The sequence below is a fragment of the Entelurus aequoreus genome, linkage group LG14, assembly GCF_033978785.1.
Source record: "Entelurus aequoreus isolate RoL-2023_Sb linkage group LG14, RoL_Eaeq_v1.1, whole genome shotgun sequence".
In the NCBI taxonomy this organism is placed as follows: Eukaryota; Metazoa; Chordata; class Actinopteri; order Syngnathiformes; family Syngnathidae; genus Entelurus; species Entelurus aequoreus.
Window position 1 is genome coordinate 34,406,491 of NC_084744.1, and position 61,221 is coordinate 34,467,711.

Here is a 61,221-nt window from a genome sequence, read left to right on the forward strand (position 1 = left end):
AACCGTAAAAAAAAACTTTTAATGTCAAAATTATGATTGTTTTTACAACATATTACTGTAAATGGAAAACAGTACCACTGTTTTATTTAAATTCTGGCAACTGAACTGAGTTTTTGGACTGTTTTTGGACTGTAAAAAATGTGATAGTGTTTTCATTCACAGTAATAAACCGTAAAAAAAAATGGTAAAAACTGTCAATTTAGTCAGCAGAATTTTACTGTACATTATACAGTGTATATATACCATATTACTGTAAATGAAAAACAGTACCACCGTTTGCTTTAATTCTGGCAACTGAACTAACAGTTTTTTACTGTAAAAATTTGATATTGTTTTTATTTACAGTAATATACCGTAAAAAACACTTTTACTGTCAAAAGTATGATTGTTTTTACAACATATTACTGTAAATGGAAAACAGTACCACTGTTTTATTTAAATTCTGGCAACTGAACTGAGTTTTTGGACTGTTTTTGGACTGTAAAAAATGTGATAGTGTTTTCATTTACAGTAATAAACCGTAAAGAAAAATTTACTGTACAATATACAGTGTTTTGGGGGGTTTCCACTACGGTAAATGGAAAAACAGTAATACTGTTATTTTTTTAAATTGTGGCCACTAAACTAAAGTTTTAGCAGTTTTCCATTTACAGTAAAAACCTTAGATTGTACAGTAAAAAAAACAGCAACTCATTGACTATGCTGTAAAAAAAACACTAAATTGAAGGTAAAATCTTTAGTCATTTGATAGATAATTTGCTTTGAAGTCAAGCAGATCTTTAACTATTGAATTTATATCATGACAAAATTGATTTTACGGTAAAAAAAAAACTGTTCAATTACCAGAATTTTACTGTGAAATGTATGATTGTTTTTACAACATATTACTGTAAATGGAAAACAGTACCACTGTTTTATTTAAATTCTGGCAACTGAACTGACTTTTTGGACTGTTTTTGGACTGTAAAAAATGTGATAGTGTTTTCATTCACAGTAATAAACCGTAAAGAAAAATGGTAAAAACTGTCAATTTAGTCAGCAGAATATTACTGCACAATATACAGTGTATATTACATATTACTGTAAATGAAAAACAGTACCACCGTTTACTTTAATTCTGGCAACTGAACTAACAGTTTTTTTACTGTAAAAATTTGATATTGTTTTTATTTACAGTAATAAACCATAAAAAAACTGTTTACTGTGAAATGTATGATTGTTTTTACAACATATTACTGTAAATGGAAAACAGTAGCACTGTTTTATTTAAATTCTGGCAACTGAACTGAGTTTTTGGACTGTTTTTGGACTGTAAAAAATGTGATAGTGTTTTCATTTACAGTAATAAACCGTAAAAAAAACCCAAAAAACTGTAGATTTTATGGTAAAAACTGTCAACTTAGTCATCAGAATTTTACAGTGTATATTACATATTACTGTAAATGAAAAACTGTACCACCGTTTTATTTTAATTCTGAACTAAGTTTTTTACTGTAAAAATGTGATATTGTGTTTTCATTTACAGTAATAAACCGTAAAAAAAATTGTAAAAACTGTCAATTTAGTCAGCAGAATTTTACTGTACAATATACAGTGTTTTGGGGGGGTTTCCACTACGGTAAATGGAAAAACAGTACTACTGTTTTTTTGTTTTGTTTTTTTTGTTTTAATTGTGGCCACTAAACTGCACCTTTTTTAACTGCAAAATTTTTATTTTTTTGGCAGTTTTCCATTTACAGTAAAAACCTTAGACTTGACACTAAATTGAACGTAAAATATTGAGTCATTTGATAGATAACTTGCTTTGAAGTCAAACAGATCATATCCTTGATCAATAAGTGGAATATCCTTGATCAATAAGTGGACTATCCACGCCAAATTGTCCACAAACTCCAGTCGTCCGTTCAAGGCCCATCAGTCCGTTCGAGGCCCATCAGTCGCTCATTTCCAGGACTAAGCAAAGTAAACAACACCGTCTCTTCTATGTTGTATATTTCTTTTTTTATGCTTAGTCCTTTTTACTGGATCATGCCTGGGGGGGGGGAGGGGGAGGGGGGGGAGGGAAGGTACGCCTCGGATTGTTTTAAAGACTCAGACATCTTTTCTCCCCCCCAAACAAACTCAGCTAAATCTAACCCTCGAGCCACGAAGAGAACGCCCACTTTGGTCTCTGTGAGACTTTCAATCCAACAATTGGCTAGCAATTGATGACAAAGGTGACAACAGCTCAAGTAGCACGAATGAACGCACAAAAACGATGCGCGCATTCCAACCATCTGATATTTGATTGCCACGCCCACAATCCTGCGAAAGCAACTTATGTACGTATTTATTTCATATTTGCGGAAAGTGTCAGCTGTGTGTACTAGCTGGACTAATTAGGAGTCATTATATTCTTCTCATTATGCCTTTTTTCCAACTATCGCTGTTGTTTTGTTGTGTTTAGAAAACAGGCCAAAAAAGCGGCTTTATTTAAGCGGTAGACAACGGATGGATGAACTATTTCTAGCACTTTAATGGTGTGTCCAATACTACAATTCAACTCTTCCTACTCTACTTAGTCCATCAATTCACAGAAATACTACATATTATATAGCAGTGGTCCCCAACCACCGGGCCGCGGCCCGGTACCGGTCCGCGGACCGATTGGTACCGGGCCGCACAAGAAATTTAATTATTATTATTATTATTTTTTTTTTTTTTTTAATGAAATCAACATAAAAAACACAATATACACATTATATATCAATATAGATCAATACAGTCTGCAGGGATACAGTCCGTAAGCACACATGATTGTATTCATTTATGTAAAAAAAAATTTTTAATTTTATTTTTTATTTTTTTATTTTATTTTTTTTTTTAAATACACCCCCCCCACACCCTTCACCGGTCCGTGGGACAAATTTTCAAGCATTGACCGGTCCGCAGCCACAAAAAGGTTGGGGACCACTATTATATAGTACAACCCTCAAAATGGCCACCTGTCTCTCAAACTTAATTTACCATTTAGCTTCATTTTATATCCTTTTGCCAAAAAAATAAGCCGTTCATACGATATTTCTTCTATTATAGAAAACAATCCTCAAAAGTTAAGCTGTGTTATTTCCAAAAGCTTTTTTTAATGTAACAATTGTAACATTTAATAGTGTCTCCAATGTTAAAATGACACTCTTCTTACTTTTTCTCTTTAATTCATTCATAGAAAACAAGCTAGGAAAATATCACAATCCCCAAAATGTTGGCCTGTCGTTTAAAATAGCTTATTTTTTAAAAGCTTTTTTTTTACAATTTATATTCATTTTAAATCCATTTAACAAATTATTGCACTTTAATAGTGTGTCAAATATACAATTCAACTGATCATACTATATTTCTTGAATCAATTCATAGAAAACAAGCTAGCAAAATATCAAAATCCCCCAAATGGCGGCTTCTCGGTTAAGCTAGCTTATTTCCAAAGTGATTTTTTTTAACCATTACAGTTTACTTTAAATCCATTTAACAATTTTAACACTTTAAAAATGTGTCAAATATTACAATTAAACTCTTCTAACAATTCATAAAAAAACAAGCTAGGAAAATATGAAAATCCCCCAAATGGCGGCTTCTCGGTTAAGCTAGCTTATTTCCAAAGTGATTTTTTTAACCATTACAGTTTACTTTAAATCCATTTAACAATTGCAACACTTTAAGAATGTGTCAAATTTTACAATTCAACTGTTCATACTATATTTCTTTAACCAATTCATAGAAAACAAGCTAGGAAAATATAAAAAAAAACCAAAATGGCCTGTCGGTTAAGCTAGCTTATTTCCAAAAGTTAGTTTTTTAACCATTACAGTTTACTTTAAATCTATTCAACAATTTGAACACTTTAAAAGTGTGTCAAATATTACAATTCAACTGATCATACTATATTTCTTGAATCAATTCATAGAAAACAAGCTAGCAAAATATCAACATCCCCAAATGGCTGCTTCTCAGTTAAGCTAGCTTATTTCCAAAGTGATTTTTTTTAACCATTACAGTTTACTTTAAATCCATTTAACAATTTTAACATTTTAAAAATGTGTCAAATATTACAATTCAACTCTTCTAACAATTCATAAAAAAACAAGCTAGGAAAATATCACAATCCCCCAAATGGCTGCTTCTCGGTTAAGCTATCTTATTTCCAAAGTGATTTTTTTAACCATTACAGTTTACTTTAAATCTGTTTAACAATTTTAACACTTTAAGAATGTGTCAAATATTACAATTCAACTCTTCTTGCTATATTTCTTTAACCAATTCATAGAAAACAAGCTAGGAAAATATCAAAATCCCCCAAAATGGCCTGTCGGTTAAGCTAGCTTATTTCCAAAAGTTAGTTTTTTAACCATTACAGTTTACTTTAAATCTATTTAACAATTTTAACACTTTAAAAATGTGTCAAATATTACAATGCAACTCTTCTTACGAGTGTTTTTCTAACAAATCATGAAAAAACAAGCTAGCAAAATATGACAATCCCCAAATGGCTGCTTCTCGGTTAAGCTAGTTTATTTCCAAAGTGATTTTTTTAACCATTACAGTTTACTTTAAATCCATTTAACAATTTTAACACTTTAAGAATGTGTCAAATATTACAATTCAACTCTTCTTACTATATTTCTTTAACCAATTCATAGAAAACAGGCTAGGAAAATATGAAAATCCCCCAAATGGCGGCTTCTCGGTTAAGCTAGCTTATTTCCAAAGTGATTTTTTTAACCATTACAGTTTACTTTAAATCCATTTAACAATTTTAACACTTTAATAATGTGTCAAATTTTACAATTCAACTCTTCTTGCTATATTTCTTTAACCAATTCATAGAAAACAAGCTAGGAAAATATCTAAATCCCCAAAATGGCTGCTTCTCGGTTAAGCTAGCTTATTTCCAAAAGTTAGTTTTTAACCATTACAGTTTACTTTAAATCTTATTTACAATTTTAACACTTTAAAAATGTGTCAAATATTACAATTCAACTGTTCATACTATATTTCTTTAACCAATTCATAGAAAACAAGCTAGGAAAATATCTAAATCCCCAAAATGGCCTGTCGGTTAAGCTAGCTTATTTCCAAAAGTTAGTTTTTTAACCATTACAGTTTACTTTAAATCTATTTAACAATTTTAACACTTAAAAAAATGTGTCAAATATTACAATTCAACCCTTCTTACAAATTCTTAATCCATTCATAAATAAAACAAGCTAGGGAAGTGTCGCTAATTTTAGCCTTAACTTTGGAGAGCATAAATGCTAACAAGTCATGGTTCTTGAATAGCACAACACTAAAACCTGTGAAAGTACACAATAACCGTGAAGCATGTAACATATTTCACATCATTTAGTGGTATTCCTTTTTTTTCAAAAACCACGACACTCGCGCAATGTCTTCTGTGTGTTTTTGTGCATCGATCTTGGACTTGAAGCAGAGAATGTGTGAATTGTTTGTTTGATGTTGTAAAGAGCGCCCCCTTGCAGGGAGGATGGTTTCAAATGTCTGTGCGGACATTTTCAACATTGTTTATTTTTTAATTGTGTACCTTTTTCTCCCTTCCTTGTGAGTACCGATGCAAACACTGCAATGTAAAATGTACATACAGGATGTAGAAGTAACAACTTGTTGTTTCTCCCTTCCTTGTGAGTACCGATGAGTGTAAAATGTACATACAGGATGTAGAAGTAACAACTTGTTGTTTCTCCCTTCCTTGTGAGTACCGATGAGTGTAAAATGTACATACAGGATGTAGAAGTGACAACTTGTTGTTTCTCCCTTCCTTGTGAGTACCGATGAGTGTAAAATGTAAATACAGAGTGGATGTAGAAGTAACAAGTTGCCATCTAGATACATTAATAATGGTGCCTTTTCATAAATAGACCATTTATGAGAAGGTGGGGGGAAAAAAACTGTCCCGAGACTTGCTTGACTTTCTTTTTGTGGTTTTTTTTCCATCTTGCTGATGTCTGGTAGAACCGTGTTGCATAGCCAGTAGAAGTAAATAAATAAATGTGTCGTACGACCTCATTTGCTCTTCTTGGTTGAAATGTTTTGCAGACACACATTATTTGCACTGCATTATACATCATTAATACACTCTCAAACCTACAAAACTCCTCCTTTTGAAAGCATATATGTATATATATATATATATATATATATATATATATATATATATATATATATATATATATATATATATATATATATATATACATATACATACATACATATATTGAGTTAGGGCAGGGGTCGGCAACCTTTACCACTCAAAGAGCCATTTTGGCAAGTTTCACAAATTAAAGAAAGTAATGGGAGCCACAAAAACATTTTATAAATTTAAAATGAAAAACACCGCATACAAAGCTTAACATGCTCTGTGCTATGTTAACCGGGGGTCTCAGACACACGCACCGGCACGCACTTTAATGTGGAAATTTGATGTTAGTGCAGCCCGCGAGTTTTGAATGAATGTCGCTTGATAGCGTCATACTTGCCGACCCTCTCATTTTTCCCGGGAGATTCCCGAATATCAGAGCGTGATGACACTGCATTTGGCGCCCTCTACAGCCCGCCCTATCAGTGTACCTGCTCGGCCACAAGTGGAATGCAGCTTTAGCTTGCTCACGTAAGAGACAGCAAGGCTACTAACTCAGCAGCCACACATCTTACACTGACGGTACCAATACCCAGAATCCCATGCAGCCCTACCTCTTCCGCTCAAGTGCCCCTGGCTGCAGCCCGCAGATCGAGGAGGGGCTTATTTTCCCTCAATGTGGGCGGGTCTCAACGTTGAGCCCGCGGGCTCCCTCTGGTGGCGGAGATCCGGCAGCACACATTCTCAAACGTCAATAAAGCTACTTTTAACTTGTCAAATGTATTTTTTTTACCATGAAAAAACAATAAAAAAAATATATATATATAAACCATAGTATGAAAAAAGGTTCATGTATTTGATAGACTTAGACATTCCTACTTTTAACTTGTCAAATGTATCTGCCATCTTTTTTGTAGTTTTATTCCTTTTTTATTATCTTCATTATTTTCTGTATTGATACTACACTATTATTGTGTTTTTTTGTTACTTCTGATATGGCCTTGCCACGGTTTATTTGCTTATTTATTTATTTATTTTTTGTGTCTTTTTATTTTGTATTGTTTTACATCTGATCAACTTCTGTGACTTTCCTTTTCTTTTTTAAGTGTGAACAGTGGAGAGGTCCTCGAGAGGTGATCTTGGGATCACTTCCTGAGGATCCTTGATGCCGAGGAATGTTCATCCACTATGGTCTGGATAGCCTGTAGCTGATCCTGAGCCAGAGCGGGATGGATGGATATATATATATATATATATATATATATATATATATATATATATATATATATATATATATATATATATATATATATATATATATATATATATATATATATATATATATATATATATATATATACAATATCTGGGTATCTTTTCTAATACTGTTTATACTGTAAACCTTGAATTGTTAAAGTTTAAGTGCACCTCTCTCCTCAAGTGTGCATGTGAGTGGGTATGAGTGGATGTGCGATTGTATGAAGGTTTTGCGTGACCAAAGTATGACTGTTAAATGTGATTTTAACTGTAAAATTCAATACAAATATTTGCAAAAAAAAACACACAAAAAACTTGTCAAATGTATTTTTTTTTACCATGAAAAAACAATTAAAAAAAAATATATATAAACCATAGTATGGAAAAAGGTTCATGTATTTGATAGACTTAGACATTCCTACTTTTAACTTGTCAAATGTATTTTTTTTTACCATGAAAAAACTATTAAAAAAAATATATATCTAAACCATAGCATTTCCATAAGAGTATAGACACATATTATTTTGCACACTCAATTATATTAGCAAAGTCAAATAAACCAAAGACAGAAGACTTTGCATCATTGATTTTATTTTTCACCCCAGGCTAAAAATGTTTGATCTGTAAAGAAAAAAAAATGTTGTAGCCTAGCCAAATACATTCCTTAAGCTCCCATAAATGTTTAACAATGGCAAGTATCAAGGTATTTTTCTGGCCCATAACAAGCAACCCTGTTCCTTGTTTCCAGTTCTGTTAATTTTCCACTGTCTAGAAAGGAAACAGATTGCGGTTCTTATAGGCACAACATCAATGCAAGATGTAAAACTAAGGTAGATGAAATAAGTGGAGGAATTACGCTTTAGTCTAGCAATAGTTGACTACAAGACTAATTAATCACATGACCTCTCACCTGTAGCCCTCCTTGCACTCGTCGCCGTTTTCTGTCCTGCAATCGGTCTTCTTCAGACCTTAGTGATTTAATGACAACATACATTCACTATGAAAACATTCATGTTGGTCTGTTGACCGTGAGTAAAACATTTTTTTTGTGATTTGTGATATTCAAAGCACTTACGGCATGGGGAAGTTCTGCAGGAGAGCGAGACACCACCATCTCCTCATTTGCAGCATGTTTTCCTTTGAAGAAGGAAATGCAGGAAGATGTTAATATCCATCCACCCATCCATTTTCTACCGCTTATTCCCTTCGGGGTCGCGAGGGGCGCTGGAGCCTATCTCAGCTACAATTGGGCGGAAGGCGGGGTACACCCTGGACAAGTCGCCACCTCATCGCAGAGATGTTAATATGTTGTAAAAAAAATAACACCTTGTACACTAAGCATAATGTGTCACGATGTACACATACCTCTCTGAAATCACAATTGGCCCCCATTACAATGTACAGAGTGTACTGTAAGCCAAGAGGTACTGCTTAATATAATGTCAGGCGTATTCCCAAGGATACATTTTTTTCAATACAAATTAATGTGGTTTTAATGTAGCAAGCAAACATTTTGACAGACAACAGCAATGCTATAACATGCTGATTTGGTCTTACCATCAAAACAAACACGCCACAGTTGTTGGAGCACCCTTGCTTTGTTAGGCCCTGAGGTGTGAACAATGTATTTTAATAAAAGTATGGCAAGAAAATAGTAAAAAGTTAGCAAATACTATTATGTAATGTCTCACCTGGACATCATTCACACCAAGCTCTCTCCAGGGGCCAGAAGAGAGGCTGTGAGCAATGTGTCTGTACAAATAATAAGCCAAATAAAAGTCACTCAACTTCAATCAACTTTTGATTGAAAAGCACGCATTAACGCTTGGAACAAAGCCTGAACTGAATAAGGAAGAGGTTGGAACTTCAAATCAAAAAGTTTTGGCTCTATTTTGCACATCATTCAAATGAGAAATGTGACATTTCACACTTGATTTTATTTTTCGGTTGTTGCTTTCTACACTAGTAAATGATGACAGTGAGCAGAGACCTCATGGAGACTTCTCTAGTCTCCACAAGTTTTCAGCACACACAGCATACTGGGGACAGAAACTCCAAGACAGCCAGGAACAACTGGTAAAGTTAACTATTGTGCCACTGTGGTTATCTATGAATGTCACTCATATAATCATACACGTATTAAGACTTTGTTTTCTTCCACTAGCTGTCTCATGTCTTGGAGAGATGAGAGTAGAACCAGTCTATTCAGGTTTTTAGGGCACCTCCTGGACAGTGGTAGTGCTGTTTTAAACCACTTGTCCTTTGTTTGTTTTAATTAATGGTTCTGTTTTTATTTGATCTAAAATATTCCATTCCATATTCCAACTATTTTGATTCCTTAAACAGATGGAAACAGAACTATTTATCTTTTTTGAGACGGGCAGTTCTGTTTAAGCCTGTTATGAAAACTTTTTGATTTGAAGTTCCAACCTCTTCCTTATTCAGTTCAGGCTTTGTTCCAAGCGTTTATGCGTGCTTTTCAATCAAAAGTTGATTGAAGTTGAGTGACTTTTATTTGGCTTATTATTTGTACAGACACGTTGCTCACAGCCTCTCTTCTGGCCCCTGGAGAGAGCTTGGTGTGAATGATGTCCAGGTGAGACATTACATAATAGCATTTGCTAACTTTTTACTATTTTCTTGCCATACTTTTATTAAAATACATTGTTCACACCTCAGGGCCTAACAAAGCAAGGGTGCTCCAACAACTGTGGCGTGTTTGTTTTGATGGTAAGACCAAATCAGCATGTTATAGCATTGCTGTTGTCTGTCAAAATGTTTGCTTGCTACATTAAAACCACATTAATTTGTATTGAAAAAAATGTATCCTTGGGAATACGCCTGACATTATATTAAGCAGTACCTCTTGGCTTACAGTACACTCTGTACATTGTAATGGGGGCCAATTGTGATTTCAGAGAGGTATGTGTACATCGTGACACATTATGCTTAGTGTACAAGGTGTTATTTTTTTTACAACATATTAACATCTCTGCGATGAGGTGGCGACTTGTCCAGGGTGTACCCCGCCTTCCGCCCAATTGTAGCTGAGATAGGCTCCAGCGCCCCTCGCGACCCCGAAGGGAATAAGCGGTAGCAAATGGATGGATGGATGGATATTAACATCTTCCTGCATTTCCTTCTTCAAAGGAAAACATGCTGCAAATGAGGAGATGGTGGTGTCTCGCTCTCCTGCAGAACTTCCCCATGCCGTAAGTGCTTTGAATATCACAAATCACAAAAAAAATGTTTTACTCACGGTCAACAGACCAACATGAATGTTTTCATAGTGAATGTATGTTGTCATTAAATCACTAAGGTCGGAAGAAGACCGATTGCAGGACAGAAAACGGCGACGAGTGCAAGGAGGGCTACAGGTGAGAGGTCATGTGATTAATTAGTCTTGTAGTCAACTATTGCTAGACTAAAGCGTAATTCCTCCACTTATTTCAATTACCTTAGTTTTACATCTTGCATTGTTATTGTGCCTATAAGAACCGCAATCTGTTTCCTTTCTAGACAGTGGAAAATTAACAGAACTGGAAACAAGGAACAGGGTTGCTTGTTATGGGCCAGAAAAATACCTTGATACTTGCCATTGTTAAACATTTATGGAAGCTTAAGGAATGTATTTGGCTAGGCTACAACATTTTTTTTTTCTTTACAGATCAAACATTTTTAACTTGGGGTGAAAAATAAAATCAATGATGCAAAGTATTCTGTCTTTGGTTTATTTGACTTAGCTAATATAATTGAGTGTGCAAAATAATATGTGTCTATAGTCTTTTGGAAATGCTATGGTTTGTATATAATTATTATTCTTTTTTTTCATGGTAAATGCTATGGTTTATATATATATATATATATATATATATATATATATATATATATATATATATATATATATATATATATATATATATATATATATATATATATATATATATATATATATATATATATATATGTATATATATATATATATTTTCATGGTAAAAAAAACACATTTGACAAGTTAAAAGTAGGAATGTCTAAGTCTATCAAATACATTAACCTTTTTCCATATTAAGTCATTGTGCTGTGCCGGATCTCCGCCACCAGATTGGTTCCGCGGGCTCAACGTTGAGCCCGCCCACATTGAGGGAAAATAAGCCCCTCCTCGATCTGCGGGCTGCAGCCAGGGGTTACTCCTTCCGCTCAACCAACGCACGGAGAGGGGGGGGGGGGGTTGATGTGTGGGGGGATTTGGTGGTAGCGGGGTGTATAATGTAGACCGGAAGAGTTAGGGCTGCATGGGATTCTGGGTAATGGTTGTGTTGTGTTTATGTTGTGTTACGGTGGGATGTTCTCCAGAAATGTGTTTTTCATTCTTTTTTGGTGTGGGTTCACAGTGTGGCGCATATTTGTAACATAACAATGTTAAAGTTGTTTGATACGGCTACCGTCAGTGTAAGCTGTGTGGCTGATGAGTAAGTATGCTTTGTTGTCTCCTGTGTGTGCAAGTAATAACAACATGCAACATGTGGCTGGACTGGCACGCTGTATGTAAATGCCATAGAGGACAATTACTGCAGTGCAATTAGGGCACGCCCTTTATTCAGTAATTAGAGTGTAAGTAGGATTATTTTTTCCCTGGGAGTAATCTATGAGAGACACTGACATCCTTAAGTCTCCTGGGAAAATCGGGGGGGTCGGCATGTATGTAGCTGAGCCGCATCAGAGTGGTCAAGGAGCCGCATGCGGCTCCGGAGCCGCGGGTTGCCGACCCCTGAGTTAGGGGTTAGGGACCTTGTCATGACCCGAGATCTACAAAGCAGAGAGGGGGCAAACCTGACACCACTCCAGGCACCTTTTCTTTGAACTGTTTATGACCCCCTCCCCTTAGAAACAGCTGCAGCTATGTAATCATAAAATGCCCAAATAAAGGAGGAGGCGTGGAACCCTTTAGTCAGGGTGCAGGTCAACACGCTCTCCTGTTGCGTTGACCAGCGTTCCTCCAATGGGGAATTCAAATTGCTAGTCTCTCCCAGATTCTTTTTATGGCAATAAGCTGATGTTTATATTCAATCAACAGGCAGCAGTTGGTATTTTGTGGTTTATTCTCCAAACTTAGAGGACAAACGTGAGACCCATCCAGCACACCCGCGTTCCCTCGCCCGGTCCAGCTCGGTCTCCCCTCAAACCCCCGGAAGTCCCGGGATCTTCCCTCTGTCCCTCGCCCCCACTCCCTTTGTTTAGACTACTCCGAGTTATCTCTACTCTGACACATTCCAATCTAGAAGGCCAACACCTTACTATGAGACTCAAAAGAAGGAAGAATACTAGCTATTCTTTATATGACTATAGGAGTTTAGAAAGAAGTAACACTTAAATATGGATATGATTCTGATCTGCTTCCCACACTCCTCATGAGCTAAATTGAATCCTGTCTCTGTTTGATTCCTTGCTTCCTGTCTAGTTTGATAGCTAGTCCGGTGTTTGAACCTGACACTTTTATTTCTCAAATGTTGCCCCATAATTTAGACTTATGCACATTTATTCCAAATTGTTTAACTTAAATGCATAAAAAATATGTGTATGCATTTTTAATGAAACCCAAAACAGCTAAAAAAACAACAACAAGAACACATTCTTCTATCCATGACTGTCTCTTTAGGGAAAGACTTGGAATCATTATATGAAAATGTCCCTGACTACCTTTACAACTAATAATATACTGAAACTGTCAGGTTCAAACACCGATGACATCTATTAGACAAGACAAGAAGCAAGGAATCAAACAGAGACAGGATTCAATTCAGCTCATGAGGAGAGCGTGTGGACCTGCACCCTGGTACAGTGTCGCCCCACACTCTGAGGAAAGGGTTCCACGCATCCTTATTTATTTGGGCATTTTCTGACTTCATAGCTGCAGCTGCTTTTAATGGGAGGGGGGGTCATAAACAGCTGCCGCACTTGGTCGTAAACAGTTCAAAGAAAAGGTGGCGGGGAGCTGCGTCAGGTTTGCCCCCTCTCTGCTTTGTAGACCTCGGGTCATGACAAGGTCTTCCTGTGGCTGTCCAATAGACCAAAGAAACCGACACCTCCACGTCGCATCCCATCGCACACAGTGGAGGTTTACAAGCCTTTTGCTTGATAAGATCAAAGACAGCTTTTGTCTTCTCGCAAGGGCGACCTGAACTCATGGGAAACAAGTTGTGTGATAACTTATACAGAAACCTCAAAGGATTCTTAAATATCTCAAGTAATGTGTGACGCTAAGTTGCATCAAATGTGTGAGCATGAACTTACACTAAGTCTTCTTGCAGCATCTTTTAAAAGGAAACTGTTGTACGTAGTATAGCCTTCAAATATGTTTTTAGTATTGTGGGAAGCGGATCAGAATCATATCCATATTTAAGTGTTACTTTTTCTAAAACTCCTATAGTCATATTTACATCAGCTAATGTCTCGTGTGGTACAAAGTGCTTGGATTCGAGTGTCATTGAGTAGAGAGGCAGAGCGCTGTTGAGACTGCCATAACATTCCTAAGATAAGGAGCACAGGGCAGTGCTGAGCTTGGGGGGACAGGAGGTGGAGAGGAGACCGATCTGGACCGGGCTGGGGAACGCTGGTGTGCTAGATTGGTCTCACGTTTGTCCTCTAAGCTTGGAGAATAAACCACGAAATACCAACTACTGCCTGTTGATTGAATGTAAACATCAGCTTATTGCCATAAAAAGAATCTAGGAGAGACTAGCAATTTGAATTCCCCATTTGAGGAATGCTGGTCAACGCAACAGTATACAACAAAATATTGGTATCATAGTCTTAAAATTGTGTCGTCCTTAAAATAATGATTGTCATGTTGACCTTTTCCAAAACCTTGAATTTGACCAAACACTCCACAAAAAGGAAAGCCATGCATCTTTTGTTCAACTTTATTTCCATCAATGATATCAGTTTGACACCTGTAAAGTCCACTTTCTGAAGTAGCAGTATCACGGGAAAACAAGTCACCTAGTATCTGATTTATAACACAAAAAGTCTTACCAAGTAAACCGATATCATCAAAACGAGAACAATCTCACTGAGATTCCCGATGTCTAACGAGCCTGACCGGTGTGGAGAAAGCAGACATGTTTAAGACTTCTTTCTGTACTCATAGTCATGTTTGAAGCAGCTAGTGTTTTTCTATTTGTACTCTTTCTATTTCTCCATTTTATGCCCGCAAGTGAACTGTGTGTGTTACCTTGAAGACTTGGAATGTAGGAGTTGGAGTACTCCCTTACATCTTATCTGTAGTAGAACAATGAGCCTGTATTCCTTCCTGGAGAGGGTGGGGGCTGTTTGCTACTCAAGAAGTTTTCTCTTCCTGTTTGAATGTTAGAACAACTTAGGAAGCCGGTATGAATGTATTGGTCTAGGTCAGGTGTCACCAACGCGGTGCCCGCGGGCACCAGGTAGCCCGTAAGGACCAGATGAGTAGCCCGCTGGCCTGTTCTAAAAATAGTTCAAATAGCAGCCTCTATTTTTTAAATTTTATTTATTTACTAGCAAGCTGGTCTAGCTTTGCCCGACATTTTTAATTCTAAGAGAGACAAAACTCAAATTGAATTTGAAAATCCAAGAAAATATTTTAAAGACTTGGTCTTCACTTGTTTAAATAAATTCATTAATTTTTTTACTTTGCTTCTTATAACTTTCAGAAAGACAATTTTAGAGAAAAAATACACTTAAAAATGATTTTAGGATTTTTAAACACATATACCTTTTTACCTTTTAAATTCCTTCCTCTTCTTTCCTGACAATTTAAATCAATGTTCAAGTAATTTTAATTTTTTTTTATTGTAAAGAATAATAAATACATTTTAATTTAATTCTTCATTTTAGCTTCTGTTTTTTCGACGAAATAAATGATAAATGGGTTGTACTTGTATAGCGCTTTTCTACCTTCAAGGTACTCAAAGCGCTTTGACAGTATTTCCACATTTACCCATTCACACACACATTCACACACTGATGTGAAGAATATTTGTGAAATATTTCTTCAAACTTATTATGATTAAAATTTTAAAAAAATATTCTGGCAAATCTAGAAAATCTGTAGAATCAAATTTTAATCTTATTTCAAAGTCTATTGAATTTCTTTTAAAAAAATGTTTCTGGAAAATCTAGAAGAAATAATGATTTGTCTAGCTTGGTCCAATTTGTTATATATTCTAACAAAGTGTAGATTGGATTTTAACCTATTTAAAACATGTCATCAAAATTCTAAAATTAATCTTAATCAGGAAAAATTACTAATGATGTTCCATTAATTATTTTTTTATTTTTTTCAAAAAGATTCGAATTAGCTAGTTTTTCTCTTCTTTTTTTCGGTTGAATTTTGAATTTTAAAGAGTCGAAATTGAAGATAAACTATGTTTCAAAATTTAATTGTCATTTTTTTTCGTGTTTTCTCCTCTTTTAAACCGTTCAATTAAGTGTAAATATCATTAATTATGAATAATAACATAGAGTTAAAGGTAAATTGAGCAAATTGGCTATTTTTGGCAATTTATTTAAGTGTGTATCAAACTGGTAGCCCTTCGCATTAATCAGTACCCAAGAAGTAGCTCTTGGTTTCAAAAAGGTTGGTGACCCCTGGTCTAGGTGGTTCTCCTGAAAGTTTCAGTAAAACTTGATAATATTCCAATTCTGTCTTGATGGTCCTTCTTACTCTGCATATATGTCATCTGAAAGAACTTGGGATTGACCAGTAACTTTACTTCCCTGGGAGGGAAGTCTGGTCCGACGCAACACCGGTCACCTGGGAACCCTACTTCCTGTCACAATAACAAGCTTGACTACTTTAGGACATATCGTGATGCAGAACTGTATATTTGTGAGCTCAAACACAAGCAAGATAAAGTATTACCTGACTTAGTGATCGTTCAAACCAGTTTGATGATTCAAAGAAGGAACTCTGGCATAGTGTTGAATAGTTAACTCTGTAGAGTGTGGAACTGTATAAACCTTTAAAAAGGTGTCAGAATGAACTCTGCGGGAGTTGATTCGACACTACAGTTTTTTGCCGTGCAGGTCTAGGATCTAAAAAAATGGAAATTAGACGGTAGCAAATTTCAATGTGTACACTGAGAGAGAATAAATGAGCTTTGGGCCAGCGAGCGCAGACTGGAGAGATAAACCTACGACTTTATAAAGTGTCCTTAGTCTTCTTTGCTGGCACCGGCTCGGCATCGTCCTTCAGACCCTCGTCCCTCAGGGCCTCGCCCTCTCCAAGCTCGTAGGAACAGTGTGGCATGGAACTTCCTATTCATTACAAAAATACAAAGAGGAAGTCAAAGTGAAGAAATTGTCCTTTAAAGAGGAAAAGTTAGTTTTTTGGGATTTTTCCTCAGGGACCGTAGTCAGACCAATGTGGACTGTTGCCTATTCGGGTGTACAAAAACAACATGTAGGGACTCAAGTCCAGGATTGTAAAATATAACAAATGAAATAATAGTAATTTGGTCCAATAAAGTCCAAATAATTACTTAAGTTCCTTTCCATAGTTCAGTAAGAATAACAGACCAAATTCATGTTACACAGCCGTAACTTCCTGCCACTGAACCTGCAGGAAATACTTCTTCTCAGGTTTATCTCATTTGCACTATTTTATTACACTTTATAAGGCATTTCTTACATGTTCCTTATTGGTGTACCGTCATTTGAAGACTTTATTGTTCAACGGGATTTGACTATTTTGTGTAGAGGGTTTTCCATGCCTGTGTTGACAATTCCTTTCTGCCTTAATGATCAGAAGAAGTTAACATCCATCCATCCATCCATCTTCTACCGCTTATCTGAGGTGGGGGGTTGCGGGGGCAGCAGGGAAACCCAGACTTCCCTCTCCCCAGCCACTTGGTCCAGCTCTTCCCGGGGGATCCCGAGGCGTTCCCAGGCCAGCTGGGTCCTGGGTCTTCCCCGTGGCCTCCTACCGGTCGGACGTGCCCTAAACACCTCCCTAGGGAGGCGTTCGGGTGGGCATCCTGACCAGATGCCCGAACCACCTCATCTGGCTCCTCTCCATGTGGAGGAGCAGCGGCTTTACTTTGATCTCCCCCCCGGATGACAGAGCTTCTCACCCTATCTCTAAGGGAGAGACCCGCCACCCGGTGGAGGAAACTCATTTGGGCCGCTTGTACCCGTGATCTTGTCCTTTCGGTCATAACCCAAAGCTCATGAGCATAGGTGAGGATGGGAACGTAGATCGACCGGTAAATTGAGAGCTTTGCCTTCCGGCTCAGCTCCTTCTTCACCACAACGGATCGATACAGCGTCCGCATTACTGAAGATGCCGCACCGATCCGCCTGTCGATCTTACAATCCACTCTTCCCTCACTCGTGAACAAGACTCCGAGGTACTTGAACTCCTCCACTTGGGGCAGGGTCTCCTCCGCAACCCGGAGATGGCACTCCACCCTTTTTCCGGGCGAGAACCATGGACTCGGACTTGGAGGTGCTGATTCTCATCCCAGTCGCTTCACACTCGGCTGCGAACCGATCCAGTGAGAGCTGAAGATCCTGGCCAGATGAAGCCATCAGGACCACATCATCTGCAAAAAGCAGAGACCTAATCCTGCAGCCACCAAACCAGATCCCCTCAACGCCTTGACTGGGCCTAGAAATTCCGTCCATAAAAGTTCAGAACAGAATGGGTGACAAAGGTCAGCCTAGGCGGAGTCCAACCCTCACTGGAAACGTGTCCGACTTACTGCCGGCAATGCGGACCAAGCTCTGACACTGATCATACAGGGAGCGGACCGCCACAATCAGACAGTCCGATACCCCATACTCTCTGAGCACTCCCCACTGGACTTCCCGAGGGACACGGTCCAATGCCTTCTCCAAGTCCACAGAACACATGTAGACTGGTTGGGCAAGCTCCCATGCACCCTCAAGGACCCTGCCCAGAGTATAGAGCTGGTCCACTAAGCAAGGGCGTCCATGAAAAAGACGGCGCTTAGATGGCAGCATATGTTGTTCCAAAACCTGTATGTACCTTTCAGCATTAATGGTGCCTTCACGGATGGAAGCGGGGTTGGTATTTGGCCACCCATCCAAATGATGAGAATCAGGTGTCCTAATCACTTGGCCCGGTGTATCAAATCGAGCACAGGGAGACTGTTTCTACAAACATTTGTGCAAGAATGGGCCGCTCTCATAGGATGCCACCTGTGCAACAAGTCCAGTCGTGAAATATTCCAAAGTCAACTTTATTATAAGAAAAGTGAAGAGTTTGGGAACAACAGCAACCAAGTGGTAGGCCACGTATAGTGACAGAGAGGTCAGCATAGTGCAAAGACTTTCTGCACAGTCATTTGCTACAGAGCTCCAAACTTCATGTCACCTTCCAATTAGCCCACGTACAGCACACAGAGAGCTTCGTGGAATGGGTTTCCATGGCCGTGCAGCTGCATCCAAGCCATACATCACCAAGTCCAATGCAAAGCGTGGGATGCAGTGGTGTAAAGGACATCACCACTGGACTCTAGAGCAGTGGAGACGCCTTCTCTGGACTGATGAGTCACACTTTTCCATCTGATGGACCAGTCTGGGTTTGGAGGTTGCCGGCAGAACGCTACATTGTGCCGAGTGTGACATTTGGTGGAGGATGAATTATGGTGTGGGGTTGTTTTTCAGGATTTGGGCTTGGCCCCTTAGTTCCAGTGTAAGGAACTTTCAAAAAATATCGATAATCATCGATATCGACCGATGTAAAACACTGATATGGTGATCCAGTTTTCAGCCGTATCGCCCAGAACATGTACTTAGGGTACATACATGGATGCTGAGCTGAATGGTCAGAGATTGTGCAATAGACGGTGAGTCACTTACCAACCCACGCTCGGAGCACCTCAAGGCGTTCTTGCCTCAGCTCTTCATACTCCTGCTCGTTGTCCTTCAACTTCTTCACGATCTGGCCCAGTTTCTCCTGGGTGCTGTCCACTCTAGCCTGGCTGCTGTCGACCATCTCCTTCGCCTCCCTTTCTCGCGTCCTCAACTTCTCCTCGCACTCTTCCACATGGTCCCGTGTCTCCTTCTTGGTCTTGTCCAACTTGTTCAGGTCTCTCATCGTCTGTTTCTCCATCTGCGTCTTCTGCTCCTCCACTGGAAAGAGATTTCTCAAACATTTTCATTTTGGAAGTTTTGTTCATTTGTTGCCAGATGGTAGGAGGACTCACGTTGCTTCTTATCGAGCACCAGAAAAGCCATTCTGTACACCCTCATCTTTTTATCCTGGGAATCCAACTCATCCTGGACAAGTTTCTGCTCATCCGGGTTTAATTTATCCAACAGTTGTCGCATCACCTGTTCATAGAAAGTCAAATACACAACAAATAGACTCAGAGACTTAGACTACCTCAGTACTCCTGCTGGCCCCACTATGGACTGGACTCTCACTATTATGTTGGATCCACTATGGACTGGACTCTCACTATTATGTTAGATCCACTATGGACTGGACTCTCACTATTATGTTAGATCCACTATGGACTGGACTCTCACTATTATGTTAGATCCACTATGGACTGGACTCACACACTATTATGTTAGATCCACTATGGACTGGACTCTCACTATTATGTTAGATCCACTATGGACTGGACTCCCACACTATTATGTTAGCTCCACTATGGACTGGACCTTCACTATTATTTTAGATCCACTATGGACTGGACTCTCACACTATTATGTTAGATCCACTTTGGACTGGACTCTCACTATTATGTTAGATCCACTATGGACTGGACTCTCACACTATTATGTTAGATCCACTTTGGACTGGACTTTTACTATTATGTTAGATCCACTATGGACTGGACTCTCACACTATTATGTTAGATCCACTTTGGACTGGACTCTCACTATTATGTTAGATCCACTATGGACTGGACTCTCACACTATTATGTTAGATCCACTTTGGACTGGACTCTCACTATTATGTTAGATCCACTATGGACTGGACTCTCACACTATTATGTTAGATCCACTATGGACTGGACTCTCACTATTATGTTAGATCCACTATGGACTGGACTCTCACTATTATGTTAGATCCACTATGGACTGGACTCTCACTATTATGTTAGATCCACTATGGACTGGACTCTCACTATTATGTTAGATACACTATGGACTGGACTCTCACTATTATGTTAGATCCACTATGGACTGGACTCTCACTATTATGTTAGATCCACTATGGACTGGACTCTCACTATTATGTTAGATCCACTATGGACTGGACTCACACACTATTATGTTAGATCCACTATGGACTGGACCCTCACTATTATGTTAGATCCACTATGGACTGGACTCTCACACTATTATGTTAGATCCACTATGGACTGGACTCTCACTATTATGTTAGATCCACTATGGACTGGACTCTCACTATTATGTTAGATACACTATGGACTGGACTCTCACTATTATGTTAGATCCACTATGGACTGGACTCTCACTATTATGTTGGATCCACTATGGACTGGACTCTCACTATTATGTTAGATCCACTATGGACTGGACTCTCACTATTATGTTAGACACACTATGGACTGGACTCGCACTATTATGTTAGATCCACTATGGAGTGGACTCTCACACTATTATGTTAGATCCACTATGGACTGGACTCTCACTATTATGTTAGATCCACTATGGACTGGACTCTCACTATTATGTTAGATCCACTATGGACTGGACTCTCACTATTATGTTTGATCCACTATGGACTGGACTCTCACTATTATGTTAGATCCACTATGGACTGGACTCTCACTATTATGTTAGATACACTATGGACTGGACTCTCACTATTATGTTAGATCCACTATGGACTGGACTCTCACTATTATGTTAGATCCACTATGGACTGGACTCTCACTATTATGTTAGATCCACTATGGACTGGACTCTCACTATTATGTTAGACACACTATGGACTGGACTCGCACTATTATGTTAGATCCACTATGGACTGGACTCTCACACTATTATGTTAGATCCACTATGGACTGGACTCTCACTATTATGTTAGATCCACTATGGACTGGACTCTCACTATTATGTTAGATCCACTATGGACTGGACTCTCACACTATTATGTTAGATCCACTATGGACTGGACTCTCTCACTATTATGTTAGATCCACTATGGACTGGACTCTCACACTATTATGTTAGATCCACTATGGACTGGACTCTCACTATTATGTTAGATCCACTATGGACTGGACTCACACACTATTATGTTAGATCCACTATGGACTGGACTCCCACACTATTATGTTAGATCCACTATGGACTGGACTCCCACACTATTATGTTAGCTCCACTATGGACTGGACCCTCACTATTATGTTAGATCCACTATGGACTGGACTCTCACACTATTATGTTAGATCCACTATGGACTGGACTCTCACAATTATGTTAGATCCACTATGGACTGGACTCTCACTATTATGTTAGATCCACTATGGACTGGACTCTCACTATTATGTTAGATCCACTATGGACTGGACTCTCACTATTATGTTAGATCCACTATGGACTGGACTCTCACTATTATGTTAGATCCACTATGGACTGGACTCTCACACTATTATGTTAGCTCCACTTTGGACTGGACTCTCACTATTATGTTAGATCCACTATGGACTGGACTCTCACACTATTATGTTAGATCCACTATGGACTGGACTCTCACTATTATGTTAGATCCACTATGGACTGGACTCTCACACTATTATGTTAGATCTACTTTGGACTGGACTCTCACTATTATGTTAGATCCACTATGGACTGGACTCTCACACTATTATGTTAGATCCACTATGGACTGGACTCTCACTATTATGTTAGATCCACTATGGACTGGACTCTCACTATTATGTTAGATCCACTATGGACTGGACTCTCACTCTGTTGTGTTAGATCCACTATGGACTGGACTCTCACTGTTATGTTAGATCCACTAGAGACTGTACTTAGAGGGGGGGTTACCCACAGATGCGATCCTCCCCAAGGTTTCTCATAGTCATTCACATCGACGTCCCTTGTGTGGGCTCTGTGCCGAGGATGTCTTTGTGGCTTGTGCAGCCCTTTGAGACTTTTGTGATTTAGGGCTATATAAATAAACATTGATTGATTGATTGATTGAAACAAAAGAAATAAGCCTCTGACTGGAAGGATAGACAGCAGATCAACAATACTACCAAACTCTGGACCTGTAACCACACGGTTAATGCTGTCCCGCCTGGCGAAACCTAGCAATGCTGTTGCTAACGACGCCATCAAAGCTAACTTAGCTAACTTAGCTTAGATCCACTATGGACTGGACTCTCACACTATTATGTTAGATCCACTATGGACTGGACTCTCTCATTATTATGTTAGATCCACTATGGACTGGACTCTCACACTATTATGTTAGATCCACTATGGACTGGACTCTCACTATTATGTTAGATCCACTATGGACTGGACTCTCACTATTATGTTAGATCCACTATGGACTGGACTCACACACTATTATGTTAGATCCACTATGGACTGGACTCTCACTATTATGTTAGATCCACTATGGACTGGACTCCCACACTATTATGTTAGCTCCACTATGGACTGGACCCTCACTATTATGTTAGATCCACTATGGACTGGACTCTCACACTATTATGTTAGATCCACTATGGACTGGACTCTCACTATTATGTTAGATCCACTATGGACTGGACTCTCACTATTATGTTAGATCCACTATGGACTGGACTCTCACTATTATGTTAGATCCACTATGGACTGGACTCTCACACTATTATGTTAGATCCACTTTGGACTGGACTCTCACTATTATGTTAGATCCACTATGGACTGGACTCTCACACTATTATGTTAGATCCACTATGGACTGGACTCTCACTATTATGTTAGATCCACTATGGACTGGACTCTCACTATTATGTTAGATCCACTATGGACTGGACTCTCACTATTATGTTAGATCCACTATGGACTGGACTCTCACTATTATGTTAGATCCACTATGGACTGGACTCTCACACTATTATGTTAGATCCACTTTGGACTGGACTCTCACTATTATGTTAGATCCACTATGGACTGGACTCTCACACTATTATGTTTGATCCACTATGGACTGGACTCTCACTATTATGTTAGATCCACTATGGACTGGACTCTCACTATTATGTTAGATCCACTATGGACTGGACTCTCACTATTATGTTAGATCCACTATGGACTGGACTCTCACTATTATGTTAGATCCACTATGGACTGGACTCACACACTATTATGTTAGATCCACTATGGACTGGACCCTCACTATTATGTTAGATCCACTATGGACTGGACTCTCACACTATTATGTTAGATCCACTATGGACTGGACTCTCACTATTATGTTAGATCCACTATGGACTGGACTCTCACTATTATGTTAGATACACCATGGACTGGACTCTCACTATTATGTTAGATCCACTATGGACTGGACTCTCACTATTATGTTAGATCCACTATGGACTGGACTCTCACTATTATGTTAGATACACTATGGACTGGACTCTCACTATTATGTTAGATCCACTATGGACTGGACTCTCACTATTATGTTAGATCCACTATGGACTGGACTCTCACTATTATGTTAGATACACTATGGACTGGACTCTCACTATTATGTTAGATCCACTATGGACTGGACTCTCACACTATTATGTTAGATCCACTATGGACTGGACTCTCACTATTATGTTAGATCCACTATGGACTGGACTCTCACACTATTATGTTAGATCCACTTTGGACTGGACTCTCACTATTATGTTAGATCCACTATGGACTGGACTCCCACACTATTATGTTAGATCCACTATGGACTGGACTCTCACTATTATGTTAGATCCACTATGGACTGGACTCTCACTATTATGTTAGATCCACTATGGACTGGACTCTCACTATTATGTTAGATCCACTATGGACTGGACTCTCACTATTATGTTAGATCCACTATGGACTGGACTCTCACACTATTATGTTAGATCCACTTTGGACTGGACTCTCACTATTATGTTAGATCCACTATGGACTGGACTCTCACACTATTATGTTAGATCCACTATGGACTGGACTCTCACTATTATGTTAGATCCACTATGGACTGGACTCTCACACTATTATGTTAGATCCACTTTGGACTGGACTCTCACTATTATGTTAGATCCACTATGGACTGGACTCTCACACTATTATGTTAGATCCACTATGGACTGGACTCTCACTATTATGTTAGATCCACTATGGACTGGACTCTCACTCTGTTGTGTTAGATCCACTATGGACTGGACTCTCACTGTTATGTTAGATCCACTAGAGACTGTACTTAGAGGGGGGGTTACCCACAGATGCGATCCTCCCCAAGGTTTCTCATAGTCATTCACATCGACGTCCCTTGTGTGGGCTCTGTGCCGAGGATGTCTTTGTGGCTTGTGTAGCCCTTTGAGACTTTTGTGATTTAGGGCTATATAAATAAACATTGATTGATTGATTGATTGAAACAAAAGAAATAAGCCTCTGACTGGAAGGATAGACAGCAGATCAACAATACTACCAAACTCTGGACCTGTAACCACACGGTTAATGCTGTCCCGCCTGGCGAAACCTAGCAATGCTGTTGCTAACGACGCCATCGAAGCTAACTTAGCTAACTTAGCTTAGATCCACTATGGACTGGACTCTCACACTATTATGTTAGATCCACTATGGACTGGACTCTCTCACTATTATGTTAGATCCACTATGGACTGGACTCTCACACTATTATGTTAGATCCACTATGGACTGGACTCTCACTATTATGTTAGATCCACTATGGACTGGACTCACACACTATTATGTTAGATCCACTATGGACTGGACTCTCACTATTATGTTAGATCCACTATGGACTGGACTCCCACACTATTATGTTAGCTCCACTATGGACTGGACCCTCACTATTATGTTAGATCCACTATGGACTGGACTCTCACACTATTATGTTAGATCCACTATGGACTGGACTCTCACTATTATGTTAGATCCACTATGGACTGGACTCTCACTATTATGTTAGATCCACTATGGACTGGACTCTCACTATTATGTTAGATCCACTATGGACTGGACTCTCACTATTATGTTAGATCCACTATGGACTGGACTCTCACAATATTATGCTAGATCCACGTGACGTCCAATGTGCCGGTCACCCGGGGGGGTCCCTGGTTCCTGTTGGCTGTTGCCTGTTTCCTGGTTCCTGTTTTCCCTGCATGTGCACTTACCAGTTGCACTATTTGTTTTCCTGTGCTACACCTGCCGTCTCTGCATCTCGGGGTTCAAGACCGACAGCAGTCCCTGACAGAATCATCGAGCCAAATACGAACCCCGCGGAGATTTCAAGGGCAGAGAGGCTTGACAAGATTTTGACACTGATGGCCGAATGAAAGAAATGGTTTGCCTCGTTTCAAGCTCCCTCCCACCCATCCCTGTCGGGTGTTGGCCTCTTTGGGAACATCTGGGATCCGTCCCTTGAGGGGGGACAGGCTAAGGTCAGCTGTGCGACAGGGGAAGCACAGCTCTCAACTCTCCCAGTGAGGCCACCTCAGACGCCGACAGCCCAGGCCCCTGCTGCTCTGGCTCGGGACACCCCTCCAGACAAGCCGCCTGATTTTCTGGCTCCTCCCACGACAACATCGTCTTCAGCGGCTCCTCCCACGACGACGTCATCTTCAGCAGCTCCTCCCACGGCGTTGCCATCTTCTTCGTCTCAGGCGGGCCGTCACACGGCGTCGCCTTCTTCTTCGTCTCCGGCGGGCCATCACACGGCGTCGCCTTCTTCTTCGTCTCCGGCGGGCCATCACACGGCGTCGCCTTCTTCTTCGTCTCCGGCGGGCCATCACACGGCGTCGCCTTCTTCTTCGTCTCCGGCGGGCCATCACACGGCGTCGCCTTCTTCTTCGTCTCCGGCGGGCCGTCACACGGCGTCGCCTTCTTCTTCGTCTCCGGCGGGCCGTCACACGGCGTCGCCTTCTTCTTCGTCTCCGGCGGGCCGTCACACGGCGTCGCCTTCTTCTTCGTCTCCGGCGGGCCATCACACGGCGTCGCCTTCTTCTTCGTCTCAGGCGGGCCGTCACACGGCGTCGCCTTCTTCTTCGTCTCCGGCGGGCCTTCACACGGCGTCGCCTTCTTCTTCGTCTCCGGCGGGCCATCACACGGCGTCGCCTTCTTCTTCGTCTCAGGCGGGCCATCACACGGCGTCGCCTTTTTCTTCGTCTCCGGCGGGCCGTCACACGGCGTCGCCTTCTTCTTCGTCTCCGGCGGGCCGTCCCACGGTGTTGCCTTCTTCCTGTGCACTTTATGTGACTTTAAGGTATTACTACTTACGTATAAAATACTACACGGCCTAGCGCCATCCTATCTTGCTGATTGTATCGTACCATATGTCCCGGACAGAAATCTGTGTTCTAAGAACTCCGGCTTATTAGTGACTCCCAGAGCCCAAAAGAGCGTTTTCTATTAGGGCTCCAGTACTCTGGAATGTTCTAGCGGTAACAGTTAGAGATGCTACCTCAGTAGAAGCATTTAAGTCCCATCTTACAACTCATTTGTATACTCTGGACTTTAAATAGACCCCCTTTTAGACCAATTGATCTGCCGCTTCTCAATGTAAGAAGTGATCTTATTGAGTGTGCACACACTTTGTGAATCAAGTGAATCGATTCACTACAGGGAGTGACTCATGGGTACTGGAGTGAGTCAAAAGGTTATTAATATGTTAGCATACCTGACTGATCGCCCTGTCCTTCCTCTTCGCCAGACTTTGACCCGACAACGCCTTCAGGTGTCCACTTTGCTGGAATCTTTCCAACAAGTCAGCCAGTAAGGTGTTTCGGCAGAGCGCCGGCCTGCGGTTGAAAGTCCGCGGACATTGAGGGCACTTGAAGACCTCCGAGTGGTCATCTCCGTCCCAGTAGCTGCGGATGCAGTGGGAGCAGTAACTATGGCCGCATGGAATGGTCACCGGCTCCTTCAGGACATCCAGGCACACCGAGCAGTTGAACCGGTCTCTGTCCAGGACCACCCCGCCATGAGCCATCCTTCAAAAAGACGCAAGTAAAGATCTGTGTCAGGTTGGCCCCCGTTATGAAAACACTACGGATCGGTGCGGCGTCTTCAGTAATGCCGACGCTGTATCGATCCGTTGTGGTGAAGAAGGAGCTGAGCCGGAAGGCAAAGCTCTCAATTTACCGGTCGATCTGCGTTCCCATCCTCACCTATGGTCATGAGCTCTGGGTTATGACCGAAAGGACAAGATCATGGGTACAGGATCTACGTTCCCATCCTCACCTATGGTCATGAGCTTTGGGTTATGACCGAAAGGACAAGATCATGGGTACAGGATCTACGTTCCCATCCTCACCTATGGTCATGAGCTTTGGGTTATGACCGAAAGGACAAGATCATGGGTACAGGATCTACGTTCCCATCCTCACCTATGGTCATGAGCTTTGGGTTATGACCGAAAGGACAAGATCACGGGTACAAGCGGCCCAAATGAGTTTCCTCCGCCGGGTGGCGGGTCTCTCCCTTAGAGATAGGGTGAGAAGCTCTGCCATCCGGGAGGAACTCAAAGTAAAGCCGCTGCGCCTCCACATGGAGAGGAGCCAGATGAGGTGGTCCGGGCATCTGCTCAGGATGCCACCCGAACGCCTCCCTAGGGGGGTGTTTAGGGCACGTCCGACTGGTAGGAGGCCACGGGGAAGACCCAGGACACGTTGGGAAGACTATCTCTCTCGGCTGGCCTGGGAACGCCTCGGGATCCCCCGGGAGGAGCTGGACCAAGTGGCTTCTCTGCTTAGGCTGCTGCCCTCGCGACCTGACCTCGGATAAGCGGAAGAAAATGGATGGATGGATGGATGGATATTGGTTTGTGACGGTATGATTGTCAGGTTCAATATATTTTCTGACTAGTGACATCAGCCAGTGTCACACTCTGGTGACGGTCTTGGACTCATGTCGGCTCTTTACCGTTGTGTGGTATTTTAGGTGCTCTCCCGTGCCCTTCCTTGCACAGGCATCCACACCTGCTACCTGGTTGGCAACCGGGGCACGCCTCATTCATTCATTGTTGTTCTCTGTTGCCACAAGTCCTATGCTATGCTCTGTTGTTTCACTTTTATAAGCCCAATGTCAACAACAAAAAAGCCCCAGGTCTTGTGCCCTCTGTACAAACTCCAAAAGCAGTGAAGTTGCCACGTTGTGTAGATGGTAAATAAAAACATCCCTTTCAATTGAATAGACAGCAAAGACAAGATAATTAACGTTCAAACTGGTAAACTTTGTTGTTTTTTGCAAATATTAGCTCATTTGGAATTTGATGCCTGCAACATGTTCCAAAAAAGCTGGCACAAGTGGCAAAAAAGAGTGAGAAAGTTGAGGAATGCTCATCAAAGACTTATTTGGAACATCCCACAGGTGAACAGGCTAATTGGGAACAGGTGGGTGCCATGATTGGCTATAAAAGCAGCTTCCATGAAATGCTCAGTCATTCACAAACAAGGACGGGGCGAGGGTCACCACTTTGTCAACAAATGCCTGAGCAAATTGTTTAAGAACAACATTTCTCAAGCAGCTATTGCAAGGAATTTAGGGAAAAGTTAGAAAAAAATTGGCTTACTTCCAAGATGGCGCCAAGTATCAAAATTGTTGATATTTAGGGTTAAACATAGAGAATTAGCTAAAGAGTTAGCATAAAAAAATAATATGTTAACGTTAGCATGCTAATGTAGAAAAAGGTAGCATACTTCCAAGATGCAGCCAAGTATCAAAATCCCTGTTTTTTTGGTTTAAACATAGAGAATTAGCGAAAGAGTTAGCGTAAAAAAATGAACATGCTAACATTAGCATGCTAATATAGAAAAAGTTAGCATACTTCCAAGATGCAGCCAAGTATCAAAATCCCTGTTTTTTTGGTTTAAACATAGAGAATTAGCGAAAGAGTTAGCGTAAAAAAATGAACATGCTAACATTAGCATGCTAATATAGAAAAAGTTAGCATACTTCCAAGATGCAGCCAAGTATCAAAATCCCTGATTTTTAGGTTTAAACATATATCATTAGCTAAAAAGCTAGCATAAAACACTAGCATGTTAACATTAACATGCTAACATAGAAAACGTTGGCTTACTTCCAAGATGGCGCCAAGTATCAAAATCGTGGATATTTAGGGTTAAACATAGAGAATTAGCTAAAGAGCTAGCGTAAAAAATTTGCATGCTAATACAGAAAAAGTTAGCATACTTCCAAGATAGAGCCAAGTATCAAAATCCCTGATTTGTAGGTTTAAACATACATAATTAGCTAAAAAGCTAGCATAAAGCACTAGCATGTTAACGTTAACATGCTAACGTAGAAAAAGTTGGCTTACTTCCAAGATGGCGCCAAGTATCAAAATCGTGGATATTTAGGGTTAAACATAGAGAATTAGCTAAAGAGCTTGCGTAAAAAATTAGCATGCTAATATAGAAAAAGTTAGCATACTTCCAAGATAGAGCCAAGTTGTCATGTCTGTGTTAATCATGTTTTTGTTTGGCCATGTTTTGCTTGGTTTTTGGACTCTTTTTTTAGTTCCTGGTTTCACTTCCTTGTTTTGTTTGGTTTCCATGGTCACCCATTAGTTCTCACCTGCCATGTCACGCACCTGTTTCACGTTTAGACTCACACACACCTGTCACCAATCATGTCACTGTTATATAAGCCCACCTTTGTTCATCACTCGTTGTGCCTGCATTGTCTTTATGTCACTCCGGTCGGTTCATGTCTCTGTCTGACCAAGTAAGTTTCATAGTCCACGTCCTAGCTTCTGCTAACCAGCAGCTTCATTTGTGTTTTAGGCACGCTTGCCTTTTTTGTTGTATTTATGGTAGTGAGTTATTTATGTTAAATAAATCCAAGCCTACCTTCACGCTGTCGTCCGGAGCCGTTTTTGCGTTGGAAGAACAACCCCGCAGCAAGCTGCGACCCCCCCCCCCCCCCCCCCCCCCGACACAAGTATCAAAATCCCTGTTTTTTAGGTCTAAGCATACATAATTAGCTAAAAAGCTAGCATTACTAGGCTAGGGTTAGCAGCCTGAAGATATGTCAATATTGATAAATAAACACATAGTATATCTTATTGGTTTAAGGCAAGAGAAAGGGAATAAATGAAAGCAAGAAACGTACATGGGTTCCTACAGGAGGTAGACCGAGGTGAGGGTGGTTCCAGGTTGCACATCCAACCCTGGACTGAGGTGAAGGTAGCTTCCAGTGACTCCCACACGTAGTTCTGCACTAGGATGCCAGAAAGAACTGCACAGCAAAGAACTATAGGCTCTTAGTCCTCAAACGGACGTTCAAGTCAGACCTGTTAGTCCATTTCTCAGCTGGGACTCAAAACAAACATTTCTCTTTCGTTTTCATGCCTCGCCGACTGAGGCGCACGATGGTGCTTGTCTCTCACAACAGGAAGGTCCTGGGTTCGATTCCCGGGCGTGTTTCTTTGTGGAGTTTGCATGTTCTCCCCCGTGACTGCTTAAGTTCCCTTCAGGTACCCCGACTTCCTGCCCCCTCCAAAGACATGCACCTGGGGATAGGCCCCTCCCACCTCCAAAGACATGCACCTGGGGATAGGCCCCTCCCACCTCCAAAGACATGCACCTGGGGATAGGCCCCTCCCACCTCCAAAGAAAAGGAACCTGGCGATAGGCCCCTCCCACCTCCAAAAACATGCACCCGGGGCCAGGCCCCTCCCACCTCCAAAGGCATGCACCCGGGGCCAGGCCCCTCCCACCTGCAAAAACATGCACCCGGGGCCAGGCCCCTACCACCTCCAAAGGCATGCACCCGGGGCCAGGCCCCTCCCACCTCCAAAAAAAAGGAACCTGGGGACAGGCCCCTCTCACCTTAAAAAAAAGGAACCTGGGGACAGGCCCCCTCCCACCTCCAAAAAAAAGGAACCTGGGGACAGGCCCCTCTCACCTTAAAAAAAAGGAACCTGGGGACAGGCCCCCTCCCACCTCCAAAAACATGCACCCGGGGATAGGCCCCTTCCACCTCCAAAGGCATGCACATGGCAATAGGCCCCTCCCACCTACAAAAAAAAAAGGAACCTGGGAATAGGCTCCTCCCACCTTCAAAAAAAAGGAACCTGGGGATAGGCCCCTCCCACCTTAAAAAAAAAGGAACCTGGGGATAGGCCCCTCCCACCTCCAAAAAAAAGGAACCTGGGGATAGGTCTGGCCGGGAGTCTATCTTGATGTCGCACTATGTTGACACATTGGATTTGTCTGGCCGCCATGAAAACAAAACAGAAATAGTACGCTGAAGGGTTTGACAAACAGGTCTGACCTGAATGTTGCTGTGGGACTGGAGGGAGTGAATATCCATCTGTGTGCAGCTACTTTGAAGCTTCTGATCCCGGGCACGGTTCACCAAATAGTCTTATGGTTGGAGTCAGAACACCTGTTGAATATCCAACTTGGAACCATCCTTCACCTTGGTCCACTTCCTGTACAAAAAACTAAACGTAAGTTATTGCTTTTATTTCTTCCATTTCTATTGCCTTGGATCTATATTATATATTATGTATTCATCAATATCTGGATATCAAATCTGAAATCTAAAAAAAAAACCTATTTCCTGCCACCAGTTGGCCCCCGCTTCAGGTTACTTCCTGTAATTTACAAAGTGCTGGGTAATAAACTTGTCTTGTGCGTTATACAAACTTGGATAAGAAACATAAAGTAGCACAACGGCAGAAACTATGAACATGAAACAAAACTCGCTAACTGTGGCATGAAAAAACACAACTTACATGGCATGGCATGAAGCATAAACTATGACAGGCATGAGTATCAGAAGTAGTCGTGACATGATGAACAGCAGGTGCGTGAGTCCGAACGTGGAACAGGTGACACTAATGGTCGTCATGGTGACAAAGCAAGGGAGTGAAAACAAGAACTAAAAAGAGTCCAAAAACCAAACAGAACAAAGCCAACCAAAACATGAACAAAAGACATGACAGAGCCCCCCCTTAAGGACAGATCCCAGATGTACAAACAAAACAACGATCAAGAGTCATGGGCGGGGGACTTGGCGGTGGGTCGCCAGACCAAGTGGCCCCGAATCCACCGGGGCAGAGTTAGGTGGCGGCGACGCGTAGAACGCCGCTGCACCTGACAAGGTGGACGACCCGGGAACGGCCACATCCGTGGCCGACGAGGAGGTGGGCACACTTGGGAATGGCCACATTCGTGGCCGACGAGGAGGTCGGCGTACTTGGCGTGGCAGACGACCCGGGAATGGCCACATACGTGACCGACGAGGAGGCGGGCGCGTCGTCGTGGCAGGCGTGGAAGTTGCGCGTGTCCTCGTCGTGGCAGGCGTGGAAGCAGACGACGAGTCTGGCGTGGAATCTTGGCGTGACTTTTGACCCTGCTTGGTTTTTGTCTTTTTTTGCGGACATCTGGAATCTGTCCTTAAGGGGGGAATCTGTCATGATCTGTGGTCTAGATCATGTTTTGTTTAGTTATGTTCTGTTAGTTTTGGACTCCTTTTAGTTACTGTTTGTGCACCTCCCTGAGTTTGTTTTGGTTGCCATGGTTGCTAATTATGTTCACCTGTCTCTGATTAGTGTTCGGCCGCTCACCTGCTACCCGAGCACTAATCAGAGGCATTATTTAAGCCTGCCTTTGCCAGTCAGTCGGCCTGGCGTCATTGGTTGCTTCATGCTCTCGTCACGTAAGTTTTGCTAGTTTCATGCCACAGTTCCCTGATTATTCCTGTCTATAGTCTATGCTAAGTGTTAGCCCTAGCATCCAGTGCGATCGGCACTTTTTCCTCCGTCTTGTTTTTTCTGTTTTTGGTGCTTCTTTGATTTTCAAGGAATAAATCATGTTTTTACCTGCACGCCTTGTCCGGAATAGTCCGTCTGCCTTACTGGGAGAACGACCCCGCATAAAGATGCGACCCCGCCGTGACACCCCCAGCTGTTTAATCCAATCACCTGCCAGCTGTGCTTCGAGGCCGGCCCTTCCACACCCTGCTCCACATAGTGCAATAAAGACAATGACATTTTTTGAGGTCCTCTTTATTTAGAAAAGTATATTGTGGTACCGGTACCAAAATATTGGTATGGGGACAACGCTACGTGCCCATGTAGACATGATCGACTGATCAGCTGCTTCCTTGCTTGTCAAACTTTATTGTAGGTCATAAATCATGAGTCTTACCTGGATAGTAGAAGGATGAGGACGTATACTGACGGATGCATATATCCACATTTATCCATAATTAAGAGTTACTTCTTTCTATATTTCTATAGTCATATTTTAAATAGCTAATGTTCCATCTTGTACTCTTTTCATTGTTTTGATCGTCTCATGACAAAGTGCTTGCACTGTGGACGGCCTTGAAGTAGGAGGCAGAGAAGAGGAGTCCTCCCTGCTTCCCTTCTCGGGCCGACTTGAGATAACGGACACAATGGGCATCTGTGCGGCCGTGAGGGCGGGGGGAGAGATTGAAGAACAGAATGTTTTCGTGATGTGTGGCAGACCGATCTGGACCGGGCTGGGGAACGCTTGTGTACTGGGTTGGTCTCAGGTTTGTCTTCTAAGCTTGGAGAATAAACCACAAAATACCAAATACTGCCTGTTGATTGAATATAAACATCAGCTTATTGCCATAAAAAGAATCTGGGAGAGACTAGCAATTTGAATTCCCCATTGGAGGAATGCTGGTCGACGCAACAATACCGACAAGTTGGTACACTTTGACAGCCAATTTAGACCCAAGAAAGATGCTTGGTTCCTCCTCCCATTTCTTGGCGAGGATTATATCATCTAAATTGGAATAAGTGGATATCCGAACCGTCTGCAATCTAATGGCCGCAGACCTTGTAGAGTAAGTGATGTTATCATGTTTAAGTTCTCTCATGAAGTCTGCAGTGAGTAATAATCAGCGGTCGTGATGGATTTTTTTAAATTAACACGCCGCGTATGCTTAAAATGGGCAAAATACGTAAATATCAAATGTTTTCAGAAACGTTCCTGTCGCATTTATTTCCTATTTAGAAGGCAATTAAAAATAAAGAGGTCCGTGTTAGAATAATTATGTGTAAGTTATCACGCAACTCTTATGCTTTAAGGCCGTTGCTATAGTTATTATCAATTGTGCTGAAGTTGTAGTTTTCTATCTGTGCAAAGGGACATGGTCTCGTATCAGTGTTTGTGTCCAGAACATTGAGTGCCGTGACGCAGACAAAGCAGAGACAGTGTCAGCACATTTGCATTTCTGAATTACCATATATTGTGTCTAACTGGGGCTGCTGAGATGACCCCCCTTCCTTCAGATGCAGCCTCAGTGATGTAACCAGGGACCTCCCAAATAAATAGAGGAGCACGTGGGCAGGACTTTAGAGCGTAGGTTGTTTCTGTAACTAGAGTACAGCCCAAACGTCTCTCCTCATTGAGCCAAATTGAACTCTGTCTCTGCATGATTCCTTGCTTCTTGTCAAATCAAATCCCACCTTCTCCACAATAACCTATACGAAACGTTCCAATCCGGCTTCCGCTCACTCCACAGCACAGAAACTGCCCTCCTCAAGGTCACCAACGACATCCTCCTCTCCGCCGACTCTGGTTCCCTCTCCATCCTCATTCTCCTCGACCTCAGTGCTGCCTTCGACACCATCAACCACTCCATCCTCCTATCACGCCTCCACTCCTCCCTTGGTTTATCCGGCACTGCCCTCTCCTGGATGAAATCCTACCTCTCTGACCGTCAGCAATTCATCTCAATCAACAACTGCACCTCCTCCACTGCCCAGTCACCCACGGCGTCCCCCAAGGCTCAGTACTTGGCCCCCTACTCTTCACCATCTACCTCCTGCCCCTCGGTCAGATCCTCCGCCACCACGGCCTTCAATTTCACTGCTATGCCGACGACACACAACTATACCTTTCCACCACGACCATCACCCCAGCCACCCAATCCACCCTTACCACCTGCCTCACAGACATAAAAACCTGGATGCAAAAAAACTTTCTAAAACTCAACTGCAACAAATCTGAAATAATTATAATTGGCCCCGACTCCCTCACTCGCTCCACTCAGGACTTTTCATTAAACATCGACGGCTCCCTTGTCACTACCTCCACCCACATCCGCAATCTAGGTGTAATCTTCGACCCTACCCTCTCATTCCTCCCCCATGTAAACCACATCACCAAAACTGCATTCTTCCACCTCAGAAACATTGCCCGTCTCCGGCCCTCCCTCACACCCTCTGCTGCCGAAACCCTCATCCACGCCTTCATCTCATCCCGGCTAGACTATTGCAACAGCATCCTCTATGGCATCACTTCCCAAAACCCTCAATAAACTGCAATATGTCCAGAACTCCGCTGCCCGCCTGCTCACCGGAACCCGCTCCAGAGAGCACATCACACCTGTCCTTCATGACCTCCACTGGCTGCCTGTCAATACAGAATCCCCTTTAAAATACTCCTCACCACCTACAAGGCACTCCATAACCTGGCTCCACCCTACCTCTCTGACCTCCTCCAGCCACACGTTCCGTCCCGTTCCCTCAGGTCTAGTGATGCTGGCCTCCTGGAGGTCCCCAAGACCAGGCGCCGAACCTGAGGCGACAGGGCCTTCTCCGTGGCTGCCCCCTCTCTCTGGAACGCTCTCCCCAGGCACATCAGAGAAGCCCCTCCCTCCCTACCTTCAAAACCACCCTAAAAACTCACCTCTTCACATTAGCCTTTCCAAACTGACCCTGCCCTTGGTGTTTCTTTATTATTATTTTTTTCTTTTTTCTTTTCTTAGTTTCTTTTCCTAATAAAGTTGTTTTAATCCCCCCCCCCCCCCCCCCCCCCCCCACACGTGTAAAGCGACTTTGGGTATTTAGAAAAGCGCTATATAAATCCCAGGTATTATTATTGTCTGTTTAATTGATGTCATCAGTGTTTGAACCTGACAGTCCGTGGTCACGTCTTAATAAGAGTGCCGTTCCCCTTTAACAAACAGAAACAGGTGCGTGAGCTCAGGCATTCAGAGCAACAAGAAGGTAAATAAAGGAGGACGAGGAGTGCTGGCGACTTGAATATCCACCACACTAAGAAGAAGAAGAACAAAACCAACACAGGACGTTCGGAACACGTTTGGGAGGATTTTGACAAGGTGGGGGAGCTGGATGACGTCACGAGTCAGAACATGTCTTTTAAAACCAGAACAACACAAACCAATGGCGGTAATATTTTCATATTTGCGGCGATAACAATTTCACACATCTCATTTCTTGTGTCTTTTTGAAGGATGGCTCATGGCGGGGTGGTCCTGGACAGAGACCAGTTCAACTGCTCAGTGTGCCTGGATGTCCTGAAGGAGCCAGTGACCATTCCATGCGGCCATAGTTACTGCTCCGACTGCATCCGCCTCTGCTGGGACCAACAAAGCAACTCGGGGGTCTTCAAGTGCCCTCAATGTCGACAGGCTTTCAACCCCAGGCCGGAGCTCTGCCGAAACACCTTACTGGCTGACTTGTTGGAAGGACTTATGCAAAGTGGACCACAGAAGGCAGGTCAAAGTCCGGCAAAGAGGGAGTACAAGGTGGTCAGTCAGGTATGCTAACATATTAATAAGGGGCGGCATGGCGTAGTGGGTAGAGCAACCGTGCCAGAAACCTGAGGGTTGCATGTTCGCTCCCCGTCTCTTACCATCCAATAATCGCTGTCGTTGTGTCCTTGGGCAGGACACCTCACCCTTGCCCCCGGTGCCACTCTCACCGGTGAATGAATGATGAATGATGGGTGGTGGTCGGAGGGGCCGTAGGCGCAAATTGCAGCCACGCTTCCGTCAGTCTACACCAGGTCAGCTGTGGCTATGATAGTAGCTTACCACCACCAGGTGTGAATGAATGATGGGTTCTACATGTAAAGCGACTTTGGGTACTTAGAAAAGCGCTATATAAATCCCAGGTATTATTATTATTATTATTATTATTAATAACCTGCAGTAGTGACGGTAAACTTGATTCTTTTTACTCCCTCCAGTGCCTATGAGTCACTCCCTGATTCACTTGGTTCACTCGCACAAAACGCGTGCACAGAACCTGGCAACATGACTATTGCACGTCTGGTGCAGATGTGTAAGTTGCCCATGCCTTGGGCACTAATACACCCCCATACCATCACAGATGCTGCCATTTACACCTTGCACCTAGAACCGTCCGGATGGTTCTTTTCCTCTTTGGTCCGGAGGACACGACGTCCACAGTTTCCAAAAGCAATTTGAAATGTGGACTCATCAGACCACAGAACACTTTTCCACTTTGCATCAGTCCATCTTAGATGAGCTCAGGCCCAGCGAAGTGTTTCTGGGTGTTGTTGATAAATGGCTATGGCTTTACATAGTAGAGTTTTAACTTGCACTTACAGATGTAGCAACCAACTGTAGTTACTCACAGTGGTTTTCTGAAGTGTTCCTGAGCCTATGTGGTGATATCCTTTACACACTGATGTGGTTTTTTGATGCAGTACCACCTGAGGGATCCAAGGTGTGTAATATCATGGCTTACGTGCAGTGATTTCTCCACATTCTCTGAACCTTTTGATGATATTACGGAGCGTAGATGGTGAAATCCCTATATTCCTTGCAATAGCTGCTTGAGAAATGTTGTTCTTAAACAATTTGCTCAGGCATTTGTTGACAAAGTGGTGACCCTCGCCCCGTCCTTGTTTGTGAATGACTGAGCATTTCATGGAAGCTACTTTTATACCCAATCATGGCACCCACCTGTTCCCAATTAGCCTGTTCACCTGTGGGATTGTTCTGTACGGAGACGACACAGCAACAGGGGTAAAGCTCAACAGATATATTGTGAGCTAGATGATGCGGTGGAGTGTGTATGCTACTGTGTATGTTGCGGGACTATGTGAAGCGTTACAATGAATATTACCAGGGGTTGTTGTAAGTGTGTGTTGAGTGAAAAGTCAACAAGTCCAGTAGGGCGAGGCTTGTAGGTGGATCCGTGATACAAGCGGGAGGTCCGTGAGGCTGAGAGAGGCGTCAAGAGGTTCGTGTCCAAAGTGGGGGTCGGGGATCGAGGGAGGCAGTCAGAACCCAGAGGGGGTCCAGGGAAGTGAGGCGCACAGCTCACTTCCAAGGCGATGGAGGGAATTCTGAGGTAACAAGGGAAACGACAAGGACAAATGAGCACCAGGGCGGAAGGACACTGAGAGCGAGCATACAAGGTGAGGAGCCAGAGACGTGAAGCTTACTGCAAGCAGAGACTACGTTCCAGCGCAGGATCTCGGGACACGCTGGCTTTTATCAGCAGCAGGTGTGTTGATTGATTAACTTTTGGTGCCAAAAGGTCTCAGGTTTCACTGTTGCCAATGTGAGTTTAATTTACCCAGCAGAACAAGGGAATTATCTCCAGTACTCACTTAAGTGAGTATAAAAAGGGCGGGTACGCTGAACCACTGTTTAGTGCGTAAGTGCAAACATCAGATAGGACCCAGCCCCCCTTCCGGAAGTGAAAGGAAGCTACCCTCTCGTTTACTGGGTTGAACTCAAATGTACAGGCTCTTATTGTCACCTTCACCCGTCGCCTGTCACTGCTTGCAACGCCAGAGTGGAAGAGTGTCCAGCCCCTCTACAGAAGACTGGTTCCAGAGCCCTTGCTCTGCATTAAAGTGAGTCCGGCTCCAGCGTGGTGACGGTCCACGTCTCAAAAGCTAGTATATGTAGCCAGGGATCCGACGGTCAAGGATCCTGCATTCGACTACCACCTAGGTCACATTGCACCTCTATACCCACTCCTATGGGTGGTGAGCCTAGTGAAGGGGGGACCCACCTTGCCTCTTTGGGCTTCATGGGGGCCAGACGTTGCTGTGGCTGACGAGGCGGACGAATGGCCATATCTATGGCAGAAGAGGAGGCAGACGTAAGCGAAAACGAAACATCAGCAGCTGCTGAATTCTACACCTAAGTTCTGGGTGTCGCCGCTGACGGCGTGGAAGGCGCCCATGAAAAAGCCGCCCCCGCGGCCGACGAGAAGGGCGATTAGTTTGGCGCTCCATCGGCTGTTGTTCAGGTCGAACGCGGAGCGGGAGCTTTGTTGGCCTTTGTGGAGGTTGTGGCCCCGCTAGAGGTGACGGTGTCGCTAGAAGCGAACCCTCTTGAGATGACATCCGGAGCAGAGCCACGGAAGGCGATGTCGTCCGTGACGGGTACATCGGCGATGAGCAGAGCTGTGCGTCTTCCACTGCACAGCTGCTAGTATGGACAGCGAGGTGGGCTCCAAAGGAGCTGTAACCCGACCAGCATGAAGTGGAGTTTTGAGCTGACGAGTCACTAGCACAGGAACAGGCTGTACTCTGAAAAGTCTTGGAAATCACAGGGCACAGGCAAAGCTAAGGCTTTGGGAAGCCTCGGGGTAGGAGAAGGCGGGCCTCGGTGTTTGGGAAACTAAGAAGCAGAAAGCTTGGGAGCTGGTATTGGCCGAGCTTAAGGGTGAAGGAACGAGCTTGCCGTGGGTTGCACAAATCTGGCCTTCATGTCCTCCAGGAAATGTGCAGTCCAAAAGGTTGACTCCCTGTCGCCGACTGCCTACCATGAGAGGTCACTTTCTGCCTCAAGGATTCTGTCACGAACTTTCACGCCTGCAGTGGTTGTGAACCCAAGCTGCAGGGGACAAGTGGACGAGGTGCAGGTAAGATACATGTTTTTTAAACACAGGAAGCAAACAGCAACACATGTCATGAAGGTGACACGAAACAATCCTCGAGCCCTGACTGGAGGGCGAGGCTGGCATATAGAACACCCTGATTGGCAACTATAACCAGATGTGCCAGACTCGTGACATCACACGCCACATTCTTCAGGTCATGTATTGATGCTGGCTTTTTGATACGTACTAATACCGTCTCTCGTGTATTGTTTGTTTCTATCTATAGGCCATGCGACAAGTATTGAACAAATTAGAGCCGGATGACCAGAAATGTATTCAGGATGAGTTGGATTCCAAGGATGAAAAGACAAGGGTCTACAGAATGGCTTTTCTCAGAATGGAGAAGAAGCAACGTAAGTGATCCTACCATCGGAGACAAACATAACAAAACGTAACTTCAAAAATGAAAACGTTTGAGATATCCCTTTTCAGTTGAGGAGCAGAAGAAGCAGATAGAGAAGACGCTGGTTGAGGACCAGAACATGTTGGAACAGACCAAGGAGGAGGCAAGGCAGATGGTGGAACTGTCGAGGGAAGTGGTGAATAGCAGCAAGAGTAGGGAGAAGGTTTGGATTAATTGGAGCCAGGCTGTAGTGGACAAAGACCTGAAGGAGCTTGACAAGATCAGGGAGAAAATGAAGGACAACGACCAGGAGCATGAAGAGCTGATGCAAGACCACCTTGAGGATCTCCGTGCATGGGTTGGTGAGTAGCTCACCATCTCTTTATTACATTTATTTGTGTCTTATCTGGACTCAAAGGGAATAATCTTGTTATGACCAAATAATCGTAGTTTTTATTCAAGGGGACCTATTATGCAAAAGCAACCTATTGGTAGCGGGGTTTTTTTTGTATTTGGGATCTGCATGAGTCCTACATGTGAACTAGAAGCAAGGAGGCATGCTGGAGATGTTTATAAAACAATCTTGCCTTCCTTCATACTTCCTCCAAACCAGCCGTTTGGAATTTAACACAATTTGTGACGTTTGACCCAAAGTACAACGTTGTAGTCAATAAGTTCCTTCTTTTTCTCTACCCTCTTGTTGAGGGGTAGACTGGCTCGTACGTGCGCATTGGTCCCTTTGAAAAAAAAATCCAAAACGTGCCATCCTGTTCAGGTGACTTTTCTTCTTGGATCCACAATGACCAGAGAGCGAGTGCCTTTATTCATGCAAACAACCCTGCTTCTATACTTACGCTTTCTTCCTACCAAGAAGAAAGAAATATTCAACGCATTTTGCGTACGATTACGTGTCTATCGCAACATGTATCGATATCGTTTTATCTCCCAGACCGACTGCAGAGTCAGCCCTCATTTGGGGCTGCTGAATGACGGCACTGACTTGATTGACAGTCCATTTGACTTCCTCTTTGTATTTTTGTAATTAATAGGGAATGTTGCTACAAGTTGTTTCTAGCAGTCTGGCGAGGGACCAGTCTCCGAGGGACCAGGATGAGCCGGTCCCAGAAAAGAAGACTAAGGACACTTTATAAAGTCGTAGGTTTAGCAGACATCTCTCCAGTCTGTGCTCGCTGTCACAAAGATCATTTATTCTTTCTCAGTCTACACATTAGAATTTGCTACCGTCTCCTATTTAGATCCTAGACCTACACGGCAAAAACTGTAGTGTTCAATCAACTCCCACAGAGTTCATTCTGACACCTTTTAAGGGTGTATATAGTTTCACACTCTACAGAGTTAAAATAACATTTAGAGTTTCTTCTTTAATCCTAAATGTTGTACATTTAGCAAAATGTTACATTCCAATAAATGATAAAGGAATAAAAACAATGCATTGTCAACTTATTTTTGTTTTGTTCCATGCAGTCTGTTTGAATAAACAAAAATGAGGGTATGATATTGTAACTTGTCACGCTCGGGTGTAAATCAGTCAAGAATACAAGAAATAAACAGAAAAGCGTGCCACGAGCATTGGAAGTTATGGGCAAGTTTAGCACAGGAAGAAGACTCAAGAGTGGCAGGAATAACCAAACTAACTTGTTGCATGTAGCAAACAAAACAGCCAGACCGAGTGTGGCGAAAGGCAGGAATAAATAACTCTCTGATTAGCGCCCGGGAGCAGGTGAGCGTCCCAAACACTAATCAGAGGCAGGTGAAAATAATCAGCACCCATGGCAACCAAGAAACACAAACCCAGGGGTGCTGAAACAGAACTACGGGAGTCTTAAACTAAAACAAAACATGATACGAGCAACGGATCATCACAGTTCCCCCCCAATAAGGACAGATTCCAGATGCCCCCCCCCCAGAAAAACTGTTCAAAAGTCACGAGAGGGCAAGATACTTAAGAATGTTCCTCCTTTCTAGATAGTCCATATCATACATATAGACATAGACATATTACATATAGACATCTTACATCAATCAATCAATCAATGTTTACTTATATAGCCCTAAATCACAAGCGTCTCAAAGGGCTGCACAAGCCACAACGACATCCAGATCCCAGGGCAAGAAAAAACTCAACCCAATGGGATGACAATGAGAAACCTTGGAGGGGACCGCAGATGTGGGGTTGAATATCCAACTTGGAACCACCTTCACCCCTTGTCCAGGGTTGAAAATCCAACTTGGAACCACCTTCACCCCTTGTCCAGGGTTGAATAGCCAACTTGGAACCACCTTCACCTCGGTCCAGGGTTGAATATCCAACTTGGAACCACCTTCACCTCGGTCCAGGGTTGAATAGCCAACTTGGAACCACCTTCACCTCGGTCCAGGGTTGAATATCCAACTTGGAACCACCTTCACCTCGGTCCAGGATTGAAAATCCAACTTGGAACCACCTTCACCCCTTGTCCAGGGTTGAATAGCCAACTTGGAACCACCTTCACCTCGGTCCATGGTTGAATATCCAACTTGGAACCACCTTCACCTCGGTCCAGGATTGAATAGCCAACTTGGAACCACCTTCACCTCAGTACGGGGTTGAATATCCAACTTGGAACCACCTTCACCTCGGTCCAGGGTTGAATATCCAAATTGGAACCACCTTCACCTCGGTCCAGGGTTGAATAGCCAACTTGGAACCACCTTCACCTCGGTACGGGGTTGAATATCCAACTTGGAACCACCTTCACCTCGGTCCAGGGTTGACTATCCAACTTGAATCTATCTTCACCTAAGTCCAAGGTTGAATATCCAACTTTGAACCACCTTCACCTCGGTCCAGGGTTGACTATCCAACTTGAATCTATCTTCACCTAAGTCCAAGGTTGAATATCCAACTTGGAACCACCTTCACCTCAGTCCAGGGTTGAATATCCAACTTGAATCTATTTTCACCTCGGTCCAAGGTAGAATGTCCAACTTGGAACCACCTTCACCCCGGTCCAGGATTGAATATCCAACTTGGAACCACCTTCACCTCGGTCCAGGGTTTAATATCCAACTTGAAACCACCTTCACCTCGGTCCAGGGTTTAATATCCAACTTGGAACCACCTTCACACCGATTCACCTGTTATTATGGGCCTGCTCAACAGTCAATGTCTAAGGATTCTAGTTTCCATGGTATTATGGGCCTGCTCAATGGTCAATGTCTAAGACATGCTAACTATTAGCTTAAGGTTTTAGATATTTTATTCATAAAAAATTACAAATATCTACCGGACACGATGTAGGAATATTATAGAACTGCTTTGCCAATGTTGGTAGTTCCTCCTATCTGCTCACGTGCTACCATGCTAACATTAGCATGCTAGCTTTTTAGCTAAATCTTCAACCCTAAAAATCATGGATTTTGATACTTGGCGCCATCTTGGAAGTATGTTAACTTCTTCTATGTTAGCATGTTAATGTTTTATGCTACCTTTTTAGTAAATATGATTAATCCAAAAAATCATGGATTTTTATTCTCGGTGCCATCTTGGAAGTATGCTAACGTCTTTTTATAAGCAGGTAAACATTAGCATGTTAATGTTTTACGCTAGCTCTTTAGCTAATTCGCTAGGTTTAACTATAAATATCATGTATTTTGATACGTGGTGCCATCTTGGATGTATGCTAACGTCTTCTTTATTAGCATGCTGAAGTTTTATATTAGCTTTTTATTAATTCTGTATATTTAGTCCTAAAAACTCATGGATTTTGATATTTGGCGCCACCATGGAAGTATGCTAACTTCTTCTATATTAGCATGCTAATGTTAGCATGTTAATGTTTTAGCGAATTCTGTATGATTAATCCTAAAAATCATGGATTTTTATTCTTGGTGCCATTTTGGAAGTATGCTAACGTCTTTTCTGTTAGCAGGTACACATTTGCATGCTAATGTTTTACACTAGCTCTTTGGCTAATTATCTATGTTTAACTATAAATATCTTGTATTTAGATACTTGGCGCCATCTTGAAAACATGCTTACTTTTTCTATGTTAGCATGCTAACGTTAACATGCTAATGATTTATGCTAGTTTTTTAGAAATTGTTTAAATGTTTACACCTAAACATTGTGGGTTTTGATACTTGGCAGCATCTGAGAAATGTGCTAACTTCAATTGGCACTGGGCTGGAAGTGCACAGCACAAATAGCAGGCCCATCAACATTTCTGTGGGAATGTTCTACTTAACTGTAATGGTTTTAATGTATCAAGGGTTATTATTCAAAACCAGCGCCCCTTTGCACCAATGATTGGGACAAGTTTGTGGAGATTTTGCTATGAGTAATAAAACGTTAATAACATGAAAACTGTAATAGCTAAAAACATAACCACTATAATCAGACACAAGGTAGTTGTGGCACGGGCATAGAAGGGTGTGGTTAGCAGGTGTGGATAATAATGAAACAGAAACTGGTGCTGAGCTCAGACACAACAACATCAACAAAGGAAGACTACGCACTCAAAAATGCTGGCTTATTTTTTCGACCCAAATGTTGGGTTGAACCTGTTGGGTCGTACTTACTGTTTGGGTCAGCTCTGGTACTTTGCCCGTCCCCCAGTCCAATGAACAACCCAGCAAGGAAGCACAAATGACCCTGCAGCTGTAGAGTGATTCTTTCCTGGATCGCCTGGTTGTTGTTGTTGAATATATAACATGTTCTGGCCTATTATAATTCCATTTTCTGCTCCCCAATCACATCTGACAATGCTGCCAAGGTACTTCAATCCCTTCCGGAGTTTAGACATCCTTTCCATTTACTTGTACTGCCATTGGATTGGAGTTATTTGAAGTCATTACTTCCTCAGCCTTCCTGGTAAGGTCTATTCAGGTGTACTGGAGAGGAGGCTACGCCGGATAGTCGAACCTCGGATTCAGGAGGAACAGTGTGGTTTTCGTCCTGGTCGTGGAACTGTGGACCAGATCTATACTCTCGGCAGGGTCCTTGAGGGTGCATGGGAGTTTGCCCAACCAGTCTACATGTGCTTTGTGGACTTGGAGAAGGCATTCGACCGTGTCCCTCGGGAAGTCCTGTGAGGAGTGCTCAGAGAGTATGGGGTATCGGACTGTCTGATTGTGGCGGTCCGCTCCCTGTACGATCAGTGTCAGAGCTTGGTCCGCATTGCCGGCAGTAAGTCGGACACGTTTCCAGTGAGGGTTGGACTCCGCCAAGGATGCCCTTTGTCACCCATTCTGTTCTGAACTTTTATGGACAGAATTTCTAGACGCAATCAAGGCCTTGAGGGGATCCGGTTTGGTGGCTGCAGGATTAGGTCTCTGCTTTTTGCAGATGATGTGGTCCTGATGGCTTCATCTGGCCAGGATCTTCAGCTCTCACTGGATCGGTTCGCAGCCGAGTGTGAAGCGACTGGGATGAGAATCAGCACCTCCAAGTCCGAGTCCATGGTTCTCGCCCGGAAAAGGGTGGAGTGCCATCTCCGGGTTGGGGAGGAGATCTTGCCCCAAGTGGAGGAGTTCAAGTACCTGGGAGTCTTGTTCACGAGTGAGGGAAGAGTGGATGGTGAGACCGACAGGCGGATCGGTGCGGCGTCTTCAGTAATGCGGACGCTGTATCGATCCGTTGTGGTGAAGAAGGAGCTGAGCCAGAAGGCAAAGCTCTCAATTTACCGGTCGATCTACGTTCCCATCCTCACCTATGGTCATGAGCTTTGGGTTATGACCGAAAGGACAAGATCACAGGTACAAACAGCCGGGTGGCGGGGCTCTCCCTTAGAGATAGGGTGAGAAGCTCTGCCATCCGGGGGGAGCTCAAAGTAAAGCCGCTGCTCCTCCACATCGAGAGGAGCCAGATGAGGTGGTTCGGGTATCTGGTCAGGATGCCACCCGAACGCCTCCCTAGGGAGATGTTTAGGGAACGTCCGATCAGTAGGAGGCCACGGGGAAGACCCAGGACACGTTGGGAAGACTATGTCTCCCGGCTGGCCTGGGAACGCCTCGGGATCCCCCGGGAAGAGCTGGACCAAGTGGCTGGGGAGAGGGAAGTCTGGGCTTCCCTGCTTAGGCTGCTGCCCCCGCGACCAGACCTCGGATAAGCGGAAGAAGATGAATGTATGGATGGATGGATGGACTTCCGTTTGCCTTCATTGATCTTCAGGCCAACTTGTGCAAACTCACACAGTCTGGTGTGTAGGTGAGAAGAATGCAAGATCGAGGTCTTCCAACATGGAGAAAATTGACCATGTGATACTTCTCGGGTGATCTTCAGTCGTTCGCCTCATTATCCAGTCAACGGTGATTATGACTAGAAGACTTGACACATCCCTGCCAAACTCCTGACTTAACTTCAAACTTTGTCCTACAATTTCCCACACTGCATGAAAAGTTGGAGTAAAAGGTCTTCCGAGATGACACAACAACCTGTGGTGTCCCATAAGATCCAAGTATTCGCCACAAGCTCTCTCTGAGGATGCTGCAGAACGCCTTTGTTGTATACTTGATGGTTGTGTCACTCTCCCAGGACAGAGTGACTGTGTGATGCGTGATGAGCCAACGAGGAATCATCGAACAAAAGCTTTATATGTTTCAGCGAGCCTTTGACTGGAACTGCAGTTTCCAGGAGAAACCTTGTACCTTGTAACCCAGGCATGAATGAATGTGGTCTTGGTTCTTTCCCACATATCATTCATTTCTTGAGATTCATCAAGATCTGCTAAGGCTTTGATGTGTATTTCTGGTCTTGTCATCCTCGTCCGGACAGAAGGGTGACGCGGCAGTGCAGCTGGATCAAAAGAGACGTCGGAGACGCTTTACTGAACCAAAAGTTGCTTTATAACGTTATACAGGACTGCAGTTCCTGGAGAAGGTCAGGTCAAGAAAATGAGGCATTCCTAACTTGGGGAAGCCAAACCATCAGTTTTTGTATTTCTCCTTCCTGTTTGTGTGTGTGTGGTAAGTCAGGAGAGCGCATCCTGACCATAATGTAACGACCGGGGCGCATCGTGGTGCGTGGTCGTTCTCCCAGGGATGCAGACGGCTTCGGACGCAGCGTGCAGGTGGGACAAGTATTTATTTAAGCAAATAAATCAGATAGGAACAACAAAAACGTGCTCATAGCCCGGAAAACAAAAACAAAAGGACTAGCGTGGAAGCTAGTACCGTATTTCCTTGAATAGCCGCAGGGGCGTTAATTAATTTAAAACCTCCTGTCACTCCGGCGCTTACCAGAAGCCTGCGGGATGGGCAAGCATGAGCTAATTATTTTAAAACCTCTTCTCACTCCGGCGCTTACCTTATCATGAAAATCACATTTAATAAAAAAAAACGTTATTATTGTCTTACCTTTAGGTATAAATGAGTCCATGCCAGCTCCTTTTGAAGAAAAGCATCGATATAGAAGTCTTCCTTATCTTTCTTCAGTTTTAAAAGTCTCTCTGTCTCGATGGAGATCTTCCTTTTAAGTATTACTTCCTGCTTCGATTGAAAGTCCAGTTTAGAAAACTGTTTTATTCTAGATATGTAATCCTCCATGGTAAAAGTCCAAGCAAACAATGGCTGCGCACTCTTGCTGCCGGTTGTCTTCTTCTGCAGCACTCTTCTGCAGTACCAGCAGTCGCAAGAAGGATCACTAGCGCCCTCTACCACCAGGAGGCGGGAGTCATTTAATGACTCATATTTGACCCGGCGGAAGTGCCGAGCATGCGCTAATTATTTTGCGAAACAAGTTTGACCCGGCTGTAATTCGAGGCATGCGAATACCATATTCCCGGCGCCAATTCAAGGAAATACGGTAAGCAAAAATGGCATAGCGTGAAAGCTAGCGGGAATCGAAGTTGTCGTTAACTGTTGCATGTAAGCAACTTAGCAAGCCAGGCCGAGTGAGGCCAGGGCAAAGACTAAATAGCCCTCTGATTAGTGCCCGGACAACAGGTGAGCGTCTCAAACACTAACCAGAGGCAGCTGAGCACAATCTGCCGTCATGGCAACAGAAACAAACACAAGGTGCTGAAAACACACGTGACACTAAAAAGTAAACAAACTTTGATCCGAGCAGCGGATCCTAACACATAAAAGGAGAAGTTTGTGTGTAAGTGTCTGGAAAATAATTGCTCTAAGTCATAACTCAAATGTTGGCGTTGGGCTGAACATGTAGTCTCTTCTCAAGGATAGGGCTATCACTTTTGCATTCCAAAGTCCCAATTAGGGCCTCTTTCCTACGAGAAGTGATCCAATCCACCTGCAAATATCATACCAAGGGGCCTTATTTTATTATGGGCTGAAAATGAAATACCACTATTTAATTCAACTTGGTGGTTTGCTTTCTCCAAGATGAATATAAACATTCACCATAATATGAGTTAATTAATTTATGAGTTAATTCATTCACTTCAGCTTTAAAGCTGTTCTTCAGTTGCAGCACACATCAATTTCTAACCTTGGGGTCTTTCAGTTTTGCAACATCAAACTGTCTCCTTCACTTCTAACTGACGCTACGACTAGACCGGGGTTGTACTCCAGGGACCGTCTCCAGGTACCGTTTGCCATGATGTAGTCAGTCTGGTTTTTGTCTCTGTCGTTCGGCGAAATCCAAGATAGATTATGGATGTTTTTATGTATATATTGAAGTAAATTAAATAACTCATATTATGTTTTGCATATGGTGAATGTTTATATTCATCTTGGAGAAAGCAAACCACCAAGTTAAAGTAAACAGTGGTATTTCAGTTTGAGAACATAATAGGATCAGGTCCTTTAGTTTGATATTCGCAGGTGGATTGGATCACTTCTCATAGGAAAAAGGGCCTAATTGGGACTTTGGAATGCAAAAGTAATAGCCCTATCCTTGAGAAGAGACTACATGTCTAGCTCAACACCAACATTTAAGTTATGACTTAGAGCAGTTTTTTTCCAGACACTCACACACGAACATCTCCTTTTATGGTCAGGGTGTGCTGTCCTGACTTAGCCCAGAGACAGAAAAGAGAAAGGAGGGACTGAAAGATTGAAGTGTTTTTAATGCCAACTACACATATTGTCAACATACACATACACCGAATATAATGACTATATTGATATTCCCATCAAATTTCTGCATGCTAACTGTCACATAATGTTATAGTACATCGTTAGGTTTTACTGTAAATGGTTAGTTCTAAAGTCCCACACATAAGGGACACACAATAGAACCTTGACATTAGACTTAGACTTAGACAAACTTTAATGATCCACAAGGGAAATGGTTCCACACAGTAACTCAGTTACAAAGGATGGAAAGGATAAGGATGGAAAGGATAATGCTGTCAGGTAGCGTTGGTGACTAACCCCAAGATGCAGAGACGGCAGGCTGGATGCAGGAAAACATGATTTAATGTCCAAAAGAAAATGCAGGAAAACACCAGGAAACAGGCAAACTGGAAACAGCTAACAGCTAACAGGATACAGCTAACAGGAAACCAAGAAACAAGGAGCTAGGAGACAGCAAACAGCTATCAGGAACCAGCAAACAGGAACAGCTCATAGCAAACAATACTCCAGCGCTGACTGGAGGGCGAGGCAGGTATAAATAGTGGCCTGATTGGCAATTGCCAACAGGTGTGCCAGACTGCCAATCAGGTACAGGTGAGGGGACCAAGCGCTCAGGGAGACGTGCAGGAAAAGGAATCAAAATAAGAGCGCTGACAGGAAATAAAACACAAACAGAGGAAAAACTAAAACATAACCAGCCTGACAAATGCACACGAGGGCACAAAAAAGTGTGTGTCGTCCTCGACAGCACACTCTCCTTTCAAGCCCACATAAACAGCATTACCCGGTCTGCTTACTTTCATCTACGGAACATTAATCGTCTTTGCCCATCCCTTACCCCACATACTGCTGCCATACTAGTACATAGCCTGGTCCATCCCTTACCCCACATACTGCTGCCATACTAGTCCATAGCCTGGTCCATCCCTCACCCCACATACTGCTGCCATACTAGTCCATAGCCTGGTCCATCCCTTACCCCACATACTGCTGCCATACTAGTCCATAGCCTGGTCCATCCCTTACCCCACATACTGCTGCCATACTAGTCCATAGCCTGGTCCATCCCTTACCCCACATACTGCTGCCATACTAGTCCATAGCCTGGTCCATCCCTTACACCCCATACTGCTGCCATACTAGTCCATAGCCTGGTCACCTCTCGCCTGGACTACTGCAACTCTCTCCTGTTTGGTCTCCCTCACAAGTCACTTCACAAACTTCAGCTTCTCCAGAACTCTGCAGCCCGGATAATCACCAGAACCCCTTCAATCCAGCACATCACCCCTGTTCTGCAGCAACTCCACTGGCTACCCATCAAACATCGTATCCAATTTAAAATAATTCTCCTCACTTTCAAAGCCATCCATAACCTCTCTCCATCATATCTCTCTGACCTGATCCATGTCGCCACGCCCTCACGTTCCCTAAGATCCTCTTCATCCATCCATCTCACTGTCCCTTTATTTAAAGTGTCCACCATGGGTGCCCGAGCTTTCAGCCGCTCTGCCCCACATCTTTGGAACTCTTTGCCACCAGACCTTTGTAACTTGGACTCAATATCCCTCTTCAAATCAAATCTCAAAACACACCTATTCCTGACTGCTTATTCATTGTAATCATATTTTCTTCTCTATCTTTGTTGTTGTTATTATTTTTGTTTTTATCCAATTTGATTTTTATTGTATTGGGGGCTAAAGGTTGCGTCACTGCTGTTTGCAGATGATGTGGTCCTGATGGCACCTTCGGTTCGTGACCTTCAGCTCTCACTGGATCGGTTCGCAGCCGAGTGTTCAGCGGCTGGAATGAGGATCAGCATCTCCAAATCTGAGGCCATGGTTCTCAGCAGGAAACCGATGGTTTGTACAGTCCGGGTAGGCAACAAGACTCTGTTCCAGGTGGAGGAGTTTAAGTATCTCTGGGTCTTGTTCACGAGTGAGGGAAAGATGGAGAAGGAAATCAGCCGGAGAATCGGAGCAGCTGGGGCAGTATTGCAGTCTCTCTGCCGCACTGTTGTGACGAAACGAGAGCTGAGCCAGAAGGCAAAGCTCTCGGTCTACCGAGCTATCTACATTCCTACTCTCACCTATGGTCATGAAGTGTGGGTCATGACCGAAAGAATAAGATCGCGGATACAAGCGGCCGAAATGAGTTTCCTTAGAAGGGTGGCTGGCATCTCCCTTAGAGATAGGGTGAGGAGTTCAGTCACCCGAGAGAGACTCAGAGTAGAGCCGCTGCTCCTTCGCTTGGAAAGGAGCCAGCTTAGGTGGTTCGGGCATCTCGTGCGGACGCCTCACGAGCGTCTCCCTAGGGAGGTCCTCGTTGCACGTCCCACTGGGAGGAGGCCCCGCGGCAGGCCAAGGACCGGATGGGGGGATTATATATCCTCTCTGGCCTGGGAACGCTTCGGGATTCCCCAGGAGGAAGTTGCAAATGTTGCTCTGGAGAGGGAAGTCTGGGGGTCTCTGCTGGAGCTGTTGTCCCCGCGACCCGATTCCGGATAAGCGGTTGAAGATGGATGGATGGACGGATGATTTTTATTGTTTTGATTTTGTACGGTGTCCTTGAGTGCCCAGAAAGGCGCCTTATAAATAAAATGTATTATTATTATTATTAAAAGAGGGCGAAAACAAAAGGAATGAAAAGTATTTGTGAGCAGCAATGATCATCAAGATAAGCCAGAGAAGGAGCAGTTACCATGGAGTCAAAAGGGACATAGACAACCCAACCCATCTTTGGAACAGTTTATCAGACTTTGTGGAGAGGAGACAAAACATTTTGTGAGGAGCCAGAGGACGCAGGATGTCTCCTTTCTCTGCTTGTGGCCATGACGGAATTCTATTTCTTTGCTTCAAACAATGTAAATAAATCTCAGGCGGGGAGTCTGAACATTGTCAACGAGTTGGTAAACTTTATCAGAAATTAAACAAACATAGGTAAGAAAAACAATTCTCCTCCCTTTCGATTGACAAACAGGTCTGACTTGAATGTCCGTGTTGGAATCGAGGAAGTGAATTGTAGCTTCTGTCATTGAGGAGCCAACCTGGAACTACCTGCACCTCGCTCTACCTCCTGGCAAAAACATGTGAGTTTTTGCTTTCATTTTCTCCATTTTTTTAAATCTCACTATTATTCCTTTTATGTTACTAACGTGTTATTATTCATAGCCACCCCCATAAAATAAAAACTATAAGACTTAGAAAACTGATTTTGCAGCACAATGGGGACAAGTTTGAGTAGCTTTGGCAAGGTGTGTTAAAAAATAATAGTTAATAACATAACAACTATATTAGACAAACATGTTTGCAGCAGAAATGTACCACAAACGATTGGGACAAGTTTTGGGAGATTTGGACAAGGTGGGGGAGCTGGATGATGTCACTAGTCACTTGGTCCAGCTCCTACCGGGGGATCCCGAGGCGTTCCCAGGCCAGCCAGGAGACATATTCTTCCCAACGTGTCCTGGGTCTTCCCCGTGGCCTCCTACCGGTCGGACGTGCCCTAAACACCTCCCTAGGGAGGCGTTCGGGTGGCATCCTGACCAGATGCCCGAACCACCTCATCTGGCTCCTCTCCATGTGGAGGAGCAGCAGCTTTACTTTGAGCTCCTCCCGGATGGCAGAGCTTCTCACCCTATCTCTAAGGGAGAGCCCCGCCACCCGGCAGAGGAAACTCATTTGGGCCGCTTGTACCCGTGATCTTGTCCTTTCGGTCATAACCCAAAGCTCATGACCATAGGTGAGGATGGGAACGTAGATCGACCGGTAAATTGAGAGCTTTGCCTTCCGGCTCAGCTCCTTCTTCACTACAACGGATCGATACAGTGTCCGCATTACTGAATACGCCGCACCGATAATGTCGTATTGGAAATGTACTAATCAAGCAGTCAAACAGAACTGCCTTCTCTTCCTTCTCTTATTCAATAAGTCACAGGTCACATTCATAGCAAAGTATGTAAATAATGCGCAATAGGAAGAGAGATGCATGTTTTCTTTATACACTGAATCCAAGGTAGGAGGGAGGGCGTAGGCTCAGTTTGGAGGGGGGTGAGAGCATATGAAAGGGTTATGGTTATGGTTATAATTGCGTCAGTGGGTACTTTCCAGACACAACTCAGTGGAAAGTACCCACACTGGAAACAAAGGTGCATTCTTAAATGACCTTTCCCTACAACACTATTGCAATTTACGCAAAAGTATGTGAATGTTTTCCAACACAATGTATTTCAAAATAACTTAAAATCCGACAGAACAGCACAAACGTAGCACAAACCAATAGCGGTAATATTTTCACATTTGCTATTTTAAGTGGTCAACTTTGCGTCTTTTTGAAGGATGGCTATTGGCGGGGTGGTCCTGGACAAAGACCAGTTCAACTGCTCGGTGTGCCTGGATGTCCTGAAGGAGCCAGTGACCATTCCATGCGGCCATAGTTACTGCTCCGACTGCATCCGCAGCTGCTGGGACCAACAAATCTTGAGGGTCTTCAAGTGCCCTCAATGTCGACAGACTTTCAAGCCGAGGCCAGAGCTCGGCCTAAACACCTTACTGGCTGACATGGTGGAAGGGTTTAAGAAAAGTGGAGTCCAGGAGGCGTTGGTGGGTCAAAGTCTGGCGAAGAGGAAGCACAGGGCAATCAGTCAGGTATGCTAACCACAATAGTAACCTGCACTGCATTACAAAGTAGTGACGGTAAACATGATTCTCCTGTACCTATGAGTCACTCCCTGTAGTGAATCGATTCACTTGGTTCACAACCTCGCACTGTCACGGTTTGGTGAGCGTTGCTTGGAGCTTGACCCCAAGGATGCGGAAATAGCAGGCGCCGTGCAGGTAGGTGCACAGGAAGCAGACTAACTAGTAAAATGATCTAGACCTGTGTGCAGGGCATTGTTGGCTTATATAAACACCTCATTGGCAACAGGTAACAGGTGTGTCTAGAGTGCCAATCAGAGACAGGTGAGGGAGGCAGCGCTCAGGACAGAGGTGCAGTGACAGGAAAAAGAAACCAAAAAAGGAGTGCTGGACAGGAAAAAGCACAAAACACAGGAAAACACAAACTGTCAGTAGCCGGCCTGACAGTCGCCCCCTTTCCTACAACGGATACCAGATGTTTTAACTTCAACAGAAAGTCCAAAAACCAAGGGAGGGTGGAGAGAGTAATGGCGGAGGGTCACCAAATTGCGCCCCAACAGTCCAGGCCATGTGTCCCCGCAACCAGCGGGGAAGAGCCAGGTGTTGGTGGCGGGTGGAACATCGCTGCAGCTGGCGAAGGGGAGCACGAGCAGCACAGGATGAACACCACAGCAGAGGTCCACGCCCAGGTCCCAGGCGCTGCTGCTGTCGGCGCAGTGGATGTCCATGGACTGGCCACCATTTCTGCTGACGAGGAGGAGGAAGCAGAACCCCAGACGGGCGCTTTTGTAACAGACGAGGACGGCGAGCGCCAGATGGGCGCTTCTGCAGCAAGTGAGGAAGCTCAGGCGATGACCACACGCCGTGAGAGAGACAGGCGGCTTTGCCAGGACAGGACGGAACGGTGTCAGCATCGTGGAGCTGAAGGGAGCACTGGTTGCGACGTCGCTGATGAGGTCATCCCAGCAAGGAGGCATGCTAGCAGGGTCATGGAAGACCTCACTGGAGCAAGTAACTGTTCTTCCCCAGCTGCACAGCTACTCATAGATGTCTGGGACGGATCCCAGACATCCCCAGAGAGGCCAACACATGACAGGGACAGTATTTGTTTTCACCAAATACTTTTCAAGGCACACTGTGTAATGCTGCACTCGGGCAGAAGGCGGCGTACACCCTGGACAAGTGTCCACCTCATGGCAGGACCAACACAAATAGACAACATTCACACACTAGGGACCATTTAGTGTTGACAATTTATGAATGTTACAATGTTACTTTATTAAAGAGGACATTTGACATGCTGTTTTTATGTTTTATGTTTTGTCTGACGTACTGTAACAGCTCCATGCTTTGCAATATTGTTTAATGTCAGCAATTGTCTTACAAGAAAAGTCACTACTTGATGGTGGTAACCGTGGTAAACTACTGTAGTAGCTACAGCTGCTCCTGGGGTAGACTGACTGTTTTATGGGTGCCACCCCAGCAGAACTAGGTGCTCCCTCCCTGTGCCACCCCGGGGGGGAAAAAAGGTCACTACCCAGGTGACAAGTGGCGTGGCGTGTTTTTAAACTTAGTGGTGGCTCCTTGCTCCCGTCTGTCCTTGAATGATGCGCCATACCTTGTTGTGTGTGACCGGTGTGGTGTTTCCTCTGAAAGCCTTGTTTGATTACTTAGAGGAGCGACCTCCTTCCCCGTTTTGTTTGTTTTTTATTATAATTTTTTTTTTGTCTCTTGAATGCACTCCGCCAGGGAGGAGCTCAAAGTAAAGCCGCTGCTCCTCCACATGGAGAGGAGCCAGATGAGGTAGTTTGGGCATCTGGTCAGGATGCCACCCAAATGCCTCCCTACGGAGGTGTTTAGGGCACGTCCGACCGGTAGGAGGCCACGGGGAAGACCCAGGACACGTTGGGAAGACTATGTCTCTCGGCTGGCCTGGGAACGCCTCGGGATTGGCAGGAGCTGGACAAAGTGGTGGGGAGAGGGAAGTCTGGGCCTCTCTGCTTAGGCTGCTACCCCTGCGACCCGACCTCGGATAAGCGGAAGAAGATGGATGGATGGATGTAATGAAGCACTTTGACTGTGTAGTACATTTGAAGTGGGTTTAACAAAATCCATAAATCTTCTTCCGCTTATCCGAAGTTAGGTCGTCCGGTTGGACGTGCGTTCGTGTGGCATCCTGATCAGATGCCCGAACCACCTCATCTGGCTCCTCTCCATGTGGAGGAGCAGCAGCTTTACTCTGATCTCCTCCTGGATGGCAGAGCTGCTCACCCTATCTCTAAGGGAGAGACCCGCTACCCGGCGGAGGAAACTCATTTTGGCCGCTTTTACCCGTGATCTTGTCCTTTCGGTCATAACCCAGAGCTCATGACCATAGGTGAGGATGGGAACGTAGATTGACCGGTAAATTGAGAGCGCTGCCTTCCGGCTCAGCTCCTTCTTCACCACAACGAATCGATACAGCGTCCGCATTAACAAAATGTTTTACAAAATAAGATGAGGAACAGAAGCGATACATAAGATGAAATATAGTCAAGTAAACCCTCTCCTCTATCCTCACTCATATGTGTATGTCCTCTCCTAAAAATGCCTAATTTGCGCACACACCCACTTATACCAATGTGGCCTACGACTCCTCCAACCCACAGAAGCACCCACGCAAGCCCCTTATCCTGTCGCCTACCATTACTGGAGACCTCTATCGTGACAGGACACACTACGTTCTTTAGGTTATGCATTGATGTTTGGAAATCTAATACAATTTGTTGTGTATTTTTATTTTCTATCAATAGGGCATGCGACAAGTACTGAATAAATTAGACCCGGACGAGCAGGAATATCTCCAGGATGAGTTGGATTCCAAGGCTAAAAAGACAAGGGTGTACAGAGTGGCTTTTCTCACGGCAGAGAAGAAGGAACGTAAGTCATCCTACCATCTGACACCAAATGAACAAAACCTAACTTCAAAAATAGAAAATGTTTGAGAAATTCCTTTTCAGTTGAGGAGCAGAAGAAGCAGATGGAGAAAACGCTGGTTAAAGACCAGAAAGACTTGGAAAAGACCAAGAACAAGGCAAGGGATATGGTGGAAAATGCACGGGAGATGGTGGAAAATGCACGGGAGAAGGAGGACGAGGACAAGGTGACGGTGGAAAAGGCAAGGAAGATGTTGCAGAAGCGCGAGAAGAAGGCCATCGAGACGACTGATTTGAGTCAGGCTAAAGTGGACGGAGATCGAAAGGAGCTCGACAAGATCATGAAGAAGTTGAAGGACAACGGCCAGGAGTATGAAAAGCTGATGCAAGAACACCATGAGGGGGTCCATGAAGGGGTTGGTGAGTAGCTCAACATCTATTGTAACATTTATTTATGTCTTGTTTAGACTCAAATCCACTAGATCCACTCGACATCAATTGCACTGGTCGGTCCACATCTGCGGTTCCCTCCAAGGTTTCTCATTGGGTTGAGTTTTTTCTTGTCCTGATGTGGGATCTGAGCCGAGGATGTCGTTGTGGCTAGTGCAGCCCTTTGAGACACTTGTGATTAAGGGCTATATAAGTCAACTTTGATTACTTACTTACTTAAGCCTTAGTATTCCCTGAGGAACATAGGCCGCCGACGAAAGCCTTCCATCCATTCCGGTCTTGTGCCCTTTGGTCGAGTTGTTGCCATGACAGCCCCTCAGCCCTCATCTCCTGTTCCGTGCTTCTTCTCCAGGTTGTTCTTGGTCTCCCTCTGTGGGTTCCATGTTAGTGCCTGTTTGGTGATTGATTTATTGGGTTTTCTGAGTGTGTGGCCTATCCAGCTCCACTTCCTTCTCCTGATTTGCAGTTCCACTGGTTCTTGTTTGGTGAGTTCCCACAGGTTGGCATTGGTGATGGTGTCTGGCCAGTAGACTCCTAGGACCCGACGGAGGCAACGGTTTACGAATGTCTGTAGTTTATTGAGTATGCCATTGGTGGTTTTCCATGTTTCTGATCTGTACAGCAGAATGGATTTGACATTTGAGTTGAATATTTTCAGTTTGGTTTTGAGAGAAATGTTTTGATTGATTGATTGATTGATTGATATTTGGACTCAAAGGGAATAATCTTGTTATGACCAAATAATCTTAGTGTCCTTAACTCACATTTCACTTCCTGCGTTGCTGGGTGACCAGAGAGCGAGTGCTTTGGTTCGTGCAACCAACCTTGCTTCCATACTTCCCCTTTCTTCCCACATAGAATGAAAAACAATTATCCTACGTTTTAGCCAACGCATTCTGTATTGATATCGATGACATGTCTATGGTGATATGTATTGATATCGTTTTATCGCCCAGCCCGACTGCAGAGTCACCCCTCATTTGGGGCTGCTGAATGACGCCGCCATGATTGACAGTCCATTTGACTTCCTCTTTGCATTTTTGTCATAAATAGGGAATGTTGCTCCACGATGTTCCGACGAGCTTGGAGAAGGTGAGGCGCCGAGGGGCGAGGCTCCAAGGGCCGAGGCTCTGAGCTGCGAGGGTCCGACGGAGGAGGCTGTGAGCTACGAGGGTCCGAGGGACGAGGATGAGCCGGTCCTAGCAAAGAAGGCTAAGAACATGACATAAAGTCGTAGGTTGGTCAAACATCTCTCCAGTCCGTGCTCGCTGTCACAAAACTCATGTATTCTTTCTCAGTCTACACATTGGAATTGGCGATCGTCTCATTTCCTATTCAGACCTTAGACCGGGGGTCGGCCACTCGCACCTCTTTAGCGCCGCCCTCGTGGCTCCCTGGAGCTTTTTCAAAAATAAATGAATAATTTCGACGGTCCTGTAACTCACCATAGTTGCGTGGACAGTGACGCAACAGTTTGTTTACATGTGAAACTTTCTCCGACGCTGCCACAGAAAGACGTGTTTTATGCCACTCCTTCTTTGTCCCGTTTCGTTCACCAAACCTTTTATACTGAGTGTGAATGCACAAAGAGGAGGTTTGTTGATGTTATTGACTTGCGTGGAGTGCTAGTCTGGCAAATTTGCTCAAGGCACGACTGCAAGCTAATCAATGCTAACATGCTATTTAGGCTAGCTGTATGTACATATTGCGTCATTATGCCTCGTTTGTAGCTATATTAATTTCCTTTACTTACGTCCTCGGGGTATTTAATTTATTTTTGCAAAGTTTCATTATCTGTATGTAATATTCGCTGCGTTTCTGATAGTTGTTTGTGCGCCATGTTGTTCCAGATCATAGCAAACCTTTGCAAAAGATTGTAATAAATCCATTAAAGGAAGACAGCCTATATCTACTTACAAGAGGCCTCTTTGTTGTCATGGGAGGGTTGTTTTTAGAACCAGTGGTACTGGACTTTTGAAGGTTTCCGTATGGGGAACACAGAAAAACATTGACTGTAGCACAATTGCACTTTGTGTCTGAACTTGCCTTAATAAAAAGAAGAAGAAGACAGTCTGCCGTTTCCTTGAACTTGAGTTATCTCACCCTCTGAGAAGTTTACTAATGTTTTCCAAAGTTGTACACATTTTTAAAATAAATATTACATTTCTAAATTTCTGTCAACAAAGACTTGCATCAGCCTGCGACACATAGCCATTTTGATAGTAGGCTAAAATAGACACTTACATCATGTATTGTCTTCATTATAACATTTATATAAGACTTTTAAAGTCATTTTGATAGTAGGCTAATATAGACACTTCCATCATGTGTTGTCTTCATTATAACACTTATATAAGACTTTTAAAGTCATTTTGATAGTAGGCTAATATAGACACTTACATCATGTGTTGTCTTCATTATAACACTTATATAAGACTTTTAAAGTCATTTTGATAGTAGGCTAATATAGCTAATATAGACACTTCCATCATGTGTTGTCTTCATTATAACACTTATATAAGACTTTTAAAGTCATTTTGATAGTAGGCTAATATAGACACTTCCATCATGTGTTGTCTTCATTATAACACTTATATAAGACCTTTAAAGTCATTTTGATAGTAGGCTAATATAGACACTTCCATTATGTGTTGTCTTCATTATAACACTTATATAAGACTTTTAAAGTCATTTTGATAGTAGGCTAATATAGCTAATATAGACACTTCCATCATGTGTTGTCTTCATTATAACACTTATATAAGACTTTTAAAGTCATTTTGATAGTAGGCTAATATAGACACTTCCATCATGTGTTGTCTTCATTATAACACTTATATAAGACCTTTAAAGTCATTTTGATAGTAGGCTAATATAGACACTTCCATCATGTGTTGTCTTCATTATAACACTTATATAAGACCTTTAAAGTCATTTTGATAGTAGGCTAATATAGACACTTCCATCATGTGTTGTCTTCATTATAACACTTATATAAGACCTTTAAAGTCATTTTGATAGTAGGCTAATATAGACACTTCCATCATGTGTTGTCTTCATTATAACACTTATATAAGACCTTTAAAGTCATTTTGATAGTAGGCTAATATAGACACTTCCATCATGTGTTGTCTTCATTATAACACTTATATAAGACTTTTAAAGTCATTTTGATAGTAGGCTAATATAGCTAATATAGACACTTCCATCATGTGTTGTCTTCATTATAACACTTATATAAGACTTTTAAAGTCATTTTGATAGTAGGCTAATATAGACACTTCCATCATGTGTTGTCTTCATTATAACACTTATATAAGACCTTTAAAGTCATTTTGATAGTAGGCTAATATAGACACTTCCATCATGTGTTGCTTTCATTATAACACTTATATAAGACTTTTAAAGTCATTTTGATAGTAGGCTAATCTAGCTAATATAAAGACTTACATCATGTGTTGTCTTCATTATAACACTTATATACGACTTTTAAAGTCATTTTGATAGTAGGCTAATATAGCTAATATAGACACTTACATCATGTGTTGCCTTCATTATAACACTTATATAAGACTTT

At 43.2% G+C, this 61,221-nt stretch overlaps 3 protein-coding genes across 6 annotated transcripts; 2 read left to right on the forward strand and 1 right to left on the reverse strand.

Moving 5' to 3' along the window:
* Nucleotides 1–14,294: 14,294 nt before the first annotated feature.
* LOC133664800 (E3 ubiquitin-protein ligase TRIM58-like) lies at nt 14,295–31,964 on the reverse strand. Its single transcript, XM_062069716.1, has 6 exons — nt 31,875–31,964; nt 30,711–30,836; nt 27,274–27,586; nt 19,594–19,720; nt 19,247–19,519; nt 14,295–16,678 (listed from the first exon to the last, which is right to left on the reverse strand). Coding segments are annotated over exons 2-6 (831 nt in total). The 5' UTR covers nt 30,713–30,836; nt 31,875–31,964; the 3' UTR covers nt 14,295–16,562.
* On the forward strand, nt 31,784–42,023 carry LOC133664802 (E3 ubiquitin-protein ligase TRIM17-like). Of its 4 annotated transcripts, none has more exons than XM_062069720.1 (6): nt 31,784–32,052; nt 36,558–36,710; nt 36,845–37,151; nt 40,490–40,616; nt 40,696–40,968; nt 41,656–42,023. In XM_062069720.1, the coding sequence occupies exons 3-6, from the start codon at nt 36,846–36,848 to the stop codon at nt 41,679–41,681; spliced, it is 732 nt and encodes a 243-aa protein (XP_061925704.1). In that variant the 5' UTR covers nt 31,784–32,052; nt 36,558–36,710; nt 36,845; the 3' UTR covers nt 41,682–42,023. The 4 variants fall into 4 exon arrangements, with proteins under 4 accessions (XP_061925704.1, XP_061925706.1, XP_061925703.1 ...); XM_062069721.1 differs by lacking the exon at nt 31,784–32,052 and adding an exon at nt 33,813–34,427; XM_062069722.1 differs by lacking the exon at nt 36,558–36,710.
* Nucleotides 42,024–52,661: 10,638 nt separating this feature from the next.
* Nucleotides 52,662–59,705, forward strand: LOC133664796 (E3 ubiquitin-protein ligase TRIM58-like). Its single transcript, XM_062069713.1, has 5 exons — nt 52,662–52,730; nt 53,979–54,288; nt 57,072–57,198; nt 57,279–57,614; nt 58,698–59,705. Coding segments are annotated over exons 1-5 (951 nt in total). The 5' UTR covers nt 52,662–52,728; the 3' UTR covers nt 58,874–59,705.
* Nucleotides 59,706–61,221: the final 1,516 nt, after the last annotated feature.

Coding starts and splice junctions, on each gene's coding strand:
- LOC133664800 (XM_062069716.1), bottom strand. Junction 19,721..27,273: donor AGGACAGGGCGATCAGTCAG/GTATGCTAACAT, acceptor TTCTATGAACAG/GTGATGCGACAACTGTTGGA. Junction 19,520..19,593: donor GGTGCTCGATAAGAAGCAAC/GTGAGTCCTCCT, acceptor ATCTCTTTCCAG/TGGAGGAGCAGAAGACGCAG.
- LOC133664802 (XM_062069719.1), top strand. CDS start 34,408: ATGGCCGCAGACCTTGTAGA. Junction 37,152..40,489: donor AGTACAAGGTGGTCAGTCAG/GTATGCTAACAT, acceptor TTCTATCTATAG/GCCATGCGACAAGTATTGAA. Junction 40,969..41,655: donor GGATCTCCGTGCATGGGTTG/GTGAGTAGCTCA, acceptor TGTAATTAATAG/GGAATGTTGCTACAAGTTGT.
- LOC133664796 (XM_062069713.1), top strand. Junction 54,289..57,071: donor AGCACAGGGCAATCAGTCAG/GTATGCTAACCA, acceptor TTCTATCAATAG/GGCATGCGACAAGTACTGAA. Junction 57,615..58,697: donor GGGGGTCCATGAAGGGGTTG/GTGAGTAGCTCA, acceptor TGTCATAAATAG/GGAATGTTGCTCCACGATGT.